The 72089-nt window shown below is 38.3% G+C and overlaps 1 protein-coding gene and 2 long non-coding RNA genes across 3 annotated transcripts; 2 read left to right on the top strand and 1 right to left on the bottom strand.

Moving 5' to 3' along the window:
• The first annotated feature begins 39935 nt into the window (after positions 1 to 39935).
• Positions 39936 to 43949, top strand: LOC139188252 (uncharacterized). The gene is made up of 3 exons (XR_011571568.1): positions 39936 to 40415; positions 42867 to 42925; positions 43425 to 43949. It is a non-coding gene; the product is annotated as an uncharacterized lncRNA (long non-coding RNA).
• Positions 43950 to 46302: 2353 nt separating this feature from the next.
• LOC139187855 (uncharacterized) lies at positions 46303 to 49329 on the bottom strand. Its single transcript, XM_070804463.1, has 5 exons — positions 49245 to 49329; positions 48693 to 49124; positions 47611 to 47819; positions 47451 to 47457; positions 46303 to 47192 (listed from the first exon to the last, which is right to left on the bottom strand). Exons 1-5 carry the CDS (start codon positions 49327 to 49329, stop codon positions 46303 to 46305), a joined length of 1623 nt encoding a protein of 540 aa, XP_070660564.1.
• A 3241-nt stretch (positions 49330 to 52570) lies between these two features.
• LOC139188243 (uncharacterized) lies at positions 52571 to 58216 on the top strand. The gene is made up of 3 exons (XR_011571553.1): positions 52571 to 53711; positions 54695 to 54867; positions 56439 to 58216. It is a non-coding gene; the product is annotated as an uncharacterized lncRNA (long non-coding RNA).
• Positions 58217 to 72089: the final 13873 nt, after the last annotated feature.

The raw sequence follows: 72089 nt of genomic DNA, 5'->3' as shown, positions 1-72089 counted from the left end.
AAAACAGCAAAACTAAGTTAAAAGGACTCAAAACAAACTCTAGAGAGTGAATTGGACAAATTTAAGACTAAATTGACTCAAAACACTAAATTAGACAGATTTAAACTCAATTAACTAAACTAAAACACCAAATAAGAACTAAGGGGGGGTTTTTGGACGAATTTGACAAAACTAAGTAAATTGCAGCAAACAAAGTAAGTTAAAATGAAATTTAGGTGAATTCAAAGGTGAAAAGCTAGTTGAGGGTCCTTCTCCACACATGAACGTATGCAACATAAATCGATTTCCAGTATTGTTTCTTTAAACCATGAATGACAATGCCCTAAATTAATCATGAATGCACTAATTAACTCTTAGATTTCCCTAAATTTATTGAATTGAATGGACAACGCATCGTAACCAAATTATTCTTCTCAAGTTCCCTATATGAACAACATGATAGAGATACATTCAAAGATCATTAAGTTTCATGGAAATCATAAGCATTGACAAGGCTATCGTAACTATGAAGTATGATACTCCAACCAATAATCTACTTAACACGATTGTGACTAGCAATCTCCACTACTTTTAATTATAAGTTCCTAACGATTAGGTGAACGCCCCTTATAATTTAGCATCAGATTCATGTATGCAAACTAAGTATGCATCCTTAATCAACACACAAGAATAAGTTATCAATCAAATAGATAAGTAAATAACATTCATGTTTTACGAAACAATAACAGAAAGGAATCAATTCATATTAAGCATATGTCCATGGCTTTGAATTCACCTCTAACTAAGAAAAACTTAGTTACACGTGTTCATAGGAATTGAAAAACAAACTGAAATAAACATTGAAACTAAAATGAGGGAAGAAAGAACTCTTAGAACTCCAATGTTTGTAGGTGGCTTGTGCACAAGGCCCTTGCTCCAATGGAAGGCACGTCAAGACTCCTTCTTCTCCAGAGGGTGGGCAAAGGTGTATAATGGTGTAGAATGGTGTAGAATGCGGCTGAGAGGGTTTCTGGGTGATATGAGGGGTGGTGAATTGCGGTGGTGGATGGATATAGGTGAGTTATAGTGAAGAGGGGATTCTCTCCTCCTTCAATGAGGATGCTGCAATAGGTATTTATAGGCAGAGGATGGACTCAACTTTGCAAATGTAAGAGATTTGTTTAACTCAATTTCTGGTGGGTTAGGTGAGTGAACAATCCACTCTTGCAATTTGCATTTGTTTCTCCAGATTTGTAGCATGTTCCTAGCCTTTTTTGACTTCAAATTCGTCCATCCATCTTGCTCCATGCATAAGCTATCCAATCTTGGCCAAAAACTGCTCATAAATGCTCCAAATTACACTCTCTTGCCAACTTTGTCATTTGAACCTACAAACACACAAAAATAGCTTAAATCTCTATAATAAGTAGAAACTAAGTAAATAAATGCCAAGAAACAAGCTAACTAAGTGGCATAAATTTGCTTCTATCAGACTCAACATTGGGTTCCAAAAATAACCAATTATGTGTTGCCACATCAATTAATTTTCAGGTAAACACCAACAATTTAAACTAAAATAAAATAAGAAATTCCAATTCGAAAGAAAATACTGGATTAATTGAATAAAAAAATAGGATTGAATCGAGCCAAAACCTTGTGGCAAAGGTAAGACACGGCAAGTCCAAGGAAGGGTTCCCTAAAGCTTGTGGCACACATGTGTGGTGAAGGATTAAAATTAAAATGCTACTAGCATAAAGAATTGTTCTATACATAAACCTAAGTGGTCTTGAATGTAAGAGAGAATTCACAAGTTGTGAAACAAAAAATTGGAGATGAGGGAATTAGGTTTTTCAATTTAGAAAAATTAAAAAAGAAAACACCAAACCCAAAACAACTTACCGCCGCACCCACCTGGAGGAAATGGTCCTCTTATGGATCGTCTTCTTCTTGCTTCACTAATCAGAGGTTCATTCGTGTGAATACTAGCACAAGCACGTCAATTAACCACCATTACATGGATTAATTTGAAATGATTAAAGAAATCCAAGTGTGACAACCGTCCCTAAAATTTCGTTTTTATTTATTTTAATCGAGGGAATTGACAAAAATGTCTAGAGGTAAGGATTTTGATTTCTGTTGACCATTGTCTAGAAGAACGTATGATTATTCTTTTGGCGTATTTGCGTAGTACTCGTGTAAACACGGAAATTCCTGCAATGAATGAGACAAGAACACGTGTAAAAATAATATTTCTATTAAAGATTTAAGGGTTACAATCTCCTCTACAAATTTAGCCTCTGATTCAATCTTCGTAATGTGTAGATTTATGGATTGTGATGTTGATCCTAGGGCCTTTGAGGTTTGATCTTAGGATGAACAGGTGATGAACGATGAACGCTTTCGTCAAAGGGCCGTCGAGGCTTGACTTTGAATTGGTGGAAGTTCTTCAAGGGCCGTTGGGGCTTGATCTTGAAGGAGGATTTGATGAAGAACGAAGAGGGCTTTATTGATCCTTTGGGATTTGCTTGAGAGCTTTAGAGTTTCTTCAAGGGCCATTGGGGCTTGATCTTGAACTTAAACATGACCATGAACAGTTTTAGGATTTGAACACATGGCAGGTAGGCACGAGATGGAGGTGATGGTTTGTTTCTTTGTTCAATCTTTCTAATTCATATTGAAGAGGGTTATGGGATAAGGTCAGAGGCTACAAAATATTTACTCTGAAAGATCAAGGAAGTTTGCGGCATTTTCATATGAACCCCGAGCAGTTTGGTTAACGGTATGATCTTCAAGGGTTGTAGAGATTTTGCTCTTTGGCGACAGTGCCAATAAAAGGCTGTTGAAGCTTCTCGAGCTTTTTTATTATAGCAATGATGGCGGGCTTGGATTTGACTTAGTCTCCTCCATCTGGATTATGCAGTTCTTCCGAGAAGGGTGTCCTACTGTAATGATTTGTTCCAACTCATCATGCTGCATTCTTCTCTGCTTGTTTTTTTCGTATAGCAGAAGTGGTGTGCAACCTTTTGCCTTTCAATGGTCCGTTAGAGCATCACTTCTTAGCGACTCATCCATGCTTGGCAGCTTCAGTGTAAATAGCCAACATCATATCAACTGTCCTGAAGTATTTGTTGAGGAAATTCAATACCTGTCGATAGTTGAAGATGAGCACTCGAGAGTAGTCCTGAAGTATTTGATTTCAGGTTCTAACTGATTGTTTTCTTTCTCCTTGTTCTGCAGGCAAGAGCTAGGGTAAAGGAAAGTGTTGGAAATGTGCCCTAAAGCCAATCATGTGATGATACTTTACGGACATTTCACATGTTAAACTAATCTAGTTTTACATATAAAGGGCAAAGATTATTGTTTGAGCCGTCTCATATAAATGTTATATGCTTAAACGATAAAGTCCAAGGAATATGTGATTGGGAGAATGTAATCTAATGAAGTTAGATTCATGAGACCATTCTTTCGTAGACACATCCTAAATGTTCCTGATCATAGGATTGTCAATTGGGCATTGACAGTCCGTTAAGATCGGTACGTACTATGTCTTCTCTCAGGGAGAGTGATTAGTCTCGAGTCATTGGTGTGTGTGACATCAAGACAAGTACGTAGGTGCTCAATAGAGAATGAGTACACTGAACGTGATCAACGAAGAGTTCTCATATTCCATGTCACATAAGAACTCATGGTTGGGATAATGCAAAGTAGTCCTTTGACCTGAGGCATCACAGTTGTCTTGTGGTTAAGTCCTTGATCTTTGATTATGTCAAAGTCACCCCCTCGGGGTGTCCACGGCATCGTTGGGGTCAAGTGACTTAGCTATGGAGACAAGTGAATGCGCAACAAGGGATCTCTAACCTTCAAACAGTTGAGGGAGAATACTCTATGATATGATTTAGAATCTCTGGCCAGAGTATGAATGAGATTAGGGAATGCGTTCCAAATCACATTCAAGTAAATCATATAAGCACAAGATTCACATTGGATAGTAGACATGAACAAATAAACTATCAAACCAAACAATGTGGTCAAGAGTATTAGATTAGAGAAAGACTGTATTGCATTTGTAATCCCGAACTGAATAGGTTCTCTAACCTCTTCTGATTAGCTTGGGTAACCATGACATGCTGCTAGGCGTCAACCATGGTTTGTGGAAGCCCTAAACGTGTGTAATCACTAAAGGGAGAATTGAAAATAGTTTCAATTCACAATCGATGTAAAATGGTTTTAATCGCCCACTACCTCGCTAAAAGGAACCTAATGGATCGCACACCATAAAAGGTGGAGATTGAAGATTAAACGGAGATGAGTAAGAATGATTAAATGGTTTAATCATTTAAATTATGGCAAGGATTAATTAATATGTTAATTAATCAAACGAATAAGTTCGTTAAAGACCTCGGGATAGTTTTGGACCTTAAGGCCCAATGGGCTTTGAAAGTCAAGCCCATTGACTTAAGTTGTATGACAACTTAATGAATAAAGATTCACAAAGGCCCAAAAGCCCAAAAATCCCTAGGTAGGCCGGCCATGTTAGATGAATTAGGGTTTTGGTTCTTTAGGTCACTTATTTGAAGGGACTATATAAAGGACTTTATAGCCAAATATTCATAATGTGATTAAGGGTTTTTATTTTGGGAAAATTGGTGAGAATAGTCTCTCCATTTCTCTCTAAAGAGGCCAACACCTTGGAGGGTACATCTAGCAATCCTACTACTCCAAGGTCACTCATTTCTTCTACAATCTAACCTTGGTGAAGAGACTTAGAGGTTCTCAATTTTGGGAACTTAGAGAACCTATTTTTCCATCCAAATCCATGGATCTAAGAAGCAAGGAATGAAGGCCCTATCTCTTTGGGTGATTAGCCTTTGCTTATGCAAAGAGGAATCCACAAAGGTAAAAATTTCAACTCACTTTGTTTTGAGTTGATTATTGGTTCACCAATCTACTAGGCTTTGAATTTCATGGTAATGTTTTATTTTTGGGTGCATACAAGCATGATTCCGCCTTTAATTGTTAATTGCATGCTATATGATGTTGCTCAAATGAACATGTTTTTCAAAATAATTCCTTCAAGTGGTATCAGAGCCTAGGTCTAGTAGTTGGTGAATCCTTTTGGGTTTTGTAGTTCATAAGTTTATGATTTAAAAGTTGTAATTGTTACAAGCTTTATTCTTGCTTCTTTGAATGTAAATTTTGTTTGAAAATTTGCCATCTCAAATGTTGTAGATGTAGTTCATATGAGGATGAATATTGGAGTTAAAATTTGGTGCCATGATTTTGGGGATTTTCGGCCAAATCCAAAGGGTGATTTTTTGGGTTCATGTTTGTCTTGTTAAAAGTGTTTTAAGGTGACTTTTGTAACCCCTAAGTACCCTAGGATGTTAACATCATTTTGAATGGTGAAAATTTGAGTTTTATGGCTTGAAAACATTCATGGAGCTCTTATGGGTTTTCATAGATGTTCTTCATTGTTCTTGATGTTCTTGCCAAGAACTAAAAGGTTTTGTGTTTTGATTCAAAGTTTTGATTATTTCATAAAGTTTATGTTATATGTTTTTCAAATGATTTATCATATATTTAAAATATTAGATATTTGATTAAATAGCAAAAGAAATATATATCATCATTATGAAAGGTAAAAGAAAAGGTGATAAGAATTTCTTTTCTTATGCACCACTTGAATGTTTTTGACAAAACTAATAAATCAAAACACACACCACACCTTTTATCCCTAAATGGCCGGCCACCCTATTAAAATAGGGTATTTTTGGGGCTTTTATGCAATTACATAAAGTTTTGATACTTTTGTGTATTTGTACTTTGACCCGAAAGTTTACGTTTTGACGTTAAGGCCTAAAAACGCTAAAGGACAAATTGTTTTGCTCCTTTAATGAAGTTTTGAGTTTATTTAAATTTTGGGTTCTAGTTGTATTTACATGAAGTAGTGACTTTTGTGTTTTTACAAAGTGACCCCAAAAGTTTATGTTTTCGCAATATGGCCCAAAAAGTTGTGGTTATTGCATGATGGCCCAAATAGGATGAGAACAAAATTGTTTTGTCTCTTTAAATGAGAATTGGATTTTCATTTTGTTTAGCTCCACTTAAATCAATTTTATGGATACAAAATCCAAATGAAAATGTTGCATTCAATTTAATTAGTTAAAATGTTAATTAATTAAAGGATGATTATGAACCTAAGCCTATAATAATTGAGCTATGTGAAAGGCCGTTTCAAATTTGTTTGAACCATGGGAATGTGTAGATAAGATTTTGGTTGTAATTTGAATTGTTCAAATGTTGTAATGAGCATAAGCTCACTTTTACTTTGAAGTATTTCTTTCTTGCTTTATATGATATGCATGAAAATGAAGTAATTGGGTCCAATGCCCCTATGACAACACGCCTTAATGTGATTAAACGCGTAATTAAAATCAATCTCCATCCCTAGACCGAGATTCAACACAAGGCTCGTGTTGAATCTAAACAAAGGTTCATAGTCATCCTAAGGCCCTAAGGCAACTATATAGTCCATCAAATGAATGCAAACCTTATGTTAGTAGTAACATATACTCTTGCTTTAAAAACCGTTTTAAAAGCATAGTGGGAGTATTATGTACAACTAAAACAATCATATGGACCAATAGTTGTAATAGGACCAAAATTGTTTTAATAGAGATTAAAATGTATATTGATATGTGATGAGACCTAAAACCCTCAACCAAACCATTATTAAGTTGATAAGCGTGAGAGTGCTTAGAACACTCTTTCGTGGCCTTCCACCGTGGTGGGCTTCAATCGTTTGTGACTCGTACAATGTATTCGTCCAGTTCTAGGGTTGCAAAGTATGTGCTTACATTCAGGAGAAGCCTATAAACATATGATGAAGTGAAAGGTAGGCAACGAGTGTGGCCAATATGGAGTTCTTCTGAGGCTATTCTTGAAACCCTACTTGAACTAGCATGGTGGGAATGACTTAACTAAGTGCAATGGTGCCAATATGGAGTTCTTCTGAGGCATCATTCTCTAGAGGCCAAACGAGATGGGTACTTGCATTAGTTGCAAATGAGTAAGCGTACTCTCTCATTATTATTGTTGCTAGCCAATATGGAGTTCTTCTGAGGTGGGCTTGGTAATAGTGAGTCTCCCATAACCTACTAAGAGTTTCATCCAAAACTCTCGAATTCCGATGAGGGATATGGAATTTACCAAAAATAGTGGGTGGTGCTATTTTGATTTAAAGACCCGAATCAAATGGCTTAAAATCAATCAATTTATATTCGTTATGTATTTGTTTACCAATATATTTGCAAACGCTATCCAACACTTGACAAATAAAAACCGAATGTTTTAGTTTCCGTACTTAGGTAACACAATCCCAAAGAATGTCTTAAAAGGATTGCATATGTATCTAAGTAGTCTCATCCTCACAATCTTACTATTGATAATGTATCATTAGAAGAATATGTTAGAAAAGGTCTATCATAAAGAGGACAACACTTTTAAAATGTCATAATTCTTCAATTACAATTTGTTGTATGAAGAAATAGGAGTTGCTTTGAACAACTCTTAGTCAATACAAACACTTAGTGCTTGTTTCTTTGTTGCATGAACAAGGAACTTGAGAAGAAAGCACAAAGGCATGAACACTTAATGTGCCATGATTCTTCATTTACAATTGTTGTATGAAGAAATGAGAGTTGCCTTGTACAACTCTTGAAGGTTTGTAATTATGTTTAGAACATAATGGTTGGTTGACAAAAATATTCCATTAACATGGACTTATGATGATTTTGAATCATTAAGTGTTGAAGTGTTAAAACACTTAACGAGACGGAAACTAGGCAAGGACTTCACCTTTGTTTCCCTATCCTAATCGTTCACTAAGCTTATTGTAAACTATGTAGTGAACAATAAACCACATGCTCTCCAAAATGTTTGATGTGTATAACACAATTGAAAAAGGTTTCAAGAGAGATAGTGGGAGTTTAGGGACCATGACTATTGTAGTCAAAGGAGAAGTCAAATGAAGAAGATAAATAACTCCAAGGGAACAAACTTTCTTTATGAAAGGATGGACATTGGAAGGGGTATTTGCAAGAAATGTCTTGTAAGTGTCAAGAACACACCTTTCGAAGGTGTTGTAAAATGTTCTTGAAAAGTTCAAAACATTTGGTTCTTCTACTTGAATGCTTGATTCTGTATTAGTAACTATGTTTTACAATCATTGTAAAAGTGTGGCTAATAAGAAGTAGAAGATTAATGAGAGAAGAGAAAGTACTTCACATTCGAAACGTGAATCTAATATAGATCTCTGTGAAAGCAGATGGTACTTACTTCCTCATATGAACTACCAAAGAAATTGGAAAAACATAGATTGTCTTTATATTCCAATTTTAAGGAACTAAATTCCGTCACTATGTGAAATGGATAAATGTTTTGTTTGACAAAACAATGTTCTTTATTAATCAATGATTGGATTATGGTAATCTAATTAATTATCTCTATAGTAGAGATAATATGGTAGTGTTAACTGTTTAGAAAATAATGATGCTTAAAACCCAAAAGGTTGCAAGGTAGTGACTAATCCCAACTAAAGTTGTGATACCTCTAAAACATAAATTACGAGTTGGTCATAGATGGATGCTTTGGATCGTTAGATCCGGATCCAATACCTTCTTGTTAAAATTGTATAGAGGTGAAATGTTCGAATCTTTATTCTTTTGGAAAGAAGAAAGAATCACAAAGTTGTTAAGGTTAATTCACTTAGATGTTAGTGGCACTTGTCCACAACATAATACTACTCATGTTATATGACATTCACCGAAGATCACTCTCGGTTGGACTATAGTTTATTTTGAATAAGCACAAGTCCGAATACTTTGTAAAATGTTTCAAAGAATTCAAGAAATGTAAATAGATGAGTAAGACGTCTAAAGTATTTATCTCCTTAGATTTGATCCAAGGAAAAGTAACACTTTAGATGAGTCTCTCCTTGAAAGATATCAAGGAAAGAAGCATCATAAGATAATGTATTTCTCCATTAAGAGAAAAAACGAACTTGAATAAGATTTAGTTCGTTAGATGTTATCTATTACCCATATATATAGGATATATACTTCTAAAACAATATGATTGTCAATTAGAAGATCTTCCAAAATTTTCATAACTCCATAAGATGTAGTTGGAAAGAAAGACAAATCTTAAGCATGTTAAGATTTGGGGTTGTGTGCTAACAAGCAATATTTGTTTGATAACAATCTTGTTGGATATCCTTAAATCAACTTTTGGATATCGCTTCTATAAACCAACTAACAAATGTTGTTTTGTTGGGTAGTTCATTGTAATTCTACAATGTGATTTGCCTAAGAGCAAATGAACGAGAGATAGAACTCAAAGAATGAGTTCTTTGAGAGACAAGAAAGTAATCAACAAAAATAACAACTTAGTTCCTATACCAAAAGCTCCAAGGTAGTTGAGAAGGATTTATAAACCGTCTCAGTTGAATGGTTTGAACTTTATGATTATGTCATAGAGTTGCACCTCTTAATTCGAAAGAAATAAGAATGAAAATCCTTATGACTACATTGAGTGTATATATGATATATATTCAAAGAAATGGTAAAATACCATTTGACCCGAAATAATGAAACCTTCATAAGCTAATTGGTAGCTTAAAGGTGACTACAATCAAAGAGAATGGTTGACTTTGAAGAAACCATCTTTGAGATAGTCTTGGTTTCAATTAATTCGAAGATTGCTAGCTACAACTAAATGATGATTCAATGTTTGGACTAAGTTGTAGAGATCCATCCATCGTGGATCTTAGCAAGCTAGTGGGAGCTATTTGCATCTTATGAGAAAAAGATCAAATCGTTTGATTGCTTATAAAGATGTAAATGAATCTTTTGTTTACTAGGTTTACAAAAGATTAGTGGGAGTTAATCATGTTCCTAAAATTTACAATATATATGATATATTAATTTTGGAAATGAAAGGAATACTTCTTCGTTAAAGTTATGACTTTAAACATTCTATAACGATAGAATGTATATGGGAGATATTGTCTATATACATGGGATGGAAATCTATATTGATAGATTTTAGGATATAATTGGATTATATCATACCCTTAATAATAGACAAAATTTGCTAGGAAGTTTCTCATATAATGATAAACTTCAATTAAGAGGACAACTCTAGTGAGACTAAGAAGTTGCTCTTCTCAAAGAGAACGTACTCTTTGACTCCCATAGAAATAATGCGTAAATTGAATCCTTTATGCATACGCAGAAAGGTGATTTATGTATTTCATATTGTATGAAAAACATTGATATGAGTTGTACCTAGAACAGGTACAAGACGATATCAGTGCAAGCCCAGGATCAGAACCATGGCAACTGTCAAGTGAGTCCTTAAGTATTTAAGAAATACTAAAAGATAAATTCCTCAAAGATCGAGGAAGAATCAAAGTAACGTAATGGAAGCGTAAATGTATTAGATTATGAATCTAATCCATCATTGGATGTTTCTTCATTATGAATGAAGAGATAAACAGATATCTCTTTATTATGACTAAAGAGATATTTGGATGGAAACATTAAAGTAATGACTTTAGTGTGTTCCATTATGAATGCAAGATATATTGCCATATAGAAGTTTACAACAATGTTGTTTGGATGGGAAAGTTCATTTATGAACTCTCTATTCGGTTCCAACCAGAAAGTGTTTGACACTAATGGGGCGATAGCTCAAGCCTGGGAATCAAGGTCTCATCAAGATCCGAACACAAATGAGAGACTGAACCACATGATTGAGAATCATGTATAATGGTGACGTCGTTATTCTCAACGTTGCTTCTATGGATAACATATAGATATCCATTGACTAGGCCTACTACTCAGCCATTTATGAAATGACTACAGAAGAGGTATCATACTGATGACCAAGCTGATTGGCTCTAGTGCAAGTGGGAGATTGTTGGAAATGTGCCCTAAAGCCAATCATGTGATGATACTTTACGGACATTTCACATGTTAAACTAATCTAGTTTTACATATAAAGGGCAAAGATTATTGTTTGAGCCGTCTCATATAAATGTTATATGCTTAAACGATAAAGTCCAAGGAATATGTGATTGGGAGAATGTAATCTAATGAAGTTAGATTCATGAGACCATTCTTTCGTAGACACATCCTAAATGTTCCTGATCATAGGATTGTCAATTGGGCATTGACAGTCCGTTAAGATCGGTACGTACTATGTCTTCTCTCAGGGAGAGTGATTAGTCTCGAGTCATTGGTGTGTGTGACATCAAGACAAGTACGTAGGTGCTCAATAGAGAATGAGTACACTGAACGTGATCAACGAAGAGTTCTCATATTCCATGTCACATAAGAACTCATGGTTGGGATAATGCAAAGTAGTCCTTTGACCTGAGGCATCACAGTTGTCTTGTGGTTAAGTCCTTGATCTTTGATTATGTCAAAGTCACCCCCTCGGGGTGTCCACGGCATCGTTGGGGTCAAGTGACTTAGCTATGGAGACAAGTGAATGCGCAACAAGGGATCTCTAACCTTCAAACAGTTGAGGGAGAATACTCTATGATATGATTTAGAATCTCTGGCCAGAGTATGAATGAGATTAGGGAATGCGTTCCAAATCACATTCAAGTAAATCATATAAGCACAAGATTCACATTGGATAGTAGACATGAACAAATAAACTATCAAACCAAACAATGTGGTCAAGAGTATTAGATTAGAGAAAGACTGTATTGCATTTGTAATCCCGAACTGAATAGGTTCTCTAACCTCTTCTGATTAGCTTGGGTAACCATGACATGCTGCTAGGCGTCAACCATGGTTTGTGGAAGCCCTAAACGTGTGTAATCACTAAAGGGAGAATTGAAAATAGTTTCAATTCACAATCGATGTAAAATGGTTTTAATCGCCCACTACCTCGCTAAAAGGAACCTAATGGATCGCACACCATAAAAGGTGGAGATTGAAGATTAAACGGAGATGAGTAAGAATGATTAAATGGTTTAATCATTTAAATTATGGCAAGGATTAATTAATATGTTAATTAATCAAACGAATAAGTTCGTTAAAGACCTCGGGATAGTTTTGGACCTTAAGGCCCAATGGGCTTTGAAAGTCAAGCCCATTGACTTAAGTTGTATGACAACTTAATGAATAAAGATTCACAAAGGCCCAAAAGCCCAAAAATCCCTAGGTAGGCCGGCCATGTTAGATGAATTAGGGTTTTGGTTCTTTAGGTCACTTATTTGAAGGGACTATATAAAGGACTTTATAGCCAAATATTCATAATGTGATTAAGGGTTTTTATTTTGGGAAAATTGGTGAGAATAGTCTCTCCATTTCTCTCTAAAGAGGCCAACACCTTGGAGGGTACATCTAGCAATCCTACTACTCCAAGGTCACTCATTTCTTCTACAATCTAACCTTGGTGAAGAGACTTAGAGGTTCTCAATTTTGGGAACTTAGAGAACCTATTTTTCCATCCAAATCCATGGATCTAAGAAGCAAGGAATGAAGGCCCTATCTCTTTGGGTGATTAGCCTTTGCTTATGCAAAGAGGAATCCACAAAGGTAAAAATTTCAACTCACTTTGTTTTGAGTTGATTATTGGTTCACCAATCTACTAGGCTTTGAATTTCATGGTAATGTTTTGTTTTTGGGTGCATACAAGCATGATTCCGCCTTTAATTGTTAATTGCATGCTATATGATGTTGCTCAAATGAACATGTTTTTCAAAATAATTCCTTCAGAAAGGATAGAGGAAAAACATGATAGGAGACACCTTTGCTTTCGACCCTGATGATATGAGATACTTTTTCTTTTGAAGAAGTAGCAGATGATTAGCATATGTATTTGTTGCGCTTGTCAACACATGCTTCGATGCATCATTTTCACTTGCCTCATCTGTTATCCAGGCATCTAGTATCTTCTTTGGTAGTGCATCAACAATTGAAGATGAGTACTAGAAAGTAGTGCTAGGTAAGCAATCAGGGAAGGGGTTCCAGGTAGTCTGTTCCAAATAGGAATGTTGATTCCAAGTGCCGGCTGATTGCTCTCTTTCTCCTTATCCTACAAGGAAGAATAAGAATAAAGAAAATGACAGGGGAAAACATGCTATGAGATACTCTTGCTTTCGACCCTGATGATATGAGATACTTTTGCTCTTGAAGACTTGGTTGAAGAGGTATTTTCAGGGAGGAAAAAAATTGAGTATGTTGAGAGGTTTGGTTGCAGATGTATTCTTGGCAAGGAAGAAGAGTCAGGCGTTTTGGATGTGTGCCTTGCCATAGAGGATGTAGGTCGACCTATATAGTGATTTCCCAATAGCAGGTGGTAGTGCGGATGCGGCCTTGTCACCCACGCTTGTCGGCCAAAAATGTGGTAGTTCGAATAATGAACTTCACGCGTTTTCAACTCTGTCAGTAATCTTTGACAAAGTTGCACGTGCTATCCAACAAGCTGAGGTTGCAAAGCGTTGACAGACTTTATGCAGAAAATCCAGCTTTTGAAATTCGGAGAGTGGCGTCTCTTCGATTTTTGAACTGGTGGCTGTGTTGCCTCTCATTTTATAGAGGTATCGATCACATGCCACATGCACATTTTGAAGATTGCCCGCTCGTGAAAATTGTCTCTAGTGTATTTCTGAGATTTTACTCCCTCCAACCCTTTTCTTTTACCATTTTTGAAAATGGCATACCCGTCTAACATTTGCTTAGATTTGAGTCTCGGGAGTGATACAAGTGCGCCGTGTCAGGGTAATATATGGTGCCCGTCCTTCTTATCTTCTAATGGCCCTCTTATAATTGAAGACTCTGTGATGAAGGATGCAATAATGGCGATGGTAGTACACAGGAACCTCCTTATTCCTAGAGATAATAGATTGCTTTCAAGGTGGTCCGATGAGTTAGCTGTCCAAGACTTCCTGGCTCTCAGCGTTCAGTGTGCGGCCTCTGTGTCCAACATGGGCCAGCACCTACTTGCTCGAACTCGCCAAGTTGAATCATTGATGGGCGAGGTGGAAAACCTTGGATGAGAGATCAAACATCTCAAGTGCGAGAATCGAGAGTTGCGCATGCTTGGAAATGATTATTCGACGAGCATGAAGAGAAAGCTTGATCATCTGCAGGAATTTGAATGTCGGATTCAAGGTGACCATCAGAAGTTCGTGGCTTTCTTCCGGAGGCACCTTTTGCCTTCACTATCTGGCATTCGACCAAGTATTGAGGCGCCACATGATCAATCTTTAGTGCCTTCTTCTTCTAGGGTTCTGCCGAGTGCTGAGGCTTCAAGTGAGCAACCTTTGTGAAGTCTCCCTTGTTTTTTTTTTGTACTTGTAATTTCTTAGAGATATCAATAGACATGCTTTATTTTATTCGGTGTATTGTGCTGAAACACATATCTCACTAAGACATGTTACTTCTATTTCTTTTCCTTCTTTTTATTTTATTTATTTATTTATTTTTTTAATATATATATATGTGTGTGTGTGTGTGTGTCTATATATATATATATATATATATAATTTTTTTTAATCATACTTTTCCAAGGTGGTGTTATGCACCATCCTTCCCCTACTTTCTTCTTTTCAATAATTATGTCCCACCACCTCTTTTCCTTTTCCTTCTGGACTTGCTAATAGTAGTTTGCACCTTCCTTGTGTGTACATGTTCTGATGATGCGTATGGTAGATTAACACTGCCGGGTTCCTTGGTGGCCTTCCTCGCTGCACTGCGTTCTTCTTGCATACAGACCATCTTTTTTTTACTTGCACAGTCACCTTATCACATTCTTCATTGCCTACAGATTGTTGTTTGCTCAGTCACTGCCCCATTATTTGCATAGTTATCTTATTACACTTTTCACTGCACGCGGATTGTTATTTGCACAGTTACCACCCCTCTTTTGCTTATGCGGGTTAGTGATGCTTGAGAGATCATTATGGATTGCATTATATGCAGACTGGTTTCATTTGCAACTGTTGAGACCATTATATATACGTATGCATACACACATATAGCGCATTGCATGGCTATTGTACAGCCACTGCACTTGCTTACTGTCTTGCATCCCAGCTGCACTATCCTGCAATCCTGTGCTGCACTGCATTCTTCGCATCTGCCGCCCGCTGAATTTGGTATTGGACAAAAAGAGTGGTTGCGAGTGGAGGTTCGAACTGCAAGGGTGAGTTGCCTTCCACTGTTTCGACCTTTGCAACTCTCCGTGCTATTTGTGGAAGTTCGGTTGCACTGGAGACGAGGCGCGAGTCATCACTACACCTTTTCGACCTTTGCAATTTTGCATGCTTTCCACCTCTTCGACCTCTAAAATTCCTTCATGCAGCCTCTACTTGGTGAGTCACGTATATGGAAAGTGGCTGTCTTATCACCTTCATGCAGACTTTACTCTGTAAGTCACATATATATATATATATATATATATGATGTGTTTATTTGTATATAATATATATGTGTACCCCACCGATGGATTTCTTTGCTGCAATGTCAAGAATCTTTAATTTTAAGAAGGCAGAGCATGATCCCGGGACTCTCACGAAGCTTTCAAAGACGTGGTTGTTGGTGGTGAAATGAGCAGGTTGCCTAGTGCTTGTGCCAGAGACTGAAACGAGGTTTCGCTGTGTAATGCCATTTGATCACAGTTTTCGCTCGGTGGTGCGCTGTCATGTGGTGCTGTGCAAGAGCCTGCAGTGGGGCTTCGCTGCATAATGCCTTTTGGTCACAGTTATCCCCTTGGTGGTGCCATTGCCATGCAGTGCAAGAACTACTTGCGTAACTGCTACGGGATTGTGTAGTGCTATTGTGTAGCATTTTAGTTTTGTTTGCCAGTGTAATGTGCCTTGAAGGACAGCTCTGTAGCTGCCCTCTTTGTCATGCTGCTTAAGTTTTATGGCTGATTTTTTTTTTTTTTTGCTGTCATGGTATTTTTCAAGTGTTTTAAGAGCAACACCATCACCATTCTTGCGAAGGAATTGTTGGAAATATGCCCTGAAAGTCAATCTTTGGAAGAAATCTTTCAGGACAAATGAATCGATGTATGGATGATTCTTATACATCAAATGGCAAAGACACGAATTAGGACTATCTCAATTAACGATATATGTCCTAAATAGTGTATCCATGGACAATGGATCGATTGAAGAAGTAATCTAATGATGTTAGACTACAGAGACCTTCTTCACATAACCATTGTGTCCAAAAGGTTCCTAGTCGTTGGATTGTCGGAGGGATACTGACAATGCGTAGACTGGTACATACTATGTCTGCTTCAATTGGAAGGATGGAAAGTCTCATCCCATTCGTGTTGTGACACTAAGACAAGTATGTAGGTGCTCATTAGGGGAATGAGTTCACTGAACACAATCGAACAAGAGTACTTGCATGGAGGTCTACTCACATGTCAAGCAAGTAACTCTAATGGTTGGAAAGATGTAAGTAATCCTTAGACCTGAGGCATCGTCGTTGTCTTGTGGTTAAGTACTTAATCTTTGATTATGTCAAAGTCTCCCCATTCGAGGGTGTCCACGGCATAATTGGGGTTAAGCCACTTAGTCATGAAGGCAAGTGTATGCGCAACAAGGAATCTCTAATCCTCGATAAGAGAGGAATTATACTCTAAGATGTGATTCGGGAATCTTCGGCCGAAGTATCGAGCGTATTGAATGGAAAGCGTTCCTATACGACTCAAATGAATCATATATGAAGGAATAATCACATTAGGGGTTTGACATGATATATCCATACCCTAATGATGTGATTGAGAGTATTGTATTAGAGAAGGATTGAATTACATTGTAATTCCAACTGACTAGGTTCTTCGAATAAACTTCTACATTAGCTTGGGTAGCTATGACATATGGTTAGATGTCACTCATAGCTTGTGAGTTCTTCTAGATGATTAAATGTAGTCGTCAAAGAAGAAAGGTGAATTAAAATGAAGTTTTAATTCACTAAGTGATTGAATTAAATATAAGCAATTGGATTGATGCCAATCACCTCACTGCCTTGCTAATTAGAACCTAAAAGATTGTTCACCAAAACACTATTGTGGTGAGTAACTAATGGATGATGGAAACAATTAATTGGATTAATTATGTGTTGTGATTAATTTAGAAAAGTCTAAAGAAATCATAAAAGCGATAAAGATCGTTTTGGGCTTAAAGAAACGTTCGGGTTTAATTGGGCCCATTGGGCCTAAACCCATTGGGCTTTTATTCAAGCATTGGATGACTTGAAATAAATGAAAGCCCAAAGCCCAAACAACACAAAGAGGGCCGGCCATATTATGTGGGGAAGGAGAGATATTTAGTCAAGTGTTGACTAGGTTTTCTTTGGTCTATATAAGGAACTTTATAGTGATAAAGTTCATAAGGGTTTTTTTGAAGTGTTTAAACAACAAAGAGGCAAAAGAAAAAGCTCTCTAACACATCAAAGGGCCGGCCACCATTGGGGTGTTTTAGCTAACAGTCTTTCACCCTTTTGGTTATTCCTTCATCCTTCTCACTACACTAGTGGGTGAGGATCTTTAGAGGTTTCCTACTTTGGAAACTTGAAGAGAACCTAGGAGCACTCATTCTTTCAAAGTGGAGGAGGCAAGGAGGGAAGCTAGGCTCAAGGATTTCAAGGAGCAAAGGGCTTGGAGGTGGTCCATCCTTGGTCTCAAGTCTAGATCAAGAGGTATAAGACTAACCTTCACTTTGTTCTTGATTCTATAATTTGTTTTGATGCATTATATATAAACCTATGAACCTTGAAGGGGATTTGCATGACTATAGCTTTGATAATATGTTATAAATGCTTCCGCTGCTTTCGTATATCATAATTGTTTTGGATATGCATGATAGTCATTTAGAAATCCCATACATGAATCTCATAGATTTCCCTTCAGGAATGCGATTCACAAGATATGGGAACAACGTTGAAGCTTTACGCACCACTAACTTGTCCTAAGGCACTTGCTCTTCTCACGAAAGACAACTCCATGCATATTAAGTCGTGGTCTTCTGAAGTATCTTGGGAAATGGTAGACTTTGTTCGACCAAATATGAAGAAGAAGGCGTGCACATCGAGGGTTCTTATCTTGAATCCTTCGCACCATGCTTGTGACAATCATCCGGGCTCATTTAAGCTTCTTGGTGATCACATTCGCAGCGAAACTATAGCTTGGAATGGTACCCTGTTGAGTACTGAAGAAGCCGTCTTTGATGAGTTTTATTGGGTGGCTTGAAGATGTCTTAAGCCGATCTAAAGATGTGCTTACTAACGTGGGCCTTTACCACACTGTGTACGCATCTTTGTTTAGTTATGATCGCCATCCTTCTGTCCTTCGTGCGTTCTTTGAGCATTGGTGTTCAGCGACCAACACACTTCACACGGCGCAAGAGGAGATGTCAATTTCAGTTTGGGATCTTCACAGGATAGGAGGCTTGCCGATCCAAGGTAAGTTTTACGACGAGGTCGTTCCTAGTGCGGAGTAACCTAATGTTTGACCATCTAATAGTCCTAGGGACTTTAATGTTTGCATTTTCTTGATTAGTTTGAATTAAAAGTATATGATCTCTCGGACTTTTGGTTAAAGCCTGAAAGTTCATATTTGTGCCAGTGACCTTGTAATAAACTCTATAAATTAATGCCAAGGGTTGGGTTCCTTCAAGGACTTGGTATCCTGAAGTTTTAATGTTTAGGGTGAGTGCTTTCAGCATATGTGGATCTGAAAGACTTATGGTGAGGTCTGGAAAGCAATCAAAATGGATAGGTCCATTATGCAAGCTTGACTCGATCATTCCAAGTATACTATCACTAAAATTAGTGAATCTAGCATCTCGGAGGCATAATAAAATTGAGGTATTAAGACCTTTTCGTGTTAATGGTTTGACGGCTATTTGAACTAATCCAATATGAATATAATTATGACCATCTTTCCTATGGGATTTGATTTGTTCTGGAGAAAACAATTGACAAGTCTCATGTTCTTTACTAAGAGCATAAGCTTTTTCAACTGTCTTTACGTGATGTTCACTTCTAAATGAGGTCATCGACCATTTCTTTTTATAAATGTTTTTACTGGAAACCTTGGGGATATTCCAATCTCCAAAGTCTATGCTATCATCGGTTTGAAAATCAAGTTTTTGTTCTTCATTAACAATATCTGGTATAGTACCCAAACTAGTTCTTATATATGATTGACAATTCCATAAATGTTTATAAATCGATTATTGCTTATGATTAATGTGAATGCTTTGAAATACTATTGTGAACTATGAATGGCTTGATCCCTATTTAGGGTACGTAGGCAGTCTAACAAGATGTTAGATGCAGCCATACAATATTTGAAACAAAAACCTTGTTTGGGAATTGGGCAATGTGAAAGAAGTTGGTGAAAATATGGGATTTAACCTTATGTTTTTAGTGATTGGATGTTGGTCATAAATCAATGTGGAACGAATCAAGAGACTGAAATAAGGAAACATAGTAATGATATTTAATTAAATTAGTGTTTAGTTGGACTTATCCCCGATAATTATTTTCGAAAATAAATAATTCGGGAATAGGGCGTTATAGATTGTGCATTTTAGGCCCCATTATATATTTTGATAGGAGCATATTTATGCTACTTAGTTAGCTTGTTTTCTTGCATGTTCATAGTTTGTTTGTGTTTATTATAGTGTTTTATGCTATTTTCGTGTGTTTGTAGGTCCAAATGACAAAGTTGGCAAGAAAGTGCAATTTGGAGCATTTTGGAGCAGTTTTGGGCACTAAATGGATAGCACATGTATGGTCCAAGATGGATGGACGTTTTTGGAGTTCAAAAGGCTAGGAATCTAATAAAGAGATGAAGAAATTAAATTCAAGACATAGAAGATAAGGAATCAACTCAAAAGAAGGAACATTATCCAAAACCTTATCCAACCTTATCTGATCCTATCCTAATCTCATCATACCTTAAATCTAGCTGCAAGGGGACCTAAATATCTATTTCTAAAAGCTATTTCTAGAAGCATTCACTTCTAGAAGTCCCAAATCAACCACAAAACACATTGTTTCTAGAAACCCTACAAATATGGCGCCTATTCCCCTCTAGAAGGCTTTTGCCTTGCCTTGCAAGCCACTCATTTTCCCTCCAATCTGTGCCGCACCCTTCTTCATCCAATTCCTATTGGATTCTGATTTTGTTAGCCTTATTCGTTATGAATTTGGGTTGCAAATCCTTTTCAGAAATTAATTAGGCCAAACCCTTTTCTTAGTGGATTTAAACACTTTTGCCGTAAATCTTAGGCCTAATCCTTTATTTCCGCTAAGTTTAAAACCTAATCCATTTACCCTAGGGTTTGTGCCGTGCCTATATATATGTGTTTTAAGCAAAATTTCGTCACCACCCCCATACCATTCAAAAATACAATCTGCCACAACTCATACACAATTCTACACCATTCTACATCATTCTACACCAAACATACATCTTGGTTGCACCCTTTGGAGAAGAAGGAGATCCTTCCCGTGCATTCCATTGATGAGGGATGACCTTGTGCACAAGCCATCTGTATCCTTGTGAACATGTGTAACTAACTTCTTATTAGTTAGTGGTGAATTCGAAGCCATGGACATATGTTTAATATGAATTGATTCCTTTAAGTTATTGTTTAGTAAAACATGATTTTGATAACTTATTCTTGTGTGTTGATTAAGGATGCATACTTAGTTTGCATACATGAATTTGATGCTAAATTATAAGGGACTCTCACCTAATCGTTAGGAACTTATAATTACAAGTAGTGGAGATTGTTAGTCACAATCGTGTTAAGTAGATTCTTGGCAAGAGTATCATGCAGTTCATAGTTATAATTGCCTTGTCAATGCTTATGATTTCCATGGAACTTAATGATCTTTGAATGTATCTCTATCATGCTGATCATATAGGGAACTTGATGAGAATTATTTGGTTGCGATGCGTTGTCAATTCAATTCAATGAATTTAGGGAAATCTGAGACTTAATTTGTGCATTCACGATTAATTTGGGGCATTGTTATCCATGGTTTAAAGAAACAATACTGCAAATCGATTTATGTTGCATATGTTCATGTGTGGAGAAGGACCCTCTAACTAGCCTATTTCACCATTCAATTCACCCAATTTCATACCTAGTTTGCTTTAGTTTCCAATCTGTTTGATTTAATTAAATTCATCCAGATCAACCCCCCTTTCAATTAAGTGTCTTAGTTTAGTTAAAAAGGTATTTCAATCTGTCCAAAGTACTATTTTGAGTCTTTTTAAGTTAGTTTTGCTGATTTGAGTGTTTTAGGTCAGTTTAGAGTCTATAGAGTCTAGTTTTGTGTTTTTAAGTCTAGTTTTGTGTTTTAGAGTTTAATTTAGGTAGATTAGCAGCCCTAGTTAATCCCCGGTTTAGAACGATCCCTACTTGCTTAATACTACAATTACATAATCAATAGGGTTTAATTTGCGTGTTGGATTATTTCACATCAAATTTTGGTGTCGTTGCCGGGGATTAGCAACTTGCTAAATCCCTTGTTTAATTTCGTGTCTTTGTGTTTTAATTAGTGTTTTAATTTGTGTCCGTGTGTTTGTGTGTGCTTATGTGTCCTTGCCGTGCCTTACTACTTAGTTGCTGATTGTGTTTCTTTCTTCATTTCAGGTACTAGTTTATGACTCGTAGTTCTCAACATATTAGTGCAAACATCTTGGAGTTCGACGATGATTTTGAAAGAACTTTGAGAAGAAAGAGGAAGCGACCAGAACCTAATCCACCTAGTTCAAGTTCAGAGGCCGAATCTGAATTTGAAGAACAAGAAAAAGAAGAGGAAATCATTGCAGCGGGCAATCGTACAATCAAAGAACTCTCGGCCTCGGGGTTGGCCAATGTCGCACCCCTTTGCATTCAATACCCCATGGCTGCTCAAGGCAAGACCAATAAGTTTGAATTGAAGTCGAGCTTGTTGCATCATATTCCCAAATACCATGGGTTGTCCATGGAAGATCCAGACAAGCATCTTAATGAGTTCGAAGTGGTTTGTTCGAGCATTGATAGGAGCATTTTTATGCGACTTAATTGGCTTGTTCTCATGCATTTATGTTATTTTTCCTTAGTTAGTTTAGTGTTTAAAGTCATTTTCGTGCAATTTCAGGTTTTATTGTCAAAGTATGCAACAAGGAGCAATTTGGAACATTCTAGAGCATTTTTGGGCCAAGATTGGATTGTGCAAGCATGGAGGCATGAGGAGGGACGAATTTGAAGACAAAAGAGGCTATGAACATGCTAAAAATCTGGTGAAACAAATACAAGTTGAAAGAAGGGATAAATTTCTAGAAGGATTGACCAAAACTTCACTCAAAACCAAGAAATTCTTCAATGCCGTGGGCATTGATTCACTTTCACCAGAAATTTGAGTGATGATGCAATGCTTAAATCACCATGACCTGTGAGTGGATGATGCAATGCTTAAATCACCATGACATGTGAGTGGATGATGCAAGGCTTAACTCACCATGACATGTGAATGGATGACTCAATACCTAACCCACCAACAATTCCCACTCTTGCCGTGCTCACCTACTCAATTCCACCAGAATTTTGTGTTAAACAAGTCCATCCTTTTCCTATAAATACCATGGCAGCAACCTCATTCAAATCATCCAGAAATTAACCATTCTCCAAGCCTTGCCTTGCCTCTCCCTACATATCTAAACTCCTTCCCATCTGTTCCTCCACATAACCAACCCTTCAAAACATCACTCCAACCTTGTGTTGCAACAGAGAAGAAGAGGAAAGTTCTTGTACGTGCTTGCTATCCAACATGGATCGTTGGAACGTTTAGGTGTTTTCTTTCTTTTGTTTTCAATGTATAATTCTATTTATCTTTGTTTTGTGAACATGAGGAACTAAACCCCTATTTAGTTAGGGGGAAGTTTGAAGCCATGAACATGCTTGTGATATGAATTGATTTCTTCCAATTGTGATTTGATAAGTTGTGATTGCAATTCAATTATCTATTTTCTTCATAACTGATTCTTGTATGTTTATTAAGGATGCATACTTAGTTTTCATACATGAATTAGATGCTAGAATATAAATGAGTTTCACCTAATTGTTACAAGTTTATATTCATGAGTAGTGAAGGTTGCTTGTCACAATCGCGTTAATTGAATTCTTGACAAACGTATCATGCATTCATAGTTACAATTGCCTCGTCAACACTTATGATTTTCATTGAACGTAATGATCTCTGATTGTATCTCTATTATGCATTCATATAGGGGACTTTTAGAGAATAATTTGGATTGTCGCATGCATTCATCCAATTCAATAAGTAAAGGAAAATCTGAGGGTTAATTTGTGCATCACGGTCAATCTGGGGTGTTAAGCATCATAGTTTATTGAAAAGCAATTGGAAATCGATTCATGTACAAGTGTGTCATGTGTGAAGAACGGACCTCTAACTAATCCATCCATCATCTTATTTCTCAAATTCGTTTTATAATCTGCCTACTTAAAAATCTATTTAAGTTTTAGTTTATTTGTTTTACTTTCAACTTCACCAAACCCAAATCCCCCTTTTACTTTCTTGTTTTAAAAGTCTTTGGTTTACATTTTTAACTTGGTTTCTTTTTGTTTTTGAGTCAGTTTAGAGGTTTTAGCAAGCCCTCCTAATCCCCGGTTTAGAACGATACCCTACTTACATCTATACTACAATTGTCAAAAAGAGGGTTTAATTTGTGTGCTTATAATATTTCGCATCAAATTTTGGCGCCGTTGCCGGGGATTAGCAACTTTGCTAAATCCCCATTGTTTCTTTTTATTTCTTTTTTGTGTGTTTTAATTTTAGTTTTAATTTTATTTGATTTTGTTTATTTCAGGTACTAGTTTATGACTCGTAGTTCTTAACCAGTTCGTGCACATATATCGGAGTTTGACGACAATTTTGAACGAACTTTGAGAAGGAAAAGGAAAGTACCAGAACCTAATCCACCTAGTTCTAGTTCTGAATCCGAATTTGAAGAAAAGGAGGAGGCAGAAAAAGACATGGAGGTGGACAATCGAACAATCAAAGAACTTTCAGCCTCGGGATTGGACAATGCCGCGCCTCTATGTATCCAATACCCCGCAGCAGCCCGAGGAAAGACAGAAGAATTTGAATTGAAGTCAAGCTTGTTACACCACATTCCGAAGTACCATAGGTTGTCCATGGAAGATCCTAACAAACACTTGAAAGAATTCGAGGTAGTGTGTTCGAGCATGACCCTCGTCAATGTCAATGGGAGTATTTTGAAGATGAAAGCCTTCCCTTTTTCTCTCTTGGAAAAGGCGAAGGATTGGTTGTACGAATTGGCGCCCGGAACCGTCACATCATGGGAAAGCATGAAACGGGCCTTCTTGGAGAAGTTTTTCCCAACTTCTCGAGTCATCCTCCTACGGAAAAGGATAAGTGGAATTCAACAAGAGGAAGGTGAATCTTTTCCTACTTATTATGAACGTTTTAAATCTCTTGTTGCTTCTTGTCCACAGCATCAGATGAAGGAGGAACTTCTTTTGCAATACTTCTACGAGGGGCTACTTCCTATTGAACGTCAAATGCTAGATGCCTCGGCGGGAGGAGCCTTGGTGGACAAGACCCCCACGGCAGCAAAGACTTTAATTTCCAACCGTGCGTTGAATGCTCAACAATACGAAGGCGTTGGACAAAGGAGTAACCCACGACCACATCAAGTCAATGAGGTAAGTGCCATAACCGAACTTCAAAATCAAATGGCTAACCTTACTACTTTGCTTTCTCAGGTAGTGGAAGGTCCAAAAGTGCAAAACGTGGCAGCTTGTGGCGTGTGTTCCATGCAAGGCCACCTTACGGACAAGTGCCCACAGTTGATAGAAAATGGAGGGTGGGAAACCCTCAATGCCGTGGGATTTGGCAACCAATACCAACCAAGGAATGACCCCTTTTCCAATACTTACAATCCCGGTTGGCGTGATCATCCAAATTTCAAATGGCGAGAACCCCAACAAGGCCAACAACAAAGCGGATTTAGGCAACAACCCCCGGGTTTCTATCAAAAGCCGTTTGCACCAACTCAACCCCAAGCACAACCTGCCCAAAAATCAGGTTCGTCTATTGATAATGATCAAAATTTTAATTTACTAACTTCTATGGCGCAGGGAATGCAAAATAGGGACAAAAAGGTGGAGGAGTTGGAGAAACAAGTAGGGCAAATTGCCGAGTTCATGGGGCAGTTTCGAGAGCAAGGCAGGTTGCCTAGCTCAACCATTGCAAATCCAAAAGGAGGCTTTGAATCTGCCAAGGCAATCATGTTAAGAAGCGGGAAACAAGTTGGAACAGCCCCACCACCATCCAAATCAGCCCCAAACAAGGTGGAGGAAGTGATAATTGAAGAGGAGGAACAAGGGTTGGCCACGGCAAGGAAAGAGGTTCCTTTGCCGCAAGTCTCCATGGCTCCTAAGCCATCCAATCTGCCAAATAAAGGTACAACCGTGTCCAATTCCATTCCTACTAATGATTTTCCTTTGAATGTCCCCTTTCCTAGTAGGTTCAAGCAAACAAAGAAAAAAGAAGCTGAAAAGGACATTCTAGAGACGTTCCGGAAAGTGCAAGTCAATATACCTCTCCTTGACGCAATTAAGCAAGTACCTAGGTACGCCAAGTTTTTGAAGGAACTATGTACAACAAGAAAGAGAATTTCAAACAAAGAGGTTGTCCAGGTAAGTGAGAATGTTTCCGCTGTTTTGCAAAGAAAATTACCTCCTAAATGCAAAGATCCGGGAAGTTTTACAATTCCATGTGTTATAGGCAATACTAAATTTGAACATGCTATGTTAGATCTAGGAGCTTCAATTAATGTCATGCCATACTCAATATATGCATCCATGAACTTAGGAGAGCTTAAAAACGATGGTGTTATATTTCAATTAGCCGATCGTTCTAATGCATATCCGAAAGGAGTTTTGGAAGATGTGTTGGTGCAGGTGGATAACTTGATATTTCCAGCGGATTTCTACGTTTTAGAGATGGAGGACTCACCAAATGTCACCCCATTGCCGATTCTACTTGGGAGGCCATTCATGAAAACAGCACGCACCAAGATCGATGTGTTCAAAGGGACGCTGACAATGGAATTTGATGGGGAGATTATTAACTTTAACATTTCTGAAGCTATGAAATTTCCTAAAGATGATCATTCTTGTTTTTCTATTGATATATTGGATGCATTGGCGCAGGATTATCTTGATATGTTGGAAGACGATCCACTCGAAACGACAATTGCACAAGGATTTGGCACAAAACCCAACATGGCCGTACCAAATGATGAACAAGCCGAGCTTGTGGCTGCCTTGGAATCATTGCCAAAACATCATGGTAAGCCGTCTAACCCAATTCCAATTCCCGTTTCCACTAATACGTTGTTACCTTCTGTGATTCAGGCCCCCGTTCTTGAGCTTAAACCGTTGCCGGATCATTTAAAGTATGCATTCTTGGGAGAGGAAGAGACGTTGCCCATCATTGTCTCTTCATCACTCACGGCATTAGAGGAAGAAAAGTTGATTCGGGTGTTGAAAGAGCATAAAACAGCCATCGGATGGACATTGGCCGATATTATGGGAATTAGCCCTACAACGTGCATGCATCGCATCTTTCTAGAGGAGGGGGCTAAACCAACTCGAGAGGCTCAACGCCGACTCAACCCTCCAATGATGGAAGTCGTGAAAAAGGAGATTATAAAGCTTCTCGATTGTGGGATAAATTTCTAGAAGGATTGACCAAAACTTCACTCAAAACCAAGAAATTCTTCAATGCCGTGGGCATTGATTCACTTTCACCAGAAATTTGAGTGATGATGCAATGCTTAAATCACCATGACATGTGAGTGGATGATGCAATGCTTAACTCACCATGACATGTGAATGGATGACTCAATACCTAACCCACCAACAATTCCCACTCTTGCCGTGCTCACCTACTCAATTCCACCAGAATTTTGTGTTAAACAAGTCCATCCTTTTCCTATAAATACCATGGCAGCAACCTCATTCAAATCATCCAGAAATTAACCATTCTCCAAGCCTTGCCTTGCCTCTCCCTACATATCTAAACTCCTTCCCATCCGTTCCTCCACATAACCAACCCTTCAAAACATCACTCCAACCTTGTGTTGCAACAAAGAAGAAGAGGAAAGTTCTTGTACGTGCTTGCTATCCAACATGGATCGTTGGAACGTTTAGGTGTTTTCTTTCTTTTGTTTTCAATGTATAATTCTATTTATCTTTGTTTTGTGAACATGAGGAACTAAACCCCTATTTAGTTAGGGGGAAGTTTGAAGCCATGAACATGCTTGTGATATGAATTGATTTCTTCCAATTGTGATTTGATAAGTTGTGATTGCAATTCAATTATCTATTTTCTTCATAACTGATTCTTGTATGTTTATTAAGGATGCATACTTAGTTTTCATACATGAATTAGATGCTAGAATATAAATGAGTTACACCTAATTGTTACAAGTTTATATTCATGAGTAGTGAAGGTTGCTTGTCACAATCGCGTTAATTGAATTCTTGACAAACGTATCATGCATTCATAGTTACAATTGCCTCGTCAACACTTATGATTTTCATTGAACGTAATGATCTCTGATTGTATCTTTATTATGCATTCATATAGGGGACTTTTAGAGAATAATTTGGATTGTCGCATGCATTCATCCAATTCAATAAGTAAAGGAAAATCTGAGGGTTAATTTGTGCATCACGGTCAATCTGGGGTGTTGAGCATCATAGTTTATTGAAAAGCAATTGGAAATCGATTCATGTACAAGTGTGTCATGTGTGAAGAACGGACCTCTAACTAATCCATCCATCATCTTATTTCTCAAATTCGTTTTATAATCTGCCTACTTAAAAATCTATTTAAGTTTTAGTTTATTTGTTTTACTTTCAACTTCACCAAACCCAAATCCCCCTTTTACTTTCTTGTTTTAAAAGTCTTTGGTTTACATTTTTAACTTGGTTTCTTTTTGTTTTTGAGTCAGTTTAGAGGTTTTAGCAAGCCCTCCTAATCCCCGGTTTAGAACGATACCCTACGTACATCTATACTACAATTGTCAAAAAGAGGGTTTAATTTGTGTGCTTATAATATTTCGCATCAAGCATGACACCCATCAATGTCGATGGGAACATTTTGATGATGAAGGCCTTTCCATTCTCTCTTTTGGAAAAGGCTAAAGATTGGCTTTATGAATTAGCACCTGGAACGGTCACTTATTGGGAAAGCATGAAGAGGGGGTTTTTAGAGAAGTTCTTCCCCACTTCGAAAGTCATTCTCTTGAGGAAGAAGATTAGTGGCATTCAACGAAGCTAAGGAGAGTCTTTCCCAGCATACTATGCGCGTTTTAAGGCTCTTGTCGCCTCATTTCCTCAACATCAAATGAAAAAAGAACTTCTACTTCAATACTTTTGCGAAGGACTTCTTCCAATTGAGCGACAAATGCTAGATGCTTCAGCGAGAGGTGCATTGGTGGACAAAACATCAATGGCTGCAAAGACCCTAATTGCCAACCAAGCGTTCAATGCACAACAATACGAAGGACTTGGACAAAGAGACACCCCATGGCAGCAAGTAAATAAGGTAAGTTCTATGTCCAACATTCAATCACAATTAACTAACCTCACTTCTATTATATCTCAGATGGCTGAAGGGATGAAGATACAAGGACCAAGTGTTTGTGGCGTGTGTTCTATGCAAGGACATCTCAATAACCAATGCCCTTAATTGATTGAGAATGGAGGTTGGGAAACCCTCAATGCTGTGGGTTTTCAAGGCCACAATCAACAACATAATGACCCCTACTCTAACACTTACAATCCGGGGTAGAGAGATCACCCAAATTTCAAGTAGAGAGAACCACAACAACCTGCCCAACAAGGAGGATTTCGGCCACAACCCCCTAGGATGTATCAAATGCCATACGCACCACCACAAGTCCAACACATACCCAACCATCAAAATCTGCCCAAACGGAGGACGAAAAGCTGCAACAAGAGGAGGATATCCAACACACACCCACGGTAAGGAAGGAAACAACCTTGCCGTGCACTCCTACACTTCCCAAACTATCCAATTCGACCAAGTCCTAATTTGAATTTTTCTAGTTCTATTCCACTAAATGCACCCTTTCCTAGTTGGTTTATGCAAGCCAAGAAAGAAGAGGATGAAAAAGACATTCTGGAGATGTTTAGAAAGGTGCACGTCAATATTCCACTCCTTGATGCTATAAAGCAAATCCCAAAGTACGCTAAGTTTTTAAGAAGCTTTGTACAACAAGGAAACAGATTTGGGAGAAACAGGTGGTACATGTGAGTGAGAATGTCTCTGCCATGTTGCAAAGAAAGCTGCCACCTAAATGCAAAGATCCAGGTAGTTTCATTATCCCTTGTGTAATTGGTAATACAAGGTTTAAACATGCCATTCTAGATTTAGGTGCATCAATTAATGTCATGCCATATTCTGTTTATGCATCTATGAATCTACAAGAGCTTAAAATTGATGTTGTTATTATTTAACTAGCCAATCGATCTAAAGCCTACCCGAAAGGGGTTTTGGAAGATGTTTTGGTGTAGGTAGACCACTTGATTTTTCCTGCAAATTTCTATGTGCTTGACGTGGAGGATTCAGCCCACTCTCTACCATCATCAATCTTACTTGGACGACCTTTTATGAAAACAGCTCAAACCAAGATTGATGTGGCCAATGGAGCGTTAACAATGGCGTTTGGTAGCGATATGATTAACTTTAAAATTCCTGAATCTCTTGAGAATTCTAAGGATGTTCGTTCTTGTTTTGCCATTGATGTAATAAAAGATGTAGGGCAGGAAAATTCAGCACCAATTAAGAAGGATGAATTTCAAACCACCAAAGACGAGGGAATTGGAGTAGAGCATAGAGAACATGCCATTAACGTCAAAATGCACAATCTAGCCGAGAGCACCAATGAAGAATCTATTGACAGTGCTGCCACTTCATTGCAACACATTGGTGAGCCATCTAGTCCGATTGCAGTTCCCATTTCAACTAATAGGTTGTTACCTTCTTTGGTGTAGGTCCCCAATCCAATCCACAATGGTGGGATCATTTACATTGACTTTAGAAAGCTAAACACCACAATGAGGAAGGATGATTATGCCTTACCATTCATAGATCCAATGCATGAGTATTCTGAGGAGCATGTTGTGGAAGAAATACCCCTCCATGCCGTGGATTACAATGGAGCTTAAATGGAGGTATCGTCCGGCTGGAAGACGTTAAAGCAAGCGCTTCTTGGGAGGCAACCCATGTGTTCAAACGAGGGCTTGATAAAATTCTGATTCCATAACCAGATTTGCATTCTTAAACTCTACTCTTTCTTGTTTTTACTTTGCCATGCTTGTCGTGTTTGTTAGTTGTGTCGTTTGTTTGCTTATGTGTGAGTCTATGTTTGAAACATTGAGGACAATGTTTGGTTTAAGTGTGGGGGGGGGGGGTAAACAAGTGTTTTTATTGCAAATTCGTAGGATTTTACCACCTAGCATAACTAGAGTTGTTTTTCATTGTTTTTAAGTGTTTTGGAGTGTTTTAGTGTGTCTTTGATAGAAAATACGAAAATTTGAAAAAAAGAAAAAGAAAAGTATTACAAGTTTTGAAAAACCCAAAAAGAGTCGTTTTAGAGTTGTTTTTGTGTGTTTGTGTCTGAGGATACCTTCCAACACAATGATGAGGATTTGGTTTTTAATTGCATGACTGTTAAAAAAAGTTACAAACATGGGTGGAAGTTTGATATGCCCTTTGGTTAATGCTTGGTTGTAGTTGTCGTATACGAATTCACATGTAAGCACAAAGGAAAAAATTAGTTTTTGTAACATGCTTGAAGGAAGAAACTCAAACTAACGCTACAACCTTGAGATACTTGAGCCTAAACTTTATTTGGAGAGTGATAAATCTGTGCATTCTTGTTTTCTAAATTCGTTGCATGATCTCATTATTCTTTGCTTGGTTGCTACTTAGAATGCGTTTTATCACTTTAGTTCCAAATACTAGAACTCATGCCCGTTTCATTCAAAGCTTAAAATTGAGTGCATACCATATAACAAGATGAAGTTGTTTAGTAGTTACCACCAGAGCCCAAAAGCCTTCATCCCATGCATTTGTTTTGTAGGTTTAACCCCTTTGAGCCTTAATTAGCCCATTTTCTTTGTTAGCCACATTATCCTTACCTAGCCTAGAATAGGACTATCCACACCCTTGTTCTTAAAGTATAGTGGAGCATGACTTAGAGGGAATTCCTTTTGATCAACATTATTGCAGAAAACAAGTGTGGGGGAAGGGTTTCAAAAGTGTGTTTTGTGTGCCAAAGAAATAGGGCACGGGTAGAAAAAAAAAAAAAGAAAAAAAACAGAAAGAAGAAGAAAAAGGAAAAGAACAAAAAAGTTGTGAAATAAGTGAAAATGAAATCACAAGTATTGGTTGTTGAAGAAAGGGTCCAAAAAGTTTGAATATGACCATAAGATGTACGAAATCCCCTTAGTGTGTCAAGTTATTTGATGCATTCAAGGGTGAATTCTAAGTTCATTTTATTGCTTTGCTTACTATTGCTTTAAGAACCTTTGTTTATCCCTAACCTTTCTTTGTTAGCCAATACCCTTAGCCCCATTACAACCCTTAGACTTTTATCTTGGTTGTTATGTATTTCAATATGTGGAGTTTGGGATTGGTATGAGCATATGGTATCCTTGGTTCTCGCTTCGAAGTAGTAGCATTCCGTTAATGAGATCATATATATATACATGCATTAATAATTCCAGAAAGGTCTTTCTTTGCTTAAAACATATGTGAGTGGCTAGTCTACATGTTTACATAAATCTTCTCACATATACCTAGTATAGGGAGTGTAGTCAGAAAATCTGTGTGAAAATAGAGAGTATATCCTATGAGGAATTGAGGGAATTCTCTAAGGCATGTTAATACCATCAAAACAATGTTTTAAATTGATTAATTGCGAGCTAGTGAGTGGTGACTGCGATTAAGTATGCACTCGAGGGTAAGGATAGCAAAAATCTATATGAGTAGTGATTTTTAGCATGTCATGTTCCATTGGAAATCCCTGAGGCGAATGTTGGAAGGTCTAGGTTATGTTTTGTTTTGTTTTGTTTGTTTCGTTTTGCTCGTGGACTAGCAAAAGCTAAATGTGGGGGAATTTGATGAGAGCATATTTATGCGACTTAGTTAGCTTGTTTTCGTGCATTTTCATAGTTGTTTGTGTTTATTATAGTGTTTTAAGCTATTTTTGTGTGTTTGTAGGTCCAAATGACAAAGTTGGCAAGAAAGTGCAATTTTGGGCATTTTGGAGCAGTTTTGGGCACTAAATGGATAGCACATGTATGGCCAAGATGGATGGACGTTTTTGGAGTTCAAAAGGCTAGGAATCTGATAAGGAGATGAAGAAATTAAATTTAAGACAAAGAAGATAAGGAATCAGCTCAAAAGAAGGAACATTATCCAAAACCTTATCCAACCTTATCTTATCCAAACTAACCTTATCTTATCTTATCCTATCCTCATCGCATCATACCTTAAATCTAGCTGCAAGGGGACCTAAATATCTATTTCTAGAAGCTATTTCTAGAAGCATTCCCTTCTAGAAGTCCCAAATCAGCCACAAAACACATTGTTTCTAGAAACCCTACAAAGGTGGCGCCTATTCCCTTCTATAAGGCTTTTGCCTTGCCTTGCAAGCCACTCCTTTTCCCTCCAATCTATGCCGCACCCTTCCTCATGCAATTCCTATTGGATTCTAATTTTGTTAGCCTTATTGCTTATGGATTTGGGTTGCGCAAATCCTTTTCAGAAATTAATTAGGCCAATCCCTTTCCTTAGTGGATTTAAACACTTTTGCCACAAATCCTCGTCCAAATCCTTTATTTCTGCTAAGTTTAAGCCCTAATCTATTTACCCTAGGGTTTGTGCCGTGCCTATATATATGTGTTTGAAGCCAAAATTCATCACCACCCCTATACTATTCAGAAATACAATCTGCCGCAACTCAAACACCATTCTACACCATTCTACACCATTCTACATCATTCTACACCAACATACATCTTGGCTGCTCCCTTTGGAAAAGAAGGAGATCCTTATCGTGCATTCCATTGATGAAGGAGGACCTTGTGCACAAGCCATCTGCATCCTTGGGAGTTCTAAGAGTTTTTTTCTTCCCTCGTTTTAGTTTCAATGTTTATTTCAATTTGCTTTTCAATTGATGTGAACGTGTGTAACTAAGTTCTTATTAGTTAGTGGTGAATTCGAAGCCATGGACATATGTTTAATATGAATTGATTCCTTTCAATTATTGTTTCATAAAACATGAATGTGATTTACTTATCTATTTGATTGATAACTTATTCTTGTGTGTTGATTAAGGATGCATACTTAGTTTGCATACATGAATTTGATGCTAAATTATAAGGGACTTTAACCTAATCGTTAGGAACTTATAATTACAAGTAGTGGAGATTGTTAGTCACAATCGTGTTAAGTAGATTCTTGGCAAGAGTATCATGCAGTTCATAGTTATAATTGCCTTGTCAATGCTTATGATTTCCATGGAACTTAATGATCTTTTAATGTATCTCTATCATATTGTTCATATAGGGAACTTGATGAGAGTAATTTGGTTGCAATGCGTTGTCCATTCAATTAAATGAATTTAGGGAAATCTGAGAATTAATTTGTACGTTCACGATTAATTTGGGGCATTGTCGTTCATGGTTTAAAGAAACAATACTAGAAATCAAATGTTCATGTGTGGAGAAGGACTCTCTAAATAGCCTATTTCACCATTCAATTCACCCAATTTCATACCTAGTTTGCTTTAGTTTCCAATCTGTTTGATTTAATTAAATTCGTCCAGATCAACCCCTCTTTCAATTAAGTGTCTTAGATTAGTTAAAAAGGTATTTCAATCTGTCCAAATTAGTGTTTTGAGTCTCACTAGTGTTAAATTCATCCAAATAGTCCTTAGAACCTATTTTGAGTCTTTTTAAGTTAGTTTTGCTGATTTGAGTGTTTTAGGTCAATTTAGAGTCTATAGAGTCTAGTTTTGTGTTTTTAAGTCTAGTTTAGTGTTTTAGGGTGTGCTTGTTGTACTGGACTATCTCGGACTGGATTAGCTTCAGGGACTAAGCTGGACTGATTTAGTGAAGCGTTTGGTGCAGTGTCGAACTAAAAAGAAGGATAATAACAAACTACAATATTTTATATTTTTTAATTCATATCTAATAATATTATATTAATTAATTCTATCTTTTTTTCATCTAATAATACTCTACCTCTCTCTGGAAGCCTCCATCCTTTTCTTCCTTGTTCTTTTCGTCCCATACTCTCCGTCCCTTTCCTCTTTTTTCTGATTAATTGCCAAAACTGATTAATTGCCAAAAAAAATTCTGCAAAACGAAGAATCAATTTCTCCTCCTCCGAACGTCGAGCTTGTCCACCGGGTCCTCCGATGCTCTCAGCACTCCCAGTTTCCTCTTTTTCCTCTTTCTCCCTCTTAGAGCAAAAAGTACTGGTGCTCATCCCAGTCGCCGTCGACGAAAGCTCATCCTCTCACAGCCAAGCAAAATGAACAAATCATACAATCAACAGAGCCCATGGCGCGATTTGGATTTTGGAGGTGCAGGAACGACTGATGTACGGCTGATGGAACGACTGGGTTTCAAAGGAACAACGATTTTGTAAATTTTTTTCTGTTTTTTGTTTCTAATTCTGGGGTTGGATATTTTGGATTTTTTAATGTGCGAGGCAGTGAGGAAAAAGGAAATGAGAGCGGCGAAGCAAGGAGAGACGACGTGCGGAGCAACTAAGAAGAGAAAGTTACAGAGGAAGCCATGATTTACGAGGACACGGCGGTGGTCCTAGGATGGTCCGGTGAGGTTGTCGAGCAGGGTGAACAGTCGAGCAAAGCGCTGAGGAGTTGAGCAGAGAACGATCTTAGCAATTCGGTGGTATTTGGGGGGTCTCGCTAAGACTACCTAGCGAGCCCCGTAGTCCACACGAGTCCCCTTTAATCCCACTTAACTTAGTCCCAACACCTATCAAACATGGGACTGTAGTCCAGTCCAGTCCAGTTCCTCCTAAGGAGGTGAAACAAACGCCCCTTTAGAGTTTAATTTAGGTAGATTAGCAGCCCTAGTTAATCCTCGGTTTAGAACGATCCCTACACAATTACATAATCAATAGGGTTTAATTTGCATGTTGGATTATTTCACATCATATATATATATATATATATATACATATATATATGTATGTATTTATTGGAAAAATACTATGATATGGTTGAGTTTTAGATTTGTATTATGGCATATCCATGTGTATACTACCTGCACAAAATTATTATGAATGCTTTAAAGTGCAAAGATGAACGCGGAACACACAGGTAAGTTCAGGTGAGTTATGGTATTAGTTGAAATGATTGAGTTATGGCATGATCACATTATGTTTTAAGCAACTCCAACATTGTCGTACAAGTTGCCTATGAGTTGTATATGTCACGTGAGATGCATTTAGAGCTTATAAACCTGTACCCCGGTGTTAGTGCTCCCGCCCATGGCCAGGGCACAATCCTTCACGTGATGTTCACCTCTCGCACCTTACGCTCACCTTGGATCTAAGGTAGGTGCATAGGTCTGTCATACAGATCATTATAGGTTGTTCCAACTCGTAGGTGACCCGCGATTATTCGCACAGTCTTTATGTGATTGTAGCACTTGAGCGTATTTATTTACACCCATTCCTATTGTACAGACCACCTTAGGAGGTTCCGACTCGTGTGCAGGTATACTTATTAAGCTATGGATAAGTCGTACAGGTCACTATAGGTGACTCCCGACTTATGAGCTAGCATATGTGATGAGATATGGATAAGTTGTACGGGTCACTATAGGTGACTCCTGACTTATGAGCTAGTATATGTGATGAGATATGGATAAGTCGTACAGGTCACTACTTATGAGTTAGCATATATGATGAGATATGGATAAGTCGTACATGTCACTATAGGTGACTTCTGACTTATGAGCTAGCATATGTGATGAGATATGGATAAGTCGTACAAGTCACTATAGATGACTATTGACTTATGAGCTAGCATATGTGATAAGATATGGATAAGTCGTACAGGTCACTAGAGGTGACTCCTGACTTATGAGCTAGCAGATATGATGAGATATGGATAAGTCGTACATGTCACTATAGGTGACTTCTGACTTATGAGCTAGCATATGTGATGAGATATGGATAAGTCGTACAAGTCACTATAGATGACTATTGACTTATGAGCTAGCATATGTGATAAGATATGGATAAGTCGTACAGGTCACTAGAGGTGACTCCCGACTTATGAGCTAGCATATGTTATGAGATATGGATAAGTCGTACAGGTCACTATAGGTGACTCCCGACTTATGAGCTAGCATATATGATGAGATATGGATAAGTCGTACAGGTCACTATAGGTGACTTCCGACTTAAGAGCTAGCATATGTGATGAGATATGGATAAGTTCTACAAGGCACTATAGGTGACTTCAACATATGAGTTAGCATTGATTGATGACATATAGGTTACTATTCACGTGATTATTGATATTACTGATGAGATGCTGTGTTGTGGTATATTTATGGTTTACTATTGATATACTTATGATTTCACATTGATACGTGGTATGATTTTCTGGAAACTATACAGGTGTTGCAGCGAGGGGTTATAAAGCTTTATATGGTTTCTATTAAAATTTTATTTATAGGGCCACTCACCTTTGTTTTGTTTTCACCCTCCAGGTTTTATTAGCTGAGTTTTCTTATCGTCGAAGATTTGTGGCGATTCTTAGTATTGGAGATTTTTCTGAGGGTACGATTCTTATTCCACTGTATTGTACTTACTTATGCTCTAATGTCATGTGTGAAGGGGGTTCCTTCCCGCTCACCAACGCACTCTTATATTTAGGCACTCTTAGGTTTAAATTTATTCACATTTTTTCCACATCTTCTCGCTTTATAGCTTCGTCACCTTTCGGGTGTCGGCCAGCGCAGCTCAATTCGGAGTCCTAGTGGACATTCCGGGTCGAGGTGTGTCAGTTTGGTATCAGAGCCAGGGTTGGCAGTATTGCGTTCATCACATGCGTGATGTGAGCATTCTTGGTTGTCGAGTCTAATGTTTGAATCTTGCCACCTCGTCGAATACGGAAAATATGTTAGTTATTCCTAAGTTTTGGGCAGATTTGACGACTCGTCGATCTTTAGAAGATCATTTTGGCGAGTGTCTCTAGATTATAAGCAAAGAACTTTTCTGCCAAGGAAAGGTGTGGAATTGAGACTAGTTGATGGCCCTAACTTGGAGGTTAATGTATCATTTTTGGTGTATCGCCAGGGATTTATGGGTTGATCTCATCACTATTGTTAACTGTCATTATTAAATCTTTTGAGAGTAGAAATAAAAATAATTTTGATTCCTTGGCAATATTTGGGAGAATAGCACCATTCCACTTCTTCGTACTACATTAGTTTTCTTGCATCTTTTCGCACAGATCCTATTTCAAATTGGTGGTCTATGTAACAAACTTTTGAAACTCAGGGTTTTCTCGTGAAGCTTGTTGAATTCATAGTAGTCTTACCAATGTTTAGAACCATTTGGAATGAACTATTTAATCCGTGAATTAAAGTTAACAATTATCATCTTTGCTTGGAAATCTAATGACAATTCTCTATGGATAACGTGTTTAAAATCTTTATTAACCTTAGAACTTCTTAAATACACTTACTTTTGGAACGGACTAAGTTTCTGACAGTGGCAGTTGAAGCATTTAATCAGCAACTTTGAGTGCACTACAGTGTATCTTTCCAGTTGTATGAAAATGACATATTTACTTTTGAACAATTTCACCTTGTCCTATTCTATTTCAGTTGGAAAATATGAGTATCGATATGGAGTTACCTTTTCAAGAAATGGTTTAAATGATTATAATCATTTTGTTATTTGAATGGAGTTGGGAAGTATCATTATTTACTCTCAGTTCGAGGTATTTTGTATGTGTAGAGAATGTGAAAATCAATAATCGTGATGCTGAACCAATGTTACACTTGTGTGGTGTTCCAATTAGTGATAGTTTTACTTAAGTAGAAAGCAGTATTCTTCCAACCTCAAAGCTTAAAGTATTGGCGATGGTTATTCTTTTAAAATGGGCGTTGAAATTTCAACAACAAGACACTTGTGAAGACAACTAAGATAGAAGTGGGATGTTGCTAACTTATCTATGGGACGTGATATAAAAGTCCTTGTTCGTGACACGATCAAATGTGGAGATAAAAAAGAAATTAGAATTGGGGCTCCCCTTGAGGTGATTGAAGAGAAGTTTCAACCTAGGCGTCTCGCCTTCGGTTAGAGTAGAAGGATGTAGAGGAAATCAAGTCCAAACAAACTGGATAACCACAGTTTCTTTTTTTGTTTACTTTCAGAGGATGATGGCATCATGAGAAAGCTGCTTCTAGATTTTTATACAAGTTCAGACAATCAATAACCCAACAAAATTATCATCTTAGTGTATTTATATTTCATCATGTTACTTGTTTCACTTCCAAGCCTTTGGAAGTCTTTTTATGGGTTGTAAGTGTTAGATGTTGTTTTGTATCACATTTCCACCCCTAAACTAACGATTAGAGTGAAGCGAGTTACTCATACTTTAATGGACATGTTGCATTTTGTTCGTCCCATGAGTTGTATGGTTGTAACATACCATTATCTCTATTTTGGTTGCTTGTAACTATGGTTAGCTATGATACCATTGGAATCGATATACAGAAATTTTATGCACAGAACATGATTGTTAGACACTTAGCCTTGTTAGAGTTATGTGTAACTGAGGTTACATTCCTGGTTATGAGTACGACACCATTTGAGATGTGGTAGCAATATGTGAGTTGCAGCATAGAGTTGTGGGTAAGTATTAAAATGATGGAGATTGTGATACGGAAATTTTATGGTGTTGACGATGTTGCCTGAGAAAGTAGTGTGTGAGCATGTTTGAGGCTTGTTCAGATGATGTATGTGTATTTCTCCAATGAGGGACAAGATGGTAATATTACACCCTCGTCCGGTTACATTAAGTCGTTTACTTATTATTGGACTTAACCCAATGTTATTATATACTTACCTTCAGAGTAGGTAAAGCTACGAGTGTGTGGATGAAAACTTTCAATGTTCAATTTTGATTTAAATATATTTATTTTGACTTGATGCTTTCGTAAAGATTTTATACTGTAATATTGTTTTGAAAGAGAATGAAAGACGAATCACTGCACTCTGATCATGACGAAATGACATTCTCTTTTATGCATCATCTCTATTTGATTTCCTCCTTATATATACATATATATGTATTAGACTTTTTCCTATCTTCGGGAGTATATTATGTTAGCTAATGATTTTAAATTTCGAGGACGAAATTTTTTAAGGTGGGTAGATTGTGACAACCCATCCCTAAAATTTCGTTTTTATTTATTTTAATCAAGGGAATTGACAAAAATGTCAAGAGGCAAGGATTTTGATTTCTGTTGACCATTGTCTAGAAGAACGTATGACTTATTCTTTTGGCATATTTTCGTAGTACTCGATGGTATGAACGCATAGGTGAAAGCCATTTATGAGTCCGGATTATAACAGTATAGTTACGGACATTTGAAATTGGTTACTTGTTAGTTTAATTTTGAACTCCCACCAAGTGGGAATAGTGGACCAATTAAATTAAAGGGACAATGAACCAATTAGAAGAGAGGGAGAAGGCAACATCCCAATCAGAAAATCAGGAAAAGAAGAAGAAGAAAAAAAAAAGAGGAAAGCTCCTAGCTTTCTGTGCACCTATACCCACACCCACACCCACACCCATTGCGACCACCCATCTTCCAAGGCCGATTCCGGCCAACTCCGGTGGAGTTTTTCGATGCCACCACCACCATCTTGAAGCTCTCATTCCCCTCTACAAAACCCATCCAAGAACCACCTTTAGAAACCACCACATGTGGCGGGGCGAAACCACGAAATCTAACTTGTCAAAACCGTGTCCGGCCACTTTTTTCAATTTTTCGGCAAATCGGCAAAGCAATGGCTGATGCCACCACTTGGGCTTTGTAGCCCATCATCCTAGGAGGAAATCCCAACCAACCTTGACCCCGTTGATCCACCGTAGATGACAAATCGACGCCGGGAAGTTTTAGGCACCGCCGGCTTTGTGGACAAAATTGACCACCTTCCGTCCACTTTTAGACTTTGTGGCAGGTATGAAAGTTGTTCATTTCTTTGAGATCTTCATTTATGCAAAATTTGAGAATTTTTAGAAATAGTGGAATTTTCCGGCAAACCTTGGCGGCCAGCCACCACCCGCGGCGGTACATGCGGTGGCGACCTGGCCAGGGGCCCGACGATGTCCTTTTAAGTTCAATTAGATGTTCTAATGTCATAATTGATATCCATATGATGTGGTTTGATTATTTGAACTTAGTTCATTACAATACATCACTTGACCTTTATATGAATCGATGATTCATCCTTTCGATTGTCACCAAACTTTGATACATATTAGTACGTAATATTTGAGAATGATAAAAACTTACGGATCGGGAATCCGACGTACGGATCTTCCCAAATTGGATTTATAAGTTCATAAAATAAAATGTTGATCGCCATTTGGTTTTGGCAATTGGCGGGGATCCAACAGTTGGATGATGTGAAATTTAACTAACACACAAATTAAAACCCTATTAAGATAGTTGTAGTATATGAAAGTAGGTATCGTTCTAGACCGAGGATTAACTAGGGATGCTAATCTACACAAATATGACTCAAAAACACATACTAGACTTAGAAACACAAAACTAAACACTTAAGACTTAAAACTGACTCAAACTACTCAAAAAAGCAAAACTAAGTGAAATTGACTCAAAACTGACTCTAGGGAGTTAATTGGACGAATTTAAGACTATTAAGACTCAAAACACTAAATTAGACAGATTTGAACACTTTTCTAACTAATCTAACACACTTAATTAAAGGGGGAATTGATTTGGACGAAATTTAGCTAAACTAAACAGATTGCAAAACAAAGTAAATTAGGTGATTTGAATGGTGAAAACTCAGCCAGAGAATCCTTCTCCACACATGAACCATATGCAACATAAATTGATTTCCAGTATTGTTTCTTTAAACCATGAATGACAATACCCCAAATTAATTGTGAATGCACTAATTAACTTTCAGATTTTCCTAAGTTCATTGAATTGAATGGACAACGCATCGCAACCAAATTATTCTTCTCAAGTTCCCTATATGAACAACATGATAGAGATACATACCAAAGATCATTAAGTTCTATGAAAATCATAAGCATTGACAAGGCATTCGTAACTATGAACTGCATGAACTCTTGCCCATAATTTACTTAACACGATTGTGACTAGCAATCTCCACTACTTTTAATTATAGGTTCATAATGATTAGGTGAAATTCCCTTATAATTTAGCATCAAATCCCTGCATGCAAACTAAGTATGCATCCTTAATAAACACACAAGAATAGGTTTTCAATAACGCAGATAAGTAAATCACATTCATGTTTTACGAAACAATAACTGAAAGTAATCCATTCATATTAAACATGTCCATGGCTTCGAATTCACCTCCAACTAAGAAAAACTTAGTTACACATGTTCATAACAATTGAAAAGCAAACTGAAATAAACATTGAAACAAAAACGAGAGAAGAAAGAACTCTTAGAACTCTAATGGTTGCAGGTGGCTTGCGACACAAGGTCCTCCTCCTCCAATGGAAGCCACGGCAAAGCTTTTTCTTCTCCAAAGTTGTGGCAAAGGGTATGAATTGGTGTGTGTACGCGGCTGAATGTGGTGTAGAATTATATGAGGGGGGTGGTGCGAAATTGTGGCTAAAAACATATATTTATAGGCTAGGGTTTGGGAAATTTCTGAAGGGAAAAAGCTTAGGGTTTGCGGCACACACATTTTGAAGAACAAGGAAAGGCTCGGCCCAATCCAAGGGGGAAAAGAACTAGGGTTTCTGGCAGATTTTTAGGGCTTCTAGAAGGTGAAAGGTGCGACACTCTTTTAGGGGTTCTAGAAGGAATATCTTATGGCAAGTTCTTAAGCTTCTAGAAGGGAAGAAGGCGTCACCTTTCTAGGGTTTCTATAAAGGATGGTGTGGCATGTTTATAGGATAGGGATAAGCCTTCTAGAAGAGTATTTAAGTCCCCTTGCAGCTGATTACTCATGTTCCAAGTCTTGAATTAATTTCTCCATCTCTTTAGCACATTCCTTGCTTCACTTGATCTTCAAAAGCGTCCATTCCTTGTGCTCCACATGCATGCAATCCAATCCAGCCCAAAATTGGTCTAAAATGCTCCAAAATGCACTTTCTTGCCAACTTTGCCAACTGGACCTACAAACACACAAAAATAGCATAAAGTACTAAAGTAACTACGAACTAACAACATAAATGCAAGAAAACAAGCCAACTAAGTCGCATAAATATGCTCCTATCATTGGATCATAATGAAATCTTATGATGTTGTTCTAGAAGTATAATGTGAATCTTTGGAAGCAACGGATCGGAAATCCGTGATGTAGATCTTCCGAATTGAATTACGTAGTGATGTGTTTTATGTAAATTATGTATTCTATCAGTCAGAACTCTGAGATGTGATTTGATAATTGGTCATAGGTGACGATAGTTCATGATGTCTTGATATGCATGCTAGGGAGTCGTAGCGCTGACCACAGGTGAGTGGGTCTTTTCCATTCTATCGTGTATTATATATATATATATATGATTGACAATTCCATAAATGTTTATAAATCGATTATTACTTTGATTAATGTGAATTCTTTGAAATACTATTGTGAACTACTAATATCTTGATCCTTCTTTAGGGTACGTAGGTAGTCTAACGAGACGTTAGATGCAGCCATACAATATTTGAAACAAAAACCTTGTTTGGGAATTTAGCATCAAATTCATGTATGCAAACTAAGTATGCATCCTTAATCAACACACAAGAATAAGTTCTCAATAACGCAGATAAGTAAATCACATTCATGTTTTACGAAACAATAACTAAAAGGAATCAATTTATATTAAACATATGTCCATGGTTTTGAATTCACCTCTAACTAAGAAAAACTTAGTTACACATGTTCATGGCAATAGAAAAGCAAACTGAAATAAACATTGAAACTAAAATGAGGGAAGAAAGAACTCTAAAAATCTCAATTGTTGCAGGTGAGTTGCGACACAATCCTTTCAAGGATGGCACGGCAAGGGCCCCTTCTTCTCCAAAGTTGCAGCAAAAGGTTGTAGAATGGTGTGGATTGCGGCTGAGAGGGTTTTCCAATGATTTGGGAGGTGGTGGACAAATTTTGGCTAAAAATACATATATATAAGCACGGCAAACCCTAGGGGGAATTAGGTTAGAAATCAGCATAAATAGAGAATTAGGACCCTAGGGTGCGGCACACATGTATAAGTCCACCAGGAAAAAGGTTTAGCCCAATTAATTTCTGAAAAGGATTTGCATAACCCAAATCCACAAGGAAAAATGCTAATTAAATCAGAAACCAAAGAGAATTGGGTGAGGAAAGGTGCGGCACAAATTGGAGGGAAAGGGAGAGGAGTGCAAGGCAAGGCAAGGCTTTCTAGAAGGGTTTAGGTGCCACATTTATAGGGTTTCTAGAAACAATATGTTTTGTGGCAGAAATTAAGACTTCTAGAAAGGAATGCTTCTAGAATTAGCTTCTAGAAATAGATATTTAGGTCCCCTTGTAGTTAGATTTAAGGTATGATAAGATTAGGATATGATAAGATAAGATAAGGTTGGTTTGGATAACATAAGGTTGGATAAGGTTTTGGATAATGTTTCCTCTTTTGAGCTAATTCCTTATCTTCTTTGCCTTGAATTTAATTTCTTCATCTCCTTATCATATTCCTAGCCTTTTGAACTTCAAAAAGGTCCATCCAAAGTGCTCCCCACGTATGTTATCCATTTAATGCTCAAAACTGCTCCAAAATGCTTCAAAACGCACTTTCTTGCCAACTTTGCCAATTAGACCTACAAACACACGAAAATAGCTTAAAACACTATAATAAGTAAGAACTAACAACATAAATGCAAGAAAACAAGCTAACTAAGTCGCATAAATATGCTCCTATCAAATTCCCCCACACTTAGCTTTTGCTAGTCCTCAAGCAAAACAAAAGAAATAAAACAAACAAAACATAACCTAAACCTTCCAACGTTTGCCTCAGGGATTTCTAATGAAACATGACATATTATAAATCACCACTCACATAGATTTTAGTTATCCTTACTTCGAGCGCATACTTAATCACAGTCACCACTCACTAGCTCGCATTTAATCAATTAAAACAATATTTTGAAGGTAGTAACATGCCTTATAGAATTCCCTTAATTCCTCACCGGATATACACTCTATTTTCACTTAGATTTTCTAACTACACTCCCTATACTAGGTATATGTGAGAGGATTGATGGAAACATGTAGACTAGCCACTCACATATGTTTTAAACAAAGAAAGCACTTTCTGGAATTATTAATGCATGTGTATATATGATCTCATGAATGGAATATCACTACTTAGATGCGAGAACCAGGGATACCATATGCTCATACCAATCCCAAACTCCACATATTGAAACACACAACAACCAAGATAGAAGTCAAAGGGTTGTAATGGGGCTAAGGGTATTGGCTAACAAAGAAAGGTGAGAATAAACAAAGGTTCTTAAAGCAATGGTAAGCAAAGTAATGAAATCAACTTAGAATTCACTCTTGAATGCAGCAAATAACTTAAAATACTAAAGGGATTTCGTACATACTTAGGGTCATATTCAAACTTTTTGGGACCCTTTCCTTAACAACCAACACTTGTGAGTTCATTCTCACATATTTCACAACTTTTTTTTTCGTTTTCCACTTTTTCTTCTTTTCACGTTTTTTTCCCTTTTTTTTTTTTTTTTGCTTTTTTTTTTCTTTCTACCCATCTACATATCCTTCCCCCACACTTGATTTCTGCAATATGTTTGATCAAAAGGAATTCCCTCTAAGTCATGCTCCACTATACTTTAAGAACAAGGTATGGATAGTCCTATTCTAGGCTAGGTAAGGATAATGTGGCTAATGAAAGAAAATAGGCTAATTAAGGCTCAAAGGGGTTAAACCTACAAAAATAAATGCATGGGATGAAGGCTTTTTGGCTCTGGTAGAAACTACTAAACAACTTCATCTTGTTATATGTTATGCACTCAATTTTAAGTTTTTAATGAAAAGGGCATGAGTTCTAGTATTTGGAACTGAAATGATGAAACGCATTCTAAGTAGCAACCAAGCAAAGAATGATGAGATCATGCAACAACTTTAGGAAACAAGAAATAACAGATTAATAGCTCTCCAAATAAAGTTTTAGGCTTAAGTCTCTCAAGGTTGTAGCGTTAGTTTGAGTTCCTTCCTTCAAACATGTTACAAAAACTGATTTTTTTTTCTTTTGTGATTACATGTGAAGTCGTAAACGACAACTATAACCAAGCATAAACCAAAGAGCATATCAAACTTCCATCCATGTTTGTAATTTTCTTTAACAGTCATGCAATTGAAAACCAAATCCTCATCATTGTGTTGGAAGGTACCATAAGACACAAACACACAAAAACGACTCTAAAACGACTCTTTTTTGGGTTTTTCAAAACTTTTTCTATTTTTGTTTCAAATTTTCATATTTTTCTTTCAAAACACACTAAAACACTTCAAAACACTCTAAAAACACTTAAACACAGTGAGAAACAACTCTAGTGGTGCTAGGTGATAAAAACCCATGAATTTTCAATAAAAACACTTTTTTACCCCCCCCCACTCTTAAACCAAACATTGTCCTCGATGTTTCAAACATAGACTCACATATAAACAAGCAAATGACACAACTAACAAACACAACAATCAAGGCAAAGTAAAAGCAATAAAGAGTAGAGTTTAGGAACGCAAATCTGGTTATAGAGTTAGAATTCCATCAAGCCCTCATTTGAACACATGAGTTGCCTCCCAAGAAGCGCTTGCTTTAATGTCTTCCAACCGGACGATACCTCCTTTTAAACTTCAATAGGGCCAACGGCATGGAGGGGTATATCCTCCATGACATGCTCCTCAAAAGTCTCGTAGTAGGGCTTCAAACGGTCTGCATTGACCTTGAATTCATGTCCCATCTTCAAACTTTGAATTTGGACTGCACCAATAGGAAAAACATTAGTAATAACAAAAGGTCCAATCCATTTAGAATGCAACTCCAAAAACAACTGAAGACGAGAATTGAAGAGTAACATTTTCTGCCCTGTAGAAAACGTCTTGCCACGAATCATCTTATCATGGGCAACCTTCGTTTTCTCCTTGTAAATGAGAGTGTTCTCATAAGCTTCATTCCTAATCTCCTCAAGCTCATTCAATTGCAATTTCCTATGGATTCCCGCTACATCAATGTCCATATTGAATGTTTTGATGGCCCAATGTGCACGATGCTCTAACTCAACCAGAAGATGACATGGTTTCCCATAGATTAGCCTAAATGAGGACATCCCAATTGGTGTTTTGTAGGCCGTAGGATATGCCCACAATGCATTATCCAAACGCAAGCTCCAATCTTTCCTAGTTGGTCCAACTGTCTTCTCCAAAATCTGCTTAATTTCCCTAGTCGAAACCTTAGCTTGCCCAGTTGTTTGAGGATGATAAGGTGTGGAAATCTTATGCGTGACATTGTATTTCTTGAGCAATGCCTCAATGGTTCGATTGCAAAAATGGGAACCTCCATCACTAATGAGTACTCGCGGCATTCCAAATCTTGCAAATATGTTAGTTTTAACAAAATCTGCAACCACTTTAGAATCATTAGTACAGGTGGCTTTTGCTTCCACCCATTTCGATACATAATCAACCGTAAGTAAAATATAAAGGAAACCATGTGAGGAAGGAAAAGGACCCATGAAATCTATACCCCAAACATAAAAAATCACAACAGAATACATAGGATGTTGCGGCATTTGGTCTTTTGCACTTATATTACCCGTTCTTTGACAACGATCACAAGTCATACAAAAGGTTCTCGCATCCCTAAAGATAGTAGGCTAGTAAAATCCACATCCTAAAACCTTATGTGTTGTGCGTTGTGTGCCAAAATGACCCCCACATGCATAAGTATGACAGAAAGTTAAAATCGATTGAAACTCGGAATCATGCACACACTTACATAGAATCTGATCAGGGCAATATTTCCACAAATAAGGGTCATCCCAAACATAAAATCGTGTATCTTTTATGAGTTTATCATGTTGGTGCTTATTGAGGGTGCTTAGAGTTTGTGTAGTGACCAAATAGTTAACTAAATTGGCATACCATGGCTCACTTACCTCAATGGACAGCAGCTGCTCATCTGGGAAGGTCTCTGGGATAGGCACGGCATTGGCATCCTCTGCATGCACCATTCGGCTCAAGTGGTCAGCCACCACGTTTTCACTACCTTTCTTGTCTCGTATTTCCACGTCAAACTCTTGGAGAAGTAACATCCAACGAATTAGCCTTAGCTTGGCTTCCTTCTTTGTGAGCAAATACTTCAAAGCTGCATGATCAATGTAAATAATAACTTTAGTTCCAAGTAAATAAGAAGGAAACTTATCTAAAGCGAATACAACAACAAGAAGTTCTTTTTCAGTGGTGGAATAATTCAATTGTGCATCATTTAAAGTCATGGATGCATAATAGATGACGTGTGGCTTCTTGTCCTTCCTTTGTCCCAAAACAGCCCCTAGTGCATAATCTGAGGCATCGCACATAAGCTCAAAATGAAGGCTCCAATCTGGTGGAATTATGATGGGGGCTGAAGTTAGCCTTTCTTTGAGGTGATTGAACGCCTTCTCACACTCCTCATCGAACTTGAATGGCACATCCTTTTGTAGAAGTCAGCATAGGGGTTGGGAAATCTTGAAAAAAATCTTTGATGAATTGCCTATAGAATCTTGCATGTCCAAGAAAAGAACAAACCTCTCTTACTGAAGTGGGAGAGGGTAAGTAGTGTACAAGATCTATTTTTGATTTATCAACCTCTATTCCTTTTGCTGAAACTATGTGACCTAAAACTATGCCTTGTTTAACCATAAAGTGACATTTTTCCCAATTCAAAACAAGGTTAGTTTCAATGCACCGTTTTAAGATTAAAGTGAGATTATCTAAACAACCATCAAACGAATCACCAAATACACTAAAATCATCCATGAATACTTCAATGATCTTCTCAACAAAATTTGAAAATATACTTACCATGCATCTTTGGAATGTGGCTGGTGCATTACATAAACCGAATGGCATTCGACGATAAGAAAACGTACCAAATGGACAAGTAAAAGTAGTCTTTTCTTGATCATCTAGAGTTATAACAATCTGATTATATCCTAAATAACCATCAAGAAAGCAATAAAAAGAATGACCGGCTAACCTTTCCTTGTGGTGGCGTTGAGTTTCCTATAATCAATGCAAACTCGCCAACTTATTTGGATACGGGTGGGCACAAGTTCATTCTCTGCATTCTTCACCACTGTGAGTCCAGATTTCTTTGGAACTACTTGAACCGGTGAAACCCAACGGTTATCCGAGATTGGATAAATTACTCCACAATCAAGAAGCTTGATAATCTCATTTTTCACAACTTCCATCATTGGAGGGTGAAATCGGTGTTGAGCCTCTCGAGTTAGTTTAGCCCCTTCCTCTAAAAGTATGCGATGCATGCACGTCGTAGGGCTAATTCCTTTAATGTCGGCCAAGGTCCATCCAATGGCTGTTTTATGCTCTTTCAACACCCGAATCAATTTCTCCTCCTCCATTACCGTAAGTGATGAAGAGACAATGACGGGCAACGTCTCTTTATCTCCTAAATAGACATACTTCAAATGATCCGGCAATGGTTTAAGCTCAATGATAGGTGCTTGAATCACTTAAGGTAATAACTTGTTAGTGGAAACAGGAATTGGAATTGGGATTGGAGGCTTACCAAGATGTTGTGGCAATGACTCAAGGGCAGCAACCATCTCTCCTATTTCTGCACTAGGGGGCATGGCAATGATCTCCCTATCCATGTCGTGAGGGTGCTTGACATCTGCCTCTTCATTTTGGAGTCCAATTCCTTATGCAATTGTTGTTTTAAGGGCATCTTCATTCAAGGAATCAAGGTAATCCTGCGCCAAAGCATCAAATACATCAATAAAGAAATAAGAATGATCATCTTTAGGATATTTTATAGATTCAGAAAGATTGAAATCAATCACATCCCCATCAAATTCCATTGTTAACGTTCCCTTGAACACATCTATCTTGGTGCGGGCTGTTTTCATGAAGGGTCTTCCAAGTAGGATCGACAAGGGTGTGGAATGGGCCGAATCTTCCATCTCAAGCACATAGAAGTCCGCTGGAAATACTAAGTCATTAACCTGCACCAAAACATCTTCCAAAACTCCTTTTGGATATGCATTAGAACGATCGGCTAATTAAATGATAACACCATCGTTTTTAAGCTCTCCTAGGTTCATAGATGCATAAATAGAGTATGGCATGATGTTAATGGATGCACCTAGATCTAACATAGCATGCTCAAACTTGGTGTTTCCAATAACACAAGGAATTGTAAAACTACCAGGATCTTTGCATTTTGGTGGTAGTTTTCTTTGCAAAACGGCTGAAACATTCTCACTTACCTTTACAACTTTTTTGTTTGAAATCCCCTTCTTTGTTGTGCAAAGTTCTTTCAAAAACTTAACATACCTTGGAACTTGTTTGATTGTATCAAGGAGTGGAATATTCACTTGCACCTTCCTAAACGTCTCAAGAATGTCATTCTCATTCTTTTCCTTCTTTGATTGCATGAATCTGCAAGGGAAAGGTGCATTGGGTGGAATAGGGTTAAAATGGGTCAAAATTGAATCACCCTTACCTAAATTAGATGGCTTAGGTGCATTAAGTGGCTGCGGCATGGATGATTATTTCCTTGCCGTGGCTTTGTCCAATTCTTCCTCTTCGAGCAGCAGCTTTTCTTCCTCTTTTTGACTTGATTTGGATGTGTTTGGCGTGATTCTAACCTCTTTTCCACTTCTCAACATGATGGCCTTAGCGGTTTCAAACCCTCCATTCGGATTCACAATGGTTGAACTAGGGAGTTTTCCTTTTTCTCGAAACTGCCCCATGAACTCTGAAATCTGCCCTATTTGCTTCTTAACTTCACTTATCTCCTTGGCTTGATTTTGTTGGCCCTGCGTTAATAATTGAAGAAGTGTATCATTATCTAATGACAAACCTGAGTTTGTCTGGGCAGATTATGTTCGAAGTTGTAGTGGTACGATTGGCCTTTGATAGAGCCAGGGAGGTAGCTGTATATATCCTCCTTATTGTTGGGGTTGTTGAGGTTCCCTCCATTTGAAATTTCGATGATCTCTCCAGCCCGGATTGTAGGTATTAGAGTATGGATCATTCCATGGCTGGTTTTGGCCTTGATAGCCCATGGCATGGGTAGTTTCCCACCCTCGATTCTCAATCAATTGAGGGCATTGGTCATTGAGATGTCCTTGCATGGAACACATACCACAGATTGTATTTTCTTGCACTTTGGGTTTATCAACAATCCGTGACACAAGAAGAGTGAGATTAGCCAATTGAGATTTAATTTCAGATATTGCACTTACCTCGTTGACATGTTGCTGTTGTGGGGGCTCTCTTCCTCCAACTCTTTCATATTGTTATGCATTCAAGGCTCAGTTTGCAATTAAGATCTTGGTAGCCACCGGTGTTTTATCAACCAAAATACCACCCGCTGAAGCATCTAACATTTGTCTTTCAATTGGGAGGAGTCCCTCGTAGAAATGTTGAAGTAACAGCTCCTCCTTCATTTGATGTTGAGGGCAAGATGCAACTAGACCTTTAAAACGCTCATAATACGCTGGGAAGGATTCTCCTTGGTTTTGTTGAATGCCATTGATTTTCTTCCTCAAAAGAATGACCCTTGAAGTTGGGAAGAATTTCTCCAAGAATGTTCTCTTCATGCTTTCCCAAGAAGTGACAGTTCCAGGTGCTAATTCGTAGAGCCAATCTTTAGCCTTGTCCATAAGAGAGAATGGAAAGGCTTTCATCTTCAATATGCTCCCATCAACATTCATTGGTGTCATGCTCAAACAAACAACTTCGAATTTCTTCAAGTGCTTGTTTGGATCTTCCATGGACAGCCCATGGTATTTGGGAATATGATCTGGGAGGTGGTGGACGAATTTTGGCTGAAAATACATATATATAGGCACGGCAAACCCTAGGGGGAATCAGAATAGGGTTAGAAATAAGCATAAATAGAGAATTAAGGCCTTAGAGTGTGGCACACATGTTTAAGTCCACCAAGAAAAAGGTTTGGCCCAATTAATTTCTGAAAATGATTTACATAACCCAAATCCACAAGGAAAAAGGCTAATTAAATCAGAAACCAAAGGGAATTGGGTGAGGAAAGGTGCGGCACAAATTGCAGGGAAAGGGAGAGGAGTGCAAGGCAGGGCAAGGCTTTCTAGAAGGGTTTAGGTGCCACATTTTTAGGGTTTCTAGAAACAATATGTTTTGTGGCAGAAATTAACACTTCTAGAAGGAAATGCTTCTAGAATTAGCTTCTAGAAATACATATTTAGGTCCCTTTGCAGCTAGATTTAAGGTATGATAAGATTAGGATAGGATAAGATAAAATAAGGTTGGATTGATAAGATAAGGTTGGATAAGGTTTTGGATAATGTTTCCTCTTTTGAGCTGATTCCTTATCTTCTTTGTCTTGAATTTAATTTCTTCATCTCCTTATCATATTCGTAGCATTTTGAACTTCAAAAACGCCCATCCAAAGTGCTCCCCACGTATGTTATCCATTTGATGCTCAAAACTGCTCCGAAATGCTTCAAAACGCACTTTCTTGCCAACTTTGCCAATTAGACCTACAAACACATGAAAATAGCTTAAAACACTATAATAAGTAAGAACTAACAACATAAATGTAAGAAAATAAGCTAACTAAGTCACATTAATATGCTCCTATTGTAATTAAGCAATGTGAAGGAAGTTGGTGGAAATATAGGATTTAACCTTATGTTTTTACTGATTGGATGTTGGTCATAAATCAATGTGGAAGGAATCAAGAGACTGAAATAAGGAAACGTAAGTAATGATAGTTAATTAAACTAGTGTTTAGTTGGACTTATCCCCAATAATTATTTCCGAAAATAAATAATTCAGGAATAGGGCATTATAGATTGTGCATTTTACGCCTCTTATATATATATATGTGTGTGTATTTATTGGAACAATACTATGATATGGTTGAGTTTTAGATTTGCATTATGGCATATCCATGTGTATACTACCTGCACAAAATTATTATGAATGCTTTGAAGTGCGAAGATGAACGCGGAACACATAGGTAAGTTCAGGTGAGTTATGGTATTAGTTGAAATGATTGAGTTATGGCATGATCACATTATGTTTTAGGCAACTCTGACATTGAGTTATGGCATGATCACATTATGAAATGATTGAGTTGTATATGTCACATAACATGCATTTAGAGCTCATAAACCTGCACCCCAGTGTTAGTGTTCCCGCCCATGGCCAGGGCACAGTCCTTCACGTGATGTTCACCTCCCATACCTTACGCTCACCTTGGATCCAAGGTAGGTGCACAGGCCTGTCGTATATATCACTGTAGATGGTTCCGACTCGTAGGTGACCCGTGATTATTCGCACAACCTTCATGTGATCGTAGCACTTGAGCATATTTATTTACACCTAGTCTTATCGTACAGACCACCTTAGATGGTTCCGACTCATGTGCAGGTATACTTATTGAGCTATGGATAAGTTGTACAGGTCACTATAGGTGACTCCTGACTTATGAGCTAGCATATGTGATGAGATATAGATAAGTCCTACAGGTCACTAGGTGACTCCCAACTTATGAGCTAGCATATGTGATGAGATATGGATAAGTCGTACAGGTCACTATAGGTGACTCCCGACTTATGAGCTAGCATATGTGATGAGATATGGATAGGTCGTACAGGTCACTATAGGTGACTCCCAACTTATGAGCTAGCATATGTGATGAGATATGGGTGCAGTCGTACAGGTCACTATAGGTGACTTCGACTTGCGTGCTAGTATGGGTTATTAATCACATGATTATTGATATTACTGATGAGATGTTGTGTTGTGGTATATTTATGTTTTACTGTTGATATACTTTTGATTTCACATTGATACGTGGTATGATTTTCTGGAAACTATACAGGAGTTGCAGCGAGGAGTTATAATGCTTTAGATGGTTTCTATTAAAATTTCATTTCTAGGGCCACTCACCCTTATTTTGTTTTCACCCTCCAGGTTTTATTAGCAGAGCTTTCTTATCGTCGAAAATTCATGGCGATTCTTAGTATTGGAGATTCTTTCAAGGGTATAATTCTTAATCCACTCTACTGTACTTACTTATGCTCTAACGTCACGTGTGAAGCGGGTTCCTTCCCACTCACCAGTGCACTCTGGTATTTAGGCACTCTTAGGTTTAACTTTATTCACATTTTTTCCTCATCTTCACACTTTATGGCTTCGTCACCTTCCAGATGTCAGCCAGCGTAGCTCGACTCGAAGTCCTAGTGAACATTCCGGGTTGGGGTGTGTCACAATGTTTCGCTAACCATGCATGCTAATTGGACTATTTATGCTTACGTCACTCACCATGCTTCCACTTATGTGTTTCTAGGAAATTAATTGTTAGAAACTGGCTTCAGGTTCCATAGGAACTCCGAAGTTAAGCGAGAAGAGGCCAAAGCACTCCTAGGATGGGTGACCCACTAAGAAGTTGCTCGTGAGTTCCCAAAAACAAAACCGTGAGGGAATAGTAAGCCCAAACTAAACAATATCGTGCTACGGTGGTGGAACAGGCCCGGGATATGGTGGACCTGGGCCGAGATGTGACAGAATGGTATCAGAGCCAATCCCTGGGTGGAAGTGTGCCGACGAGGACGTCGGGCTCTAAGAGGGATGGATTGTAACATCCCACATCGCCCAAGGGAGTGATCCTTAAATGTATATTCCCATCCTTACCTAGCACGAGGCCTTTTGGGAGCTCATTGGTTTCGGGTTCCATAGGAACTCCAAAGTTAAGCGAGAAGGAGTCCAAGTCACTCCCAAGATGGATGACCCACTGGGAAGCTGCTCGTGAGTTCCCAAAAACAAAACCGTGAAGGAATAGTAAGCCCAAAGCGAAGTGCTACAGTTGTGGAACGGGCCCGGGATGTGGTGGACCCGGGTCGGGATGTGACAGCATGGGATTCTGATAGGAGCATATTTATGTGACTTAGTTAGCTTGTTCTAGCACATTTACGTTGTGTTTTCTTAGTTATTTTAGTGTATAAAGTCATTTTTGTGTGTTTTCAGATTCTAAGGACAAAGTATGCAAGAAGATGCATTTTGGAGGCCTTTGGAGCAGTTTCAGGTTTGGAATGGACAACAAATGCATGGAGCAAGATGGATGGACGAAATTGAAGACTAAAGAGGCTAAGAATGTGAAGAATTATTGTACAAAGGATAAATAACTCAGCCACAAAAAGGTGTCACTCCACAATGCACCTTCCTTGCCGTGCAATCACCATTGTATTCCCTTTGGATTCCCATGCCATGCTTAATCACCCTTGTCCCCTACATTATTTCTGATTTCATGCCTCAATACATTTAATTATTACACTCAATTGCTGCATACCTCTTGTTCCCTTCACCCATCAGATTTCACACAACTGTCACAACCATTACATGCACCAATTGATGCTCCATCAGCCACCTTTGGAATCCCATGCCGTGTGCAACACATGTTGTTGCACCTTTGACTCATTTCTGAAAAATTTCACCTCCCTTTTCATTTCTATGCAATGTGCACAATCATTCATGCTCCCTAGCTACAACACCACTCCATTTTACCCTCTATACTTTGCATCATTACTTCATTTTCATCCTTGGACCATTGCACACCACAAATTCACCCTCATTGCTGTGCACTTCCTCCATTGCCTAACCTGATTCTCTAGGGTTTTTGGGGCCTATATATACATGTTAACACCCATTGGCCAAGGGATGACCTCCCATATTCATCATTCATCACAGAAAATTCGTCCATACACACCCTAGGCAGCAAAACACCCTAAAAACACCATTCTAGTGCCCAGAAAACATAACAGCCACTCCACCTTCTTCCACCCTCATTGCCGAGTTCTCCACCACTCTCCAACCATCAAACACTCCTCCACACTCACCCTAAACCTTTCCATACCATTCCCCATCCATTCTACACCATTAAACTACCAAAAACCTGTCCACAAACCAATCTGCTGCAAGCAAGGGAAAGGAGAAATCTTGTTAGGAATAATTTGTTTGCGATGCATATTCATCCAATTCAATGATTCTAGGGAAATCTGAAGGTTAATTTAAGCGGACCTAATTAACTTGGAGTGTCGAGGTTCATAACTTATTGAATTGATAACTGGAAATTGATTTACGTTGCATATATTTCATGTGTGGAGAAGAAACCCTTAGCTATTCCATCATCCATTGATTCATCACAATTTTGTCTTACAATCTGTTTTCTTTACAATCTGCCAATTTAATTTAATTTCATCCAAACACAATTCCCCCATATTTTGTTGAGTCTTAGTCATTCAAATCTGTGTTATTTTGTGTTCTTAAGCATTTGGAGTCATAAACACTTTGGATTCTGTCCAAATCAAGTTCTAGTTTCTTTTTGAGTCAATTTGATTGTTTTAGGTAGTTTTGAGTGCTTTAAATTTGTTTTGAGTCATAGTAGTCTTGTTAGAGTCTTTAAGTTTAGTTTTTGTGTTTTTGAATCAATTTATATTAGATTAGCACCCCTAGTTAATCCCCGGTTAGAACGATCCCTACTTACATCATTACTACAATTGTCACAAATAGGGTTCAATTTGTGTGTTTAGTTATTTTACGCATCAAATTTTGGCGCCGTTGCTGGGGATTGACAAAGTCGCTAATCCCTTGTCTTGAGTCTTGTTTAAATTGCTTAGTTTCTGTTTTGTTTTAATTTTGCACCGTGGGTGTGTTTTGTTTTTGTGCCGAGTCTATTAAGTTGGTTACTAACTTTGTTTGCTCTTGTGTGTAGGTACTAGTTTATGACCCGCAGCTCACAACCTATTCGTGAGCATATCTTCGACTTTGACAGTGATTTTGAGAGGACTTTGAGAAGGAAAAAGAGGTTACAAAAGTCTAATCCTTCTAGTCCCGAACCTGAATTAGAAGAGCAAGAAGTTGAGGTTGAAGAGGAGGCCACGGCAAGGTGAGAAGAGGAAGTACCAACCATGGCAGTAGACAATCGAACCATCAAGGAGCTTTCTGCCTCGGGTTTAGCCAATGCAGCCCCTCTTTGCATCCAATACCCTAGGGCAGACCCTGAGAAGACCGATGAATTTGAGTTGAAGTCAAGTTTGCTACATGATATACCCAAGTTCCATGGGTTATCAATGGAGGACCCCAATAAGCACTTAAAGGAGTTCAAAGTAGTATGCTCAAGTATGACACCGGTGAACGTGGATAGCAACATATTGAAGATGAAAGCTTTTCCCTTTTCTTTGTTGGAGAAAGCCAATGATTGGTTGTATGAGTTGGCTCCCGGAACTGTCACGTCATGGGAGAGTATGAAGCGAGCCTTCTTAGAGAAGTTCTTTCCGACATCACGAGTCATTCTTCTTCGCAAGAAGATTAGTGGAATTCAGCAAAGCCAAGGTGAATCTTTTCCAACTTACTATGAACATTTTAAAGCTCTTGTTGCTTCTTGTCCACAGCACCAAATGAAGGAGGAGCTACTTCTTCAATATTTTTACGAAGGTCTTTTACCACTTGAACGACAAATGTTGGATGCATCCGCAGGAGGAGCTCTAGTGGACAAGACACCTAGGGATGCCAAAACTCTCATTGCTAATCGAGCACTCAATGCACAACAATATGAAGGTGTTGGGCAAAGAGATACCCTACGGCCACATCATGTAAATGAGGTAAGTTCTATTTCTGAGTTACAATCCTAAATGGCTAACCTTACGTCTATGTTATCGCAGTTTGTTGAAGGCCCCAAAGCACAAGGAACTACAATCTGTGGTGTATGCTCTATTCAAGGACACCAATCTGATCAATGCCCTCAATTAATTGAGAATGGAGGGTGGGAATCTGCCAATGCTGTGGGTTATGGGAATCAAAACCAACCAAGGGGTGATCCTTTCTCCAATACATACAATCCGGGATGGCGTGACCACCCCAATTTCAGATGGAGAGATGCACCACAATATGGCCAACAAAGTGGATTCTGACAACCCCCGGGTTTCTTTCCGAGGCCAATGGCACCACAACCACCTCCTCAAGCACAATCATCCCAACCCAACACAGGTACGTCTATGAATGACGATAAAACATATCAGTTACTAACCACACTGGCGCAGGGAATGCAGAACCAAGCAAAGGAGGTTAATGAGCTAAAGAAGCAAATGGGCCAAATGGCCGAGTTTTTGGGACAATTCCGTGAAAATGGTAAGTTACCAAGCACTACGGTGGTCAATCCCAATGGTGGTTTCGAATCTGCAAAAGCTATCACACTAAGGAGTGGAAAAGAAGTGAGAAACAAGGAAGATGAGAAGATACAAATTGAAGAAGAAGAGCTAACTTACCCCACGGCAAGGGTAGCATCACCCATGCCGCAGCCATCTAAGACCTCCCATCCGTCCACCCCAGGTAAGATTGTCCCAAATGTTGTGATTTCGAACACTAATCTGCCAAATATTCCTTTCCCTCGCAGATTTGCACAATCGAAGAAGGAAGAAAGCGAAAAGGACATTTTGGATACCTTTCGAAAAGTCCAAGTAAACATTCCTTTACTTGATGCTATTAAGCAAGTGCCCAGGTATGCAAAGGTTTTAAAAGAGTTATGCACAACTAGGAAAAGAATTTCAACTAAAGAAGTTGTGAAAGTAAGTGAAAATGTATCCGCGGTTTTGCAACGAAAGTTACCTCCAAAGTGTAAGGATCTAGGGAGCTTTACTATCCCATGCATAATTGGAAACACTAGATTTGAACAATGCATGTTAGATCTAGGTGCTTCTATTAATGTTATGCCATATTCCATTTATGCATCAATGAACCTTGGTGAGTTAAAACAGGATGGTGTTATAATTCAATTGGCCGATCGTTCTAACGCATATCCCAAAGGAGTCCTTGAGGATGTTTTAGTGCAGGTCAATCATCTTATCTTTCCTGCAGATTTTTATGTCTTAGAAATGGAGGATTCGAGCCATGCTCCATCATTGCCAATCTTGCTAGGTCGACCATTCATGAAAACAGCAAGAACAAAGATAGACGTGTTCATGGGAACATTGACCATGGAGTTTGATGGGGACATTATTCGTTTTAATCTTTCTGAAACCATTAAATATCCAATTGAGGACCATTCTTGTTTTACTATTGACATTGTTGATCCTTTGGCACAGGTACATTTGGATCGAATGAACGACGATGCACTTGAAATAGCCTTAGTGCATGGCATAGGAGCAAGAAATGAGGGTGGGGGAATCCTTGCAACCCACGGCATGGAATCTGATCATATTGCCGTGCCCCCTTGTGGTGAAGTATTTGAAATGGTCGCGGCCCTCGCGTCGTTACCTCACAATCTGGTAAGTCTCCACTCTCAATTTTAGATTCGGTTTTGGCTAACAAGTTACTTCCATCAATTGTGCAGCCACCTACACTGGAGTTGAAGCCATTACCTTGTCACTTGAAGTATGTTTTCTTGGGAGAAGATCAAACATTACCCATCATCATATCTAGCTCACTCACGGCCCAAGAAGAAGACAAGTTCATAAGGGTGTTAAAGGAGCATAAATCTGCCATTGGATGGACCTTGGCGGATATCAAAGGCATTAGTCCCACCACGTGCATGCATCGCATCCTTTTGGAGGAGGGAGCTAAGCCATCTAGGGAGGCTCAACGTCGCCTTAATCCACCCATGTTGGAAGTAGTAAAGAAGGAGGTTATAAAATTGCTTGATTGTGGTGTTATATACCCTATTTCTGATAGTCGTTGGGTGTCTCCCGTGTAGGTTGTTCCAAAGAAGTCCGGAGTCACGGTGGTGAAGAATGAAGAACAAGAGCTTGTACCCACTCGTGTGGTGACCAGTTAGCGTGTTTGTATTGATTACAGGAAGTTAAATGCCATGACAAGGAAGGATCACTTTCCGTTGCCATTCCTGGACCAAATGTTAGAAAGGTTAGCCGGTTATCAATTTTATTGCTTTCTTGATGGATATTCCGGATATAACCAAATTGTGATAGCTCCGGTGGACCAAGAAAAGACAACGTTCACGTGCCCCTTTGGCACCTTTGCATACAGGCGCATGCCATTTGGTTTGTGCAATGCCCCTGCGACATTTCAACGATGCATGGTGAGTATCTTTTCTGATTATGTGGAGAAAATTATTGAGATATTCATGGATGATTTTAGCGTTTTTGGTAATTCATTCGATCATTGCTTGAGTAATCTGACCTTAATTTTGAAACGTTGTGTTGAAACGAATCTTGTGCTTAATTGGGAAAAATGTCACTTCATGGTTAAGCAAGGTATTGTTCTAGGACATATTATTTCTGAAGAAGGCATTGAAGTGGATAAATCTAAGGTAGACCTTGTTCGTCACTTACCCTCTCCAACTTCGGTTAGAGAGGTTCGTTCGTTTCTTGGTCACGCAGGTTTTTATAGGCGTTTCATAAAGGATTTCTCCAAGATTGCACAACCACTATGCCGATTGCTTCAAAAAGAGGTGGCTTTTGAGTTTGATGATGCATGCTCCACGGCATTCAAGCAATTAAAAGAAGCTCTTACTTCGGCTCCCATTATCACACCTCCAGATTGGAGCCTTCCATTCGAGTTGATGTGCGATGCTTCGGACTATGCGATTGGTGCTGTTTTGGGGCAGCGAAAGAACAAACAACCTCATGTTATTTATTATGCCTCTAGGACACTAAATGATGCTCAATTAAATTACTCCACCACTGAAAAAGAATTACTTGTTGTGGTATTTGCATTAGATAAGTTCCGATCATACTTACTTGGTACTAAAGCTATTATTTTTACTGATCATGCAGCTCTCAAGTATTTGCTCACGAAAAAGGAGGCCAAGCCTAGACTAATTCAATGGATGTTGCTTCTACAAGAGTTTGACATTGAGATTCGGGATAAGAAAGGCGTGGAGAATGTGGTGGCTGACCACCTAAGTCAAATGGTGCATGAGGAAGCATCGCCAATTTCTGAAACCTTCCCCGATGAGCAATTAATGTCTATTCAGGTAAGTGAGCCTTGGTATGCAGATTTGGTGAACTTCCTGGTGTCTAAACATATCCCTAGCACACTTAATAGGAATCAACATGATAAGCTTAAAAAGGATGCTAGGTTTTATGTTTGGGATGATCCATACCTTTGGAAATTTTGTCCCGATCAGATTGTACGCCGTTGTGTGAATGAATCTGAGTTTCAATCTATTTTAACATTCTGTCATTCATATGCATGTGGGGGACATTTTGGCACCCAATGCACTGCCCTTAAAGTCTTAGAATGTGGGTTTTATTGGCCAACCATTTTTAGGGATGCTAGGACATTTTGCCTTACATGTGATCGTTGTTAACGAATGGGTAATATAAGTGCTAAGGATCAAATGCCACAAAACCCTATACTTTCTGTTGAAATATTTGATGTGTGGGGAATTGATTTTATGGGTCCTTTTCCGTCATCACATGGTTTTCTCTATATCTTGTTGGCGGTGGATTATGTTTCCAAATGGGTGGAAGCAAAAGCCACCCGGACTAACGATTCCAAAGTGGTTGCAGAATTTGTGAAGTCTAACATTTTTGCTAGGTTTGGAATGCCTCGAGTTCTTATAAATGATGGAGGTTCACATTTTTGTAATCGCACAATCGAGGCACTGCTTAAGAAGTACAACGTTACAGATAGGGTTTCGACACCCTATCATCCTCAAACAAGCGGGCAAGCCGAGGTGTCGAATCGGGAGATAAAACAGATTCTGGAGAAGACAGTTGGGCCAACAAGAAAAAACTGGAGCTTAAGGTTAGAAGATGCATTGTGGGCTTATAGGACCGCTTACAAAACACCCATAGGAATGTCCCCCTTTCGGCTTGTGTATGGAAAACCATGTCACTTACCTGTGGAGTTGGAGCACAAGGCCCATTGGGTTGTGAGGAAGTTCAACATGGATGTAGATGAGGCGGGAATTTATCGTAAGCTTCAATTGAATGAACTTAAGGAAATACGGAATGAAGCTTACGAGAATGCTCGACTTTACAAGGAAAAGACGAAGGCCTTTCATGACAAGATGATTCGCACCAAGTCCTTCTCTGTTGGACAAAAAGTGTTGTTGTTTAATTCTCGTCTTCGTCTATTTTCGGGTAAGCTACGTTCACGTTGGATTGGACCCTTTGTTATTACTAATATTTTTCCTCATGGTGCAGTCCAAGTTCGTAGTTTCAAAACAGGTCAAGAGTTCAAGGTGAATGGGCATCGCGTGAAGCCTTACTACGAGAGCTTTGTAGAACATGATATGGAGGAGACAACCCACTATGCCATGGGTTCCCATGAAGGTTGATCAATGTGGCATCGTCCGGCTGGAAGACGTTAACGCAAGCGCTTCTTGGGAGGCAACCCATTTATTCTGCCATGATTGTCAATATTATTGCTTGTTTAATTATTTTTGGGTATGGTTTTCTATTTTGAAACATTAACAAATATGCAAAGGATTTTAACATTAAACTTCATGGAAATGAACAGGAAACTGGGAAATAAAGAAACACAGCATAATACAAGAGGGAGCCTTCACAAAGGCTGCTTAGGAGAAGTCTCAGTAATCGGCGGAGTCTCAGCAGTCGGTGGGGCCACAGAATGAGGACGTATCGGAGGTTGATCATTTAGAGCTTCACTACACGGTACAGCCCCAGAAGACGAAGGCAAATGCTGTTGGAACAAACCCACAAACCTCCGATGATCAAGTAAAATCTGACCATCAGATTCCTGTATCTGGTCAATTTTCCTCTTCATGTTTGTGGCATAGTTGTGTGCGAGCTTGTGCAACTGTTTATTCTTATGCTTGAGTCCTCTAATCTCCTGTTTGAGACTCATTACTTCAGCCGCCAATGATTCCACTTGACGGGTTCGAGCGAATAGGCGTTGGGCCATGTTGGACACAGAACCCGCACACTGCACACTAAGAGCCAGAGACTCCTTAACAGCCAACTCATCAAACCATCTGGAAAGCAGTCTGTTATCTTTAGGAGTGACAAGGTTCCGGGCCACCACCGCAGCGATCATGTCATTCTTCATCACCGAATCCCCAACGGTAAGAGGACCAGTAGGGGATATGAAGGATGGGCGCCATATGTTGTCTGGAGAAGGCGGGGCTACCTCTTCACCAAGGTTCAAGTCAAAACGACGGTCGGAAGGGCCAGACATATTTTAGAGGTTTTGGAGAAAGAAGAGATGGGCTAAATCCAGAGGTTAGAAGTGCAAAGGGAAGTTTTACAAGCGGAATTTCAATGCACTTTGAAATGAACTACGCACCTCTATAAAAAAACAGCACTCGGTGAGGTTGATTCCAGTTATCAAGGAGGCACTCGCTTTCTCAAAAGTTGGGCTTGAAACTACGGGCCAATCTTCCTTTTCTAGATTTGTTCGCACTTGTCACATGCAATCTCCGCCCTCAACGAAGCTCAGAACTCGAAGCGCAAATTCCGGATATTAAAGAGGCATCTGCTTTATCAAGACGTGTCAGCATCTGTCAATTGCATATCTGCGTTGCGTAAATCACGCGCAATCTGTCAAAGATTTCTGGAAAAGCGGAATGCACGGGAAGTCTACTGTTAAATTATCCCAGGCTTGCCGACACGAGTAATGGAACAATGCCTTCCCAGCCATTAAGAAAATTCTATAAATGTTGAACTTCATAGTGAGGCAGTCTCACCCAACTTTCAGCCTCACTTAACCTTTCATCCTCTCTGAAATGGCTTTCCAACAAACCCTCTCGAGTCACTCTGTATTCCTCATTCCTTGGGATACTCCTGCGAACAACCCATCCAAAGCAAAAGTATTTCATATCATGAAGGTAGAAAGCAAGAGTATCTCATATCATGCTTTCTCCCTATCCTTCTCCTTGTCGTTGTTTTAGGACAAGGAGAAAGTGAGTAATCAGCCAGCACTTGGTATCAATCTTCCGATCTAGAACCAACTGCCTGGAACCCCTTCCTGATTGCTTACCTAGCCTTGCTCTTGAGTACTCATCTTCATCATCTTATGCTTTCGCTTCGTCTACCGTATCATAAGGGAAGTGAAAATGATACCTCGAAGCATGTGGAGACAATTTGCCAATTCATCCTCAGCTAGGGACAAGGAGAAAGAAAGCAAGAGGTGGGCACTTGGAAAGATTGAAGAAAGAAACAGACCAACACCTTTACCTCGTGCCTGCCCGCCGTGCAGAAGAAACAAGCAGAGAAGAATGCAGACTGCACAATCAAATCATCCCAGTAGAAGGAGTCTGATTTGAAACCAAAGAACTCTCATATTCCTCACTCAGAATTCCAAACCAGTTCGAGATCAAAGCTGTGGAAAGTCAACAAGATGATTTATGTCCAAAACCAGATTTGCGTTCTTAAACTCTACTCTGTCTATTTTTTGTTTACTTTGCTATACTTGTCATGTTTATTCGTTGTTTGTTTATTTGCTTGTTTTTGTGTGAGTTTATGCTTGAAACATTGAGGACAATGTTTGATTTAAGTGTGGGGGGGTAACCATTGTTTTGCATGAAATTTGTTTTGCATGAAATTCGTAGGAGTTTATCACCCATTACTTCTAATGTTGTTCCTTGCTCTTTTAAGTGTTTTCAAGCTGTTTTGGAGTGTTTCAATGTGTTTTGACATAAAAATCCGAAAATCTCATAAAAATTTGAAAAATTGTTTTGAAAAAAAAAAAAAAAAACCAAAAAGAGTTGTTTTTGTTTGTCTTAGGGTACCTTCCAACACAATGATGAGGATTTGGTTTTTAATTACATGACTGTTAAAGAGAGTTATAAACATGGATGAACATTTGATTTACTCTTTGGTGTATGCTTGGTTGTGGTTATAATTTATGAATTCACATGCAATCATAAAGGAAAAATTAGTTTTTGTAACATGCTTGAAGGAAGAAACTCAAACAAACGCTACAACCTTGAGAGACTTGAGCCTAAACATTTATTTGGAGAGTTAAAATCTGTGCATTATTGTTTTCTAAAGTCGTTGCATGATCTCATTATTCCTTGCTTGGTTACTACTTAGAAGGCGTTTCATCATTTAGTTCCAAATGCTAGAACTCATGCCCATTTCATTCAAAGCATGTTATTGATTTGCATAACACATATTCAAGTTGAAGTTGTGTAGTTACCACCACCAAAGCCAAATTGCCGTGTATCCTACTTCATTATATGTTTAAGTTAACCCCATTGAGCCTTGTTAGCCTACGTTCTTTGTTAACCCACGTTATCCTCACCTAGCCTAGATTAGGACCATCCATACCCTTGTTCTTAAAGCATAGTAAAGCATGATTCAAATTGAATTCCTTTTGATTATGTATGGCAGAAAATAAGTGTGGGGGAAGTGTTTCTCATATAATTAGTGTGCCATAGGCACGGGTATATAAAAAAATAAAAAATAAAAAAAAAATAAAAAAAAAAGAAAGTTGAATTTGACCCTAAGAGTTGTTTAAATCTTTCCCTTATGTCTAAAAGTTGATTTCTGCAATCTAAGTGAATTCTAAGTTCAAGTTCATTATTTTATTTGCTATTGCTTTAAGAACGTTTGTTTTCCCCTACCTTCATTTGTTAGCCAACACCCCAAGCCCCGTTACAACCTTTGACTTCAATCTTGAGTGTTATGTGTTTCAATTTGTGGAGTTTGAATTTGGTATGAGCATATGGTGTCACTGGTTCTCGCATCTAAGTAGTAGCATTCCATTCATGAGATCATATCTAAACATGCTCCAGAAATCACTTTCTTTGTAATACATATATGTGAGCGTTCGTTTTCATGTTTACATCAATCTTCTCACATATAACTAGTATAGGGTGTGTAGTTAGAAAATCTGAGTGAAAATTGAGTGAATATCTTGTAAGGACTTGAGCAAATTCTCTAAGGCATGTTACTACCTTCAAAACATTGTTTTAATTGCTTAAATGTGAACTAGTAAATGGTGACTATGATTAAGTATGTGCTTAAGTTTGAAGACAACTAAAATCTGTGGGGATGACAATTTTTAACATGTCATGTGCATTGGAAATCCCTGAGGCAAACGTTGGAAGGTTTAGGTTGGGTTTTGTTGGTTTTGTTGGTTTTGTTTTGTTTAGTTATTTTGTTTTGCTCGAGGACTAGTAAAATCTAAGTGTGGGGGAATTTGATAGGAGCATATTTATGCGACTTAGTTAGCTTGTTCTTGCACATTTACGTTGTGTTTTCTTAGTTATTTTAGTGTTTAAAGTCATTTTTGTGTGTTTTCAGATTCTAAGGACAAAGTATGCAAGAAGATGCATTTTGGAGGCCTTTGGAGCAGTTTCGCGTTTGGAATGGACAACAAATGCATGGAGCAAGGTGGATGGACGAAATTGAAGACTAAAGAGGCTAAGAATGTGAAGAATTATTGTACAAAGGATAAAGAACTCAGCCACAAAAGGGTGTCACTCCACAATGCACCTTCCTTGCCGTGCAATCACCATTGTATTCCCTTTGGATTCCCATGCCATGCTTAATCACCCTTGTCCCCTACATTATTTCTGATTTCATGCCTCAATACATTTAATTATTACACTCAATTGCTGCATACCTCTTGTTCCCTTCACCCATCAGATTTCATACAACTTTCACAACCATTACATGCACCAATTGATGCTCCATCAGCCACCTTTGGAATCCCATGCCGTGTGCAACACATGTTGTTACACCTTTGACTCATTTCTGAAACATTTCACCTCCCTTTTCATTTCTATGCAATGTGCACAATCATTCATGCTCCCTAGCTGCAACACCACTCCATTTTACCCTCCATACTTTGCATCATTACTTCATTTTCATCCTTGGACCATTGCACACTACAAATTCACCCTCATTGCTATGCACTTCCTCCATTGCCTAACCTAATTCTCTAGGGTTTTTGGGGCCTATATATACATGTTAACACCCCTTGGCCAAGGGATGACCTCCCATATTCATCATTCATCATAGAAAATTCGTCCATACACACCCTAGGCAGCAAAACACCCCAAAAACACCATTCTAGTGCCCAGAAAACATAACAGCCACTCCACCTTCTTCCACCCTCTTTGCCGAGTTCTCCACCACCCTCCAACCATCAAACACTCCTCCACACTCACCCTAAACCTTTCCATACCATTCCCCATCCATTCTACACCATTAAACTACCCAAAACTTGTCCACAAACCAATTTGCCGCAAACAAGGGAAAGGAGAAATCTTGGATGCACTTGCTGCCAAGTTGGAGCATTCTAGGTGTTTTCTTTCTTTGGATTTTAATGTCTAATTCATGTAATCTTTGTTTTGCTTTAAGTATGATTGGCTAATTTTGTTTTGGCTAAGGGTGTACTCAAAACCATGATTATATATGTGAAATAAGTTGATTACTTCCAGTTATCGTTGCATAAGTTGTGAATACAATTTGCTTAACCGTTGGATTTAGAACTTATTCTTGCATGTTGATTGAGAGTGCACGCTTAATTTGCATGCTTGAATTTGTGCTAGGATATAAATTTGTTTCACCTAATCGTTATGAATTTATATTCGCAAGTAGTGAAGATCGCTAGTCACGATCGTGTTAAGTAGATTCCTGACAAAAGTATCATGCTTTTCATAGTTACAAATGCCTTGTCGATGCTTATGATTTCCAAAGAACGTAATGATTCTAACTTGTGTCTTTGTTATGCTGTTCATTTAGAGAACTTGTTAGGAATAATTTGTTTGCGATGCATATTCATCCAATTCAATGATTCTAGGGAAATCTGAAGGTTAATTTAAGCGGACCTAATTAACTTGGAGTGTCGAGGTTCATAACTTATTGAATTGATAACTGGAAATTGATTTACGTTGCATATATTTCATGTGTGGAGAAGAAACCCTTAGCTATTCCATCATCCATTGATTCATCACAATTTTGTCTTACAATCTGTTTTCTTTACAATCTGCCAATTTAATTTAATTTCGTCCAAACACAATTCCCCCATATTTTGTTGAGTCTTAGTCATTCAAATCTGTGTTATTTTGTGTTCTTAAGCATTTGGAGTCATAAACACTTTGGATTCTGTCCAAATCAAGTTCTAGTTTCTTTTTGAGTCAATTTGATTGTTTTAGGCAGTTTTGAGTGCTTTAAATCTGTTTTGAGTCATAGTAGTCTTGTTAGAGTCTTTAAGTTTAGTTTTTGTGTTTTTGAATCAATTTATATTAGATTAGCACCCCTAGTTAATCCCCGGTTAGAACGATCCCTACTTACATCATTACTACAATTGTCACAAATAGGGTTCAATTTGTGTGTTTAGTTATTTTACGCATCAGATTCAGAAGACGACACAATTGAAGACGGTTGAGTGTCAAAGAAGGAACGGCCTCCTGGTTGGCACCAACGAATGATGATTAGGTTTTTTTGGTATTATTTACATCTGGGGTAATTTTAAGGGACTTTAAAATAAATTAACAAGTTACTTAGTATTACGGTCTAATGTATTTTTCATTTATGAGTAAGAGTTCTTAAGTTCGATTCTCACTGAAGGCGAATTTGAATCATATTATTCCTAGCTGATTGTGAGGCATATCCCACTTCCTCAACTCCTTATGTAGATAACATCGTTTGTTAAAAAAAATTAATTAATTAAGACCACCACCCTAGCCGATCCAATCCTTGTGGCTCAGGATTGGATCAAATTTAGAAGTCCACAATCATGCCAACTTCGGCCAAGGGATGCGATTTCCCCGACTTTATGTGTGTTTTAAATTTGTTTCGAGACATTTTACTATTGTGAAACCTATAAATTAAATCACTATTATATTGGTTTGAGAATGGCTTAATAAAATGTTTCATTAAGCGTAGCCTTTCACCGATGCGTAAAGTCATTCTAGAGGACCACTCTTAAATGCTATCCCTGGTTGCTTGGAAGATTTAGAGAATTCCAAATGATCGGCCTTTCTTGTATGCATATTGATGTTAGTGCCTTAAGATACTATGAATGAAACACATAATTGACATGGCAACATATTATTAGTTATTCATGGTAACCTAATGTCAAGTTATCAATGATATGGAAAAAACATCTGTCAATTGAGCACATGATCTAATAGTGGATTAGGAAGGTGCGTTGTTGATTAGGTTGAGTCTAAGGAATACCTTAAGTTGTAGGAACGAGATTGAAATTTTTTTTAATCCAAAGATACATACCTTACGGATCTTAAGTCCCAAACCATGTCTCTAGCCTTAGAATGATTGAAATGACTATCGAACATCCACAAATGCCAGTTTATGTCGTATTCAATAGTAAGTGTTAGACTAAGCATGTAGTGACATAAAGTCGACATAAGGGTGCTCATCTATAAGAGTGAGTTCATTGAAAGTTGTTCAACCATATAAGTGTACGGATGGAATATTAACTACTCATAAATCATATCACATATTTGAGTTGTGGATGTAACTAGTTCTTAGACCTGAGGCATTATTGGTTATCTCATTTTAGTGAAGGTGATCTTTGGCTTTACCTTGAAGCTCTCAAACAATGGTGGAGCCTTATAGTGCGAGGATCGAGATCATATGCATTAACATGAAGATACGCGAATGCACAACATTGAATTTGTAACTTTCTAGATAATCGTGAAGGAAGATATTCTTGGAGCCCCTTGATGATTTGTTTTTGGAAGTCTGGCCAAAGCAACTTACATGAGATACATCAAGGTGATCATATCTATAAGTGGAGTTTGATAATAGTTCCATGCTTTGTATATATGATCGGAATATAGTGGACAGAGGAGCCCAACAATACTTATGGAGCCAAAAATAATAACAAGGCAACACGTGGATTTTTGGGCAAAAGAGGACAAAAATACCCTTGAGGCATAACAGGTTCCCTACGCGCGAGCAGCGGGCAATCATCTTTCAACCAAGTCAAAAGTGCCCAAAATAGGTAACAATTTAAAGTCTATTTCGTCAAATCCTTTCTATAAGGTAATTCCCAAAACCTAATTTATTCTATATGTTTTATATTCCATTATTTAGCTAATCCATTAGCTAAATAATATATTCCTTTCATATTTCCTAAAACCTTTCTTTAAAAATCATAATAATTGACTAATTAAGGGATTAATCACCTAATCAATCCCTTAATTGTCAATTAAAACATTCATTTCACCCTAACTCCTACAAAAGGCCGGCCATCTTTCATCCCCAAAATAAATCAGCCATACTTTATACCTTTTCTATCACATCTTTCCTTTTTATGATAATAATTAGCTAAGTTAATTAGGGAGTTACTTTGATTAATTAGGAAGTATTTCATAACTCCTAATTAAACCAAAATTTAACCTAGAAAACCCTAGCTAGTGGCCAGCCACTCCCTCTCCAAAAGGGATTGGCCTATCCCTATAAATAAGCTCCCATTTTCACCAAAAACTCATTCCAACACTTTGGCAAAAATCCCAAAATTCTCTAAACACTCTTTCTCTCTAAATTCTAACTTTGGCATCGGAGGTTCTTCGGCCAAAGCCCCCCCCATTCATCTTGGGCGGGTGAGGCTCTTGGCCTTAACCTAAGGTGTTAATTATTTTGTAGGTGCAAAATTGTCCAAGATCAAGGAGGAAGAAAGAGATCTATACTCGTAGAAGACTTTCGCATAAAAAGGTTTTTCTCTATTTTTTAGTCCATTTGAATATTTTTCATGCGTTCTTATTATTAGAATTTTTTATTTGCAAAGCTTCTTTGATAAAACGTATAAGAAAAATATAATGGCTAGAAATTTAGACAATTCCACAAGTGAAAATTCTAATATTCAAGAAATGGGACCACGGCGATCCACGAGGCTAAATGTGACCATAGAAGCGGCACCATCGCTATGGGGCTCCACCATGGCAACCACCGCGGTGGCCCACCACAGTCACCACTACCCGCGGCAAGGTCCATGACACCGCTACCATGGCCCGAGCCGTGCCATCCAAGGCTCATGGCACCAAGGTCACGACCCAAGGCATGTCACTCCAAGCCCAACACGAACTCAAAGTGTTGCCAAGCTGAGCCCAAGCCTCGCACCCATGTCCATCACCCTCCGAGTAGTCTGCTCCCGCCGAACAGCCCACTCTCGTGGCCCAGCCTGCTCCTGACAAGCAGCCCACTCCCATGGCCCAGCCTACTCTCGTGGCCCAACCTGCTCCCGACAAACAGCCCACTCCCGTGGTCTAGCCTGCTCCCGCCGAGCAGCCCACTCTCGTGGCCCAACCTACTCTTATGGCCCAACCTGCTCCCACGGCCCAATCTACTCATGTGGCTTTCCAAGCAGCCCAAGTCGGCCCAAGACTATCTCAACTATTCGGACCTACCATCGAGCTGGTGGTATTCTCACCACATTTTTTCACTGATTTGATATTTCCCAACTCAAATCTCGCGCCCGGAGTCTACTACACTTCCACTACTCAAGGAGAAACATTCCTTCCAAGCTCTTCCAACCCAAATGGAGAACAACACTTGTCTCGACAAGTCATAGAGTTGACGAGCGCCCTCGCACAGCAGACGACCTTGGTGAACCAGCTCTTGCAGCGCACCGAGATGCAATGTGCCCCAAATGAGGTGTCCTGAAGTAGGACTGATGCGAAAATTAACTTAACACACAAATTAAACCCTTTTGTTGACAATTGTAGTATGGATAAGTAGGGATCATTCTGGACCGGGGATTAGGAGGGATTGCTAATCTACTCTAAACTGACTCAAAAACATAAAAATAAACTTAAAAACACTTGACTAGACTCAAAGAACTCAAAACAAACTGAAAAGACTCAAAACTAACTAGAATGATTCAAAACAACTTAAAACAACTAGATAGACTCAAACTAGACACTAGGAAGTCATTTAGACGAAAATTGAATTAAACTTGACTCAAAACACTTAAAAACACAAACTAAGATAGGTTCTAACTAATTTGACACACTAAAGTAAAGGGGGATTGGGTTTTGGACGAAAATAAAGTTCAAACAAAACAAAAACTAGAACTAGACAGATTTGCACGAATTTGGGAAAAACTATGGATGATGGGCTAGCTAGAGGGTCCTTCTCCACATATGACACACTTGCATATAAAACAATTTCCAGTTGCTTTTCAATAAACCATAAATCTCAACACTCCAGATTAATTAGGTACGCTTAAATTAACCCTCGGATTTTCCTTTAGTTATTGGATTGGATGACATCATTCGACAACCCAAAGAATTCTTCAAAAGTTCCCTACATGAAAGTGCATAATAGAGATACAATCAAAGATCATTAAGTTTTGTGAAAATCATAAGTATTGACAAAGCATTCGTAACTATGATGAGCATGATACTCCTGCTAGGAATCTACTTAACGCGATTGTGACTAGTAACCTTCACTACTTATGAATATAAGTTCATAACGATTATGTGAAACTCCCTTATATTCTAGCATCAAATCCTTGCATGCAA

Source organism: Malus domestica, chromosome 09 (assembly GCF_042453785.1).
Source record: "Malus domestica chromosome 09, GDT2T_hap1".
NCBI classification, from domain to species: domain Eukaryota; kingdom Viridiplantae; phylum Streptophyta; class Magnoliopsida; order Rosales; family Rosaceae; genus Malus; species Malus domestica.
The sequence above is the reverse complement of the archived record's forward strand: the minus strand, read 5'-3'. Positions and strand labels throughout refer to the sequence as shown.

Bases quoted from the DNA above. Each gene is read 5' to 3' on its own strand.
- LOC139187855 (XM_070804463.1), bottom strand. From the start codon at position 49,329: ATGGATAGGGAGATCATTGCCATGCCCCCTAGTGCAGAAATAGGAGAG. The intron at 49,125-49,244 runs GTAAGCCTCCAA...ATGTCTATTTAG, and splicing joins GTCATTGCCACAACATCTTG to GAGATAAAGAGACGTTGCCC. The intron at 47,820-48,692 runs GTTAGCCGGTCA...TTGATCATGCAG, and splicing joins CAACGCCACCACAAGGAAAG to CTTTGAAGTATTTGCTCACA.